This window comes from Lampris incognitus, chromosome 1 (genome assembly GCF_029633865.1).
Source record: "Lampris incognitus isolate fLamInc1 chromosome 1, fLamInc1.hap2, whole genome shotgun sequence".
NCBI lineage: Eukaryota > Metazoa > Chordata > Actinopteri > Lampriformes > Lampridae > Lampris > Lampris incognitus.
The window spans coordinates 146231043-146303131 of record NC_079211.1 but is presented as its reverse complement, the minus strand read 5'-3'; the positions used below and the strand labels follow the sequence as shown (position 1 = coordinate 146303131).

The window sequence follows — 72089 nt, the reverse complement described above, 5'->3', positions numbered from 1 at the left end:
CAAAATAGAAAAAGTGAAAATATTACCTGGAAAAACAAAAGGGAAAACACATGTTGCTAATCTAACAAACGTAACAAGGCTTATAAAACGTGACATGTAAAAAAAAAAGAAGAACTGAAAATAAATATTGAAACAGTCCCAAACAATGACCGGATCTTAAAAACTACTAGAACGACCAACGGTTTTTAAACTCTATTCTGTCAAGATAAATACCCAGCTGAGTTATTAATACACTGCATACGTTAGTAGGTCTGTTGGCCGAGCGGACTAAAGCGCCGTTCTTGCAACCCGCTCATCACGTGGCTGGGAGGTTCGTATGCCAGACTCGCCGTAACCGGTCACGGCCAGAGCGTCCACGGGGTGAGGCCTTCATTGGGCCATTGGTTCTCAACCTTGCTCATTTTAATGCGCAATTATAGGAGCAACCACTGGCAGGTCTATCATTTTTGTTTCACAAGGTTGCGCACGCACACACTTAGTTAGTTTAGAGACCTGCATTTATTCTGACAGACTGTTACGTCACGAAGACCACCGCACATTTATTTATTTATTTATTTCCAACATTAGATTTTTTTTATGTAGACTAAAAGAACAAATCAAAACAAGCGAGCAACGTCATCATCAAACACTTGTTTCAAATCTCGGCAGTTGGAAAAGGAGTGGGCAGAAGTTTAAAAAAAAACAACCTTTTCTAGTCCCGCCCCCTCTTTCTATGTCAGTATTTCAACAGTGACCCGCGTGTGGTTTAAATGAAAACTCAACCGTCTGCCACCAGCGAGCGACCATGACGTCCGTCTAGTAAACCAAACAAAGATCCTTCATCCAGCACAACAAGAACAAAGCAAGTGCAGGGCGACACCAGAACAGCTCCAGAGCCACTCACACAACACGTCCCAGCTCCACCCCACATCTGCTCTAGATCTTATTTGTAAAGAGTCTTGCAAATTTGATGATTGACTCACATGTTCTCACTTCATCACTGCAATTACTCCATATCTTGACACCTTTGGTTGTGACACAGTGATATTTTGCATATTTGGCCTGACAACGCCGATGGCGTCCTCCTGTCTCGTAACCCCCACCTTGCATCTTTTCTGAGGCCTTTGGATACCGGCTTTCAAAGCACAGGTATGATAGCAGACGCCGGTCCAGAATCCATAAGCTGGCACAGCAGAGCACTGAACCACCGAGGCTTTACTTTCTCCACCCCATGGAGCACATCACCGTTTCAAAAAGGTGCACCAACCACCGAGCCGCCACATCTCCCGTCATGCTCAACAGCCAGTGGGGTTTTCAGCGTTTCCCTCGGATGCGTTGCTTTCAAAAACTCAGACTAACAGATGCCAAAGTTTAACCCTACAGCCTCAAGCAACATCGCCGAGGAGCCCGGACCACTGAACTGGTCTCCTCATTCCCACCTCTGTCACTGCATCTTGCAGTATTTGCTTTGGATATTCGCTGTTAGCATCGTAAGGATCTGTATCTAAAACAACTGTACAGATTCATTATTGTGTTTTTACTGTTATTCTACATGCACTGTCTACACCTGTTGCTGCTCCACAGAACCGAATGAATAATGTTGATCTTACGTGAAATATGACTGACTTATTAGGAGCACTTTTCCCGCCACTAATTAGTTTTCTTGCCACTAACCACAGCAGATTATCGTTACTCTGAGTTACTTTCCAGTATTTTCTTCATTAGATGTAACCTTTTATAACTTCCATTATGAAAGTTAACAAATTTAGATCTATGTGGATTAATCTATGTGGATTATATATATATATATATATATGTGTGTGTGTGTGTGTGTACGGTAGCCTCCAAGGAATATCTCCACACTATATTGGGCAGCTACCAGAAATCATAGCATTTCCTCAAGATGTTACAGATGATCACCAAAAATCTCATTCAGCTGTCATTCACACACACACACGAGTGATGGAGAAAAACCACGTGAGCAGAATGATGAGCTACCTCCCTATGTCCTCCTCTGAGCTCTGGCAAACCTAAAAGTAGTCATGTCTCAGGTCGTTTTCTGACCAGTAACACCGAAACACTCCCGAGCACTGATCATCCCAGGAGTTTACAATAACACAAACTGGGTCAATTTTACAATAAAAATAGAAAATTTGCTGCTGCTGCTGCAAAAAAGAAGAAGATGTAAAAGATGTGCTCCTTTCACTTTTGAGGCAATGCATGGGGGAAGCTGCATTGCGGGTATAACAACCAGTCATTTTCCCCACGGGCGCCGAGTTCAGTTTGTCCAAAAGTGCAACCTATCGAAATAACGAACGCGTCTATTGAACTTGTAAAAGAGACCAAATACAGTAGGGGAAAGAGTCGTGTTGAATGTAAGATCTTTTCGTTTCATGGCTCCAGATGTCTTTGGGTGATGAGAGTTGGAGTGGATATTTAGCTGAACAGCCAATCATTATAGCATAGACTGTGCTATTCTTGGCCATGCACCTATAAGTGGAGCAAATGAAATGTGGCTAATACCCACACAGTACCTACTGTGGCCCTTGCAATATTAAAAGAGAAAAACAAATGTGTCTGACGACCCTGTATTATCACTGATACAATCAACACCGCATGTGATCCCAGACAGATTGTCCATAGTACTGTTGTAGATGGGGGCAATGGTCTTTCCGTGTGGACTTTCCCATTGCTGAAAACGCAGACGGATTCCATCACGCCTCTCCTCAAACTTAGGGACAACCATACCATCTGCTACTGACCCGGTGTTAAACGGACCACCACCCAGTACAACAGTGTACACGTCGTACTAAGGAAAGGCTGCAGAGAGACTCAGACAATAAGATCTTAAAGTATATGAAGAAAAAAAAAAACAATGACCTTTTCTGAAACCTCGAGATAACAAAGACATAGCTAGTCTACAGAGGAGTCAAGGCAGTGTTCATAGTCACCTCCAGGTCTCACCTTTATGGTGGCAGGCGGCTCAATTAGATCTGCAACCTTCACGTCTCTGTGAGGACCAATGCCTCGGCATTTCTCTTATTTGGGATCTGGTCTTGTGGTTGGGTTGAACTTGTCAGCACGGTTGTAAAAGCCTAAATTTCTAAAGTAGCAGCCCAGACCCCATCTGTCACCAGTTACCCACACAACTCCCCTTCTCGTGTCCCTACACTGGCTCCCAGTAGCTGCTCGCATCCGGTTTAAGACTCCGGTGCTAGCCTACAGGGCAGAGAAAGGAACAGCTCCTTCCTATCTCCAGGCCACGGTCAAGCCCTACACCCCCGCACGACCACCTCGCTATGCTGCCTCGGGACGCCTGGTCGCCCCGTCGCTCAGAGGCCCCTGCTGCCGATCGACCCGGTCACGGCTCGCTTCTGTCCCGGCCCCACAGTGGTGGAATGAACTCCCCACTGATGCCAGGACAGCCGAGTCGCTGCCCATCTTTCGACACAGGTTGAAAACTCCCCTTTTCAAGAACTACTACCCTGTTACTTGCTCTTAGCACTTGCTGTATTCACTCATTTAAAAAACAAAAATCTCGTTCTTGCGCTTTTAGCTACACGGGATGGAGCCGCCGGCCTGGTCGGCGCGGCATCTGGGGCTGCACCGGTGGAAGCCCCGGGCCTGGGAGCAAAGGAGGGAGCTTCAGCAGCCTTCTCCACTCTGGAAGTGGAGAAGGCTGAGGTAGCAGAGGGTCCTGGTGGAGTAACGTCTCTGCCAGGTGCCTCAATGTGGAGTCAAGTCGTGAAACGTCGCCCCGCGAAAGTTGCTATTCACTCAAGCTCACGTACTGTTCACCCCGGGCTTAAAAAGGAATCTGGCAACGTTACTGGTACCGGAGCTGGGAGTAATATCGAGGTTGTGAAGACGAAGCTGGTGAGTGCTTTTGCCACCAAGTTCACACCAGACCTAGACGCTGACACTCCATCTGGGAAACTTAAAGATAAACTTGGCCGTGATGTTATCTGTCATAAGATTGGCTCAGTACACAGTAGATTCGGCTCATTTAAAATACCTGCTTAATGCAACGAGGTTGGAGAAATGTGCAATCCGGAGCTCTGGCCTGAAGGGGCACTTGTCCGGCGCTATTATAAGCAGCGCAGGGGTGGAGTTATCGGGTCAAACACTGCTTTGGTTGCTAAATGAACATTGAGGTTTTGCCATACAACTCTCGTGGCCTGCGTCTGGGCCAGAGCGCAGGGGATAAAGCTCGCCGCATAGTTATTGACAACCTTTTGGAGAACTGTGACATACTATGTATGCAAGAGCTGGAAAAACTAAACTCCTTCAGTGAGAACTTTCACGGGGCTGGGGAGTCTACAGCTGACCTCGGCGTGGGACTAGTCAGAGGCAGGATACCAGGGGGGGTGGCTATTCTGTGGGATAAGAAGCTCGACTCATTGATAAATGTGGTTAGGCTTGGTGTTGACTGGTGCATGGCAATACAGTTTACTCACAATGACAGGGGATTCTTTATCCTAAATGTGTACACACCCTATGGATGCCAGCGGAGCAGAATGAGGATGAATATCTAAATAGGCTTGCATTCATCAATTCCTTTATTCGAGATAACACTTCTTCCAATGTGTATGTCTTTAGGGATTTGAATGCTGATATCTCAGACAGATATTCGTTGTTTGAGAATCACACGGTTCAGTTCTGCCAAGATAATAATCTTATATTGTCAAGCAAAGTCTTGTTGCCTACAAATACTTTTACGTACATAAGTGAGGCCTGGCACACTACGTCATGGCTGGACCACTGTATTTGCACTGCTGATGCACATGCCTCGTTGGGGAGTTATGGGTATTATGTATGGGGCAGCAACGACTGATCACATACCTCTTGCTATGGCTTTAAATGTTGAACATCCGCCTGTGCTGTGTAGTAATGGAGTTAGTGATAACGCAGAAAGGTTGGACTGGTCAGCTCTTATTAAGGAGTACATCTTAGCCTATCATGCCCATCCAGATGAAACCTTGGGTAATATACATCTGCTCAGAGATGCAGTTATGTGCAGAGACATTAATTGTAAGGATGCGAGGCATAGGAGAGAGATCCGCTGCATGTATGATGATATTGTTAGTGCTCTGTATGAAGGCAGTAAGCCCTACTATCAGTATAAAAATAAGACACATAACGTCAGGCCCGGTTGGAACAAGTACGTAGCTGGGTATCATGAAGAAGCCTGTGAAGCCTTTAAACAGGGCTGCCAAGTCTCACCCTTCGGGAGTGAGAGTCGCGCAATTATGCCTCTTCACACGCTCACACGCCACACTTGCTATGTCACACGCTCATAAACGTTTTCCCTTCACTTCTATATAATATTTCCACAACTTGCCATGCTGCTTGCGGCTTGCCGTAGTTCGGGTCCGTCGCTGGCTTTCCGGGGTGAGCCCGCCCTATTCTGCCTCTGATTGGCTGACCCAGATATTCTTACCCTAACCTTAACCAGTCATCAGTCCTCATGCCTAAATCTAACCAACCCAATCGATGAAAGGCAACCCACGAGTATCAACCAATCAGAGGCAGAGTAGGGCGGGTCACAGCGTCAACGCCACGAAATAAAATAACATAAAAGAGCTCCACAAGAAGAAGACCCCACTGAAGAAGAAGAAGAAGAAGAAGAAGAAGAAGAAGAACAGTCACTTGTCAGAAATCTGTAGAAGAAGAATAGCTTTCCTTTTTGGTGAATGTCCTGTTGTTGGTTTCTATTATATTTGGTTCACAGATAAATCTCTGAATGTGTTATTGAATAAAATTGCTCTAATAGTTCTTGACATGAGGTGATGATTTCTTTTATAAAAACCAGGATGTGATTTATTTTGCCACATAGTCTAAATCTAAAATTCTAAACTTTTAACTTTCCAGAGCAGAAGTTTAGCTCAGCGTCTGCGCCTGTTAGAACATTTGAGATCGGGTATGTCAATGTTGGTTGAAATGACTATTATGGCATTTGGTGGGTTTAACTAGGGTTGCCACCCTCCCCCCCAAAGAATTCCAGGTTGCAATTAGTATATGCAAAATATGTCATATTTCATGTTTTTCTCATTAAATAATTGTGGTTTTATGTTGCCAAAAAGGCATTAAAGGGTTAACATTACTTAAGAAATACATGTAAATTTAATAGTTATGATCAGTATTGAAGTTGGTCAAAAGATTTAATGCATTGAAAGTGAAAAAAATATTCATGTGTAATATTTTTATAGCACTTTTAAGGAACTGAACATGTTTTGCACCGAGGGTAAAACGTCATGATCTTCTGTAGGGGTGCCCAAGGGTTAAAGGAACTGCTTGAATTCCTAGTTTGAGCCTTGTGCTCTGAACAAACAAAGAAATGCACTTTATATTATTGTTCTGGTTCTGTATTCATTGACATTTTATAAATAAATTTATTTTATCTGTCTAAATTCTTCTTGTCACAATTGTTTTCATTTCTACTTGTGCTGGTCAATTATGAACACTATATAAAATAGCAGGAAACTGGTTTTTAAGTTGCACAAATAATTGGGTTGAGAGGAGCTCCCTGCATACAAATGACAGAATAAGACTGAATAATGACATCTGACAGTCTAATTCTAATGTAGGCTCGGACTCTGTGTATTCTGTTCTTTCTAGCAATTGACAATATTTCCTATGTGAACACTATTCCGAGTAAAGAGAGAGAGCATGAGGAGGAGGCCAACGTCACATTACAACATCACAACACCAGGCTAATCCTAATGTTCATTTAAATTAAGATATTCCTCTAAAGCAGTGGTTCTCAACCTTTTTGGGGTCCTGGACCCCCTGCGTATTTTTGATCTACCCTGAGGACCCCTCCACCTGATCTTGGGGGAGGGGGGTTGCAATTTGATGGAACCAGTAGAAACTGCATTTTAAATTGCATTATAGCATTTATTCACTCTTTGGGGCAAAAATAAGAGCTTTCAGTTGAAACTTAGATATAGTTAACAAAACAGAATTCTTATGCAGTAACTTTCAGATATATGTAACAAAACAGAATATGTATTCAGTAACTTTCAGATATATGTAACAAAAGAATTTTTATGCAGTAACTTTTAACAATGCAAACGGGAGCGAGATCTCTTATTAAAATACAATAAATTACACTTGTGAAACAGATGTAATTAGAGAAAAAAGTCCTGTTACCCTTTATAGTTTAGGTAGATAAAGGTCTCAGTCACATTTGAGTAAAATAATCCTGTTTCTATAAATGTCATAGGATCTTTTTTTCAAAGATATTTTATTTTCACGGACCCCTTGCAATTACACCACGGACCACTAGGGGTCCGCGGACCCCCGGTTGAGAAAAACTGCTCTAAATAACAGTTCGTTCGTCTCCTGTGATTTACTCACCAACACAAGTCTTGTTATTTCGATGGTTGGCAAAGGCATCGATGATTTCATCAGTGTCCAAATCGTTGGTCCTCCTGGCGTTTATGGCCAGCAGTGCCAGGTTACTCTTCCTGCTTCGTTTTGAATTCCGTCCACGCCTCCATTGAAAATGTGTGCCCCGCACGTTCGCTATGGGCCTTAAACTTGGCTGTAGCTTTTTGCCGGTTCTGGAAGCCGGTGGTGGTGAAAGATGACCAGGAATGAAATCTGTGCTGACCTGGTCGTCAAAAAGGCCTGCATGCAAATCAAAAAGCTGCATCTTTGGTGATGCTATGTTGCTTGGTCCAGGATAGAATGCTAGCATAGCATAGGATGCTAGCTTGGCCCAGCCAGACATATTGCTAAGCTAGCTTGGCCCGGCCAGACATATTGCTAAACTAGCTTGGCCCGGCCAGACATAGTGCTAAGCTAGCTTGGCCCGGCCAGACATATTGCTAAGCCAGCTTGGCCCAGCCAGACACATTGCTAAGCTAGCTTGGCCCAGCCACACATATTGCTAAGCTAGCTTGGTCCAGCCAGACATATTGCTAAGCTAGCTTGGCCCAGCCAGACATATAGCTAAGCTAGCTTGGTCCAGCCAGACACATTGCTAAGCTAGCTTGGCCCAGCCAGACACATCGCTAAGCCAGCTTGGCCCAGCCAGACACATCGCTAAACTAGCTGGGTCCAGCCAGACACATCGCTAAGCTCGCTTGGCCCAGCCACAGATATTGCTAAGCTAGCTTGGTCCAGCCAGACATATTGCTAAGCTAGCTTGGCCCAGCCAGACATATTGCTAAGCTAGCTTGGTCCAGCCAGACACATTGCTAAGCTAGCTTGGCCCAGCCAGACACATCGCTAAGCTAGCTGGGTCCAGCCAGACACATCGCTAAGCTCGCTTGGCCCAGCCAGACACATCGCTAAGCTAGCTGGGTCCAGCCAGACACATCGCTAAGCTAGCTTTGCCCAGCCAGACACATTGCTAAGCTAGCTTGGGCCAGCCAGACATATTGCTCGAACCAGCTTCTACTGAAACTCCTTTGCTGAGTCCCAAGCGTCTGTGATCGCTATGCTTTAAGAATTTGACGTCTTGGCCCTTCCTGTCCATGTTAGCATCCACGTCGGCCGAGGCATCGTCAAACTGCTTCGCCTGCTCTGGCTGATCTCCCGTCTCTAAACTTGTTTCAGGAGACTCGCCATCAGCTGTTGCAGGTTGATCATCCACAAAACGTGGCCGTTTGGAGACCAAGGAACGATCCGTTTCGGACGACACTGGTCACTGACGTCTGCGTTGAGAATGCACCTTCGATCATTAAACGCGCCCAACCAGCCGTTAGCCAACCACACCTGCTATTTTAAGCGCTATCATTAAACTGGGTGGGGTTGCTAGAGAACGTACTGTAAATAATGTATTGTAGCAAATTCGGGGGGCGGGGGGGAGCAGTCCGGGATCGCCACAGCCGGGACGCGAACCCGAATCTCCTGCACCGCAGACGACGACGTTAACCACCCGACTAAAGGGTCCGACCCGTTAAGTGCGGGCTACCGAGCCTATTCATCCGTGATCGTTACATTGTCGCTTTCCTTCGAGATTCGCCACAGCCAGGACGCGAACCTAGGGCTCCAGCACCACGGGCGACAACGTTAATCAGCCGACTAAAGGGTCCGAACCGTTAGCCAACGGCTAACGTGTCTACTTACACGTGTGGTTACACTACCCTCCTCCTTCGGGAAAGGGCGTCCCCAGCCGGACCGTCACAGCAAGGAATCCCACTTCTGACTCTAATGTAGCCAATTAGGGGGGCAGCCGGGGAAGTAGTGACAGAGGTAACTTTTCAGCCTCCTTTATTGAACTCACACAGAGACGGAAACTTTAAAAAAAAGAGACACAATACATGGGGGTCTTCTACCTTAACAACAATGTCGATCATGGTTTCAGTACCAAAGTTACACAACATAACAGAACGATAACTACAATTATACTACACTAAATAGTAATGCAACCACATAAAACACTTGCAAAACATTTAATAACATAACTAACAATCTGAACGCAGTGCCCGATGGGTAAAACAGGAGGGCACAATTCTAACGGGGTAGCCTCTTCGCTACACTACCCCCCTACAGCGTGTCGCCTGTCCTCAGCCGACAACAGAGTCCCTATAGCGAAGGGGAAGCCATCTCCGCCGCCACGGAGTCACGGGTCCCTGTTCCCCACTGTCCGTCTGGTTGGTAGGGCTTGTGGGTGTAGGAGGGACCGTCCCGGGTGGGCTAAACTGATCTGCAGGTTCTTCAGCCAAGGGGCGGTAAGGTGACAAACGGTCCCGGTGCAGAACTACCACCCGCCCCCGAACACACAGTTTCACCCGGTACACAACATCCGAAAGCTGCTCCAACACCTCACAGGGCCCCACCCATGTTGTGAAAAAGTTTGTGATGTAAAGTACGGCCTCTGACACGTCAAATTAGAGGAAGAGTCAAGCTACCTAACCACATTTTCCACCCCATTTGGCCGGTACCGTTGGCTGAGAATGCCGATGGGTATAAGTCCAGCACCAGAAGTCTTCCAAAGGAAGCTCATGCAGGCGCTTGAGGGCTTACCTGGAGTATACATCATAGTGGATAATGTGTTGATCACAGGTGAAGGGGCGACACAGGAGGAAGCAAACCAGGACCACAACGAGAAACTCAGATGCTTTCTGACCAGGTGCAGAGAGCGAAACCTCAAACTAAACATAGACAAATTCCAGCTACGACGACCGGAAGTACCCTACATTGGACACCTGCTGACGACTGAGGGACTGCGGATTGACCCAGGAAAAGTATGTGCAGTCAGGGAGATGTTGAGGCCGACAGATGTAAAGGAGGTACAGAGACTGGTGGGTATGGTAAACTACCTGTCAAAATTCTATGATCACCTGTCAGATGACTGTGAGATTTTGAGACAACTCACACACAAAGAGAACATGTGGGACTGGACAGATGTACAGGAAGAAGCATTTCAGAGGCTGAAAGACAAAATAGCCAATGCACCGGTTCTGAAATATTACAACCAGAACGACGAGTTGACGCTACAGTGTGATGCATCAGAAACAGGACTGGGAGCAGCCCTGACACAGAGAGGTAAACCAGTAGCATACGGTAGTAGGGCACTCACACCTACTGAGAGGGGATATGCCCAAATCGAGGAAGAATGCTTGGCAATAGTGTTTGGGATGGAAAGGTTTCACCAATATACCTATGGCAGACAGGTGACTGTACAGAGCGACCATAAGCCGCTGGAGAATATTCACAGTAAGCCACTTCTCAGTGCACCAAAGAGACTGCAGTGGATGCTACTGAGGCTGCAAAAGTATGACATCAGAGTGATCTACGTACCAGGCCGAGATATGTTGCTGGCAGATACGCTGAGTGGGGCATACTTACCAGAGAGCACTAAGGGAGAAATTGAGACAGAGTTAGAGACTGTGAACATGGTTAACTACCTTCTCATCTATCCAAAGGAGTTGAGTCAAGTGCAACTGGACTTGGTATATATCCGTGAAGACGTTTCGCCTCTCATCCAAGAGGCTTCCTCAGGAAGGAAGAGGAAGCCTCTTGGATGAGAGGCGAAACGTCTTCACGGATATATACCAAGTCCAGTTGCACTTGACTCAACTCCTTTGGATAACCATGACCTGGATGAATGAGAACATTCACAGATACCTTCTCATCTCTACAGAGAGACTGAGCTCAGTTAGATCTGCTACGGAAGAGGGCACAAAGTTACAGAGGGTAACAAACATGATTCTGACAGGGTGGCCACAGAACAAAAATGGCATCCCAGTAGACATCCAGCACTACCACTCATTCCAGGATGAACTGAGTTTTCAGGATGGCATAGTATTCAGGGGAGAGAGAGCAGTGATACCTGATGTACTCAGGGCTGATATCACTCATCGTGTCCACTCCTCCTATCTTGGAGTAGAAGGATGTCTCAGGAGAGCGAGGTAAAGTGTATACTGGCAAGGAATGAATGAGCACATAAAGATGTTCATCTCCAAATGTGACATATGCAGGTCAGTAGACCCTAAGCAACAAAGAGAGACACTACACCTTCATGATATGGCATACAGACCTTGGGCCAAGGTAGGGACAGACCTGTTTTCCTTTAGTAACAAAGACTACTTGATAACCGTAGACTACTACTCCAACTTTTGGGAGATAGATTATCTACAAACCCCAATTCCCCAATTTATTGTGGGCAAGCCCAACTGTGCTCTTGCCCACAGTAAGCCCACATGGGCCCTCTGTGGGTTAGCCCATGTGGGTCCCACTGCAGTTTTGCCCTTTGAGGCACCTATGTGGGCTTACTGTGGGCAAGACCACAGTTGGGCTTGCCCACAGTAAGCCCACATGGGCCCTCTGTGGGTTAGCCCATGCGGGGCCCACAGCAGTTTTGACCTTTGAGGTCAACCCCCTGTTGACAGTACAGTTAAAACGTTTTAAGATTACAACTGCTTTAGGGTAAGCGGTACTCGAACTTTTTATTTACCGCCCATGCCCAATGCTGTATATAGTCAGACCTCTGCAAAAATGACAGTAAAATGTAAACAAGTTGTCCAAGGTATAACCGGTCCATCCCATAATTAACTAAAACTGCCCATCCAACAAGACAAGTACCGTCTCAACTTTTCGGTTTGTTGCAGCTGTTTCATATTATAGTTAAGAGAAAGAACACTAGTTTTTTTGTAAATTTTTTGTCCCTTAAATGTTCCCATAGAGCAGCTCATGCTGTTTTTTTAACCAACTTAATTACAGATTAACTATTACTATCAGAAACCATCAGAAATTTAGCAAACATACACACACACCAGCTTATTGTAGTCTCATATAGTCTGCAATACATCTGACATGTTGTGCATGTGTGCAGTAATACACTTGACACACTCCATCACTCTAGCAGTACACAAGTAACTATAGCCTATAGCCTATAGCCCTGGTTCAGTTTGGGCTTGGTCACGAGGTGGTGCCAGTCCTCATTACTTTAAATACCCCAAGAAGTTGGATTGAATTTTGCCCCGCCCGAGTCCACGGGACAATCAAAGTGTCAGTTTGCCTAAATTAAAAAACACGGTCACATACAGATAATTTTGGCTTTACTTGCCCAGGTTTCAAGACATCTCTGTTGGAGATTTGCCTCCACCCCAACAGGTGAATGGAATCCCAGGCTAGATTAAATGCACCACCTGTGGCTAACTCATACTGTGCGCTTACATTTCAATTGTTGTTTTCTTCAGATGCTGTGACAAAAAGCAGCCGGGCCACAGTATCCGAGGTGGAAGCTGCCATCAAAATGTGGCTCAGAAATGCCAGGGATAGGGACGGAGTAAGGAGCAGAGGGAGCAAAAAACAAATAGATTTAATGTTTGGGTTTTTTTTAAATTCAATGTTCTTATTGTGTTCAAATGTGGTTCTATGTTTGTTGTTCTGTTTTATAAAAGCATTTAATGTGGTATATAGTTTTGTTTTTCAATTCCAATTGTTTCCAATTTTCAATAAATTCTTTCTTGGTATAATTTATATTTTCTTCATTTTTTTGCTTGAGCTGGCTGTCAATAAATGTCACTAGCATACCAGGTACACATGGGGCACTATGAGCCCGTGTGGGACCACTGCTCCCAGCCCAAAGTGTGGGCATACTATGGGCATGCTGAGGGCCCACAATGGGTCCCACTGAGGGCCCACTCTGCTGAATGTGGGCAGCCCACACTCTGGGCTGAGTGTGGGCTGCCCACTGGGGCCCCACCAGGGGCCTTTAGTGTGGGGCCCACATGTGCCCCACATTTCATGCCGGTAACGGGCACCAGCATGTTCCTGCCCGCAGTGGCCCCACATGGGCCCCAAAGAGGCATGTTTTCTGGGCAGTGATCAGAAAGCTACAGGCCCACCTGCACGACAGGGGATACCAGATGTTGTCATTTCGGACAACGGACCGCAATATGTGTCTCAAGAGTTTCAGCAATTCAGTCAAATGTGGGAGTTTGAACACAGGACATCCTCACCTGGATACGCCCAGAGCAATGGTAAAGCTGAGTCAGCTGTAAAAACAGCCAAGCGTCCCATGCTGAAAGCTATGGCTGCAAGACAGGATCTATACTTGGCTATATTGGACCATCGCAACACACCGAGCCAAGGTCTTGACACGAGCACAGCACAGAGACTACTGAATAGGAGGACAAGGACCCTTCTTCCTACCACAGACACTCTGCTGGAGCCGGTGATAATGGCCAACACACAAGGACTGATGCACAACAGACAGAGACAGCAGAAGTACTACAACCGCACAGCAAAGGACTTGGACCCTCTTAAAAAAGGTGACAGTGTGAGTGTTCAACCTTTTGAACCACATAAGGTCTGGAGAGTGGCAAAGGTGATGAAAGCAGTGGGCCACAGATGGTATGAGGTGGAGCTGGAGTCAGGAAGTGTTCTGAGAAGGAATCGTCGTCATCTCAGATAGGGACTGAGAGACACGCACCAAGACACGCACCAAGAGTGGAAGAGGTAGATCGGAGTCAAGCAGGGGACCAACACACTATCACTACAAGGTCGAGTCGTCAGATTATCAGACTTCGCTACCTAAGTGATAAGAATACGGGTTTGGGACTCTTGCAAAGACTGAGAATAGCGTAAGGTCTGGTTGAAAAAAGAAAAGGAAAAAGAAAAGAAGGTAAGAGATGTGGAAGTGGAACGTTTATACAGTTTCAAATGTTTGGTTATGGATATTTGAATAGCTACTGTTGCTAGTGATTATTATAAGAATACAGAGTATAATGTTAGAGTATAAATTTAGTTACTTACAAGTGATATGTTGATTGATTTATTCACGGATGTGTTGACAACATAATTCTTTTGTTTATTGACAATATGGACCACTTAAAGTAAATGATGCGTGGACTAAGGGACTTCACTTCAAAGAAAAAAAGAAACTATATAACAAATAGGATTGTTATTCCTAGTTCCTAGAGTGTGACTCTGTGTGGGCTTTGCATGTTCTCCCCGCGTCTGTGTGGGCTTAAGCCCCTACGAGCCCCCCCCCCAGGGCCGCCTCTGGAAGTACTGACGTCACTGTAACGTCAGCGCGGCGAACAGCGCCGTCTTCGAACCGTCAGTGAGGAACTTAATGATACGTAGTGGATTAATAGTCACAGTGATAATAGTATCCAATAGCAGTATAACCGGTTATTTTGTTGCCCGGCGCGGGATTCGATACAAGGTGTACTGCACTACAAGTCGGGATCACTAACCGCTCGGCTAAAGGGTCAGACACGTTAGCTATGGGCTAACGTGCTTTATTAGTAGTTTACAATAATAATAATCATAATAATTTATAGCGGAAAAATAAAGAAGCGACTTACACAGTTACAGTCGTTTTGGTTATGTAATTAAATTCGACCTTATTGACATTAAGCGGACGCATAGGTGTGACCATAACGAAGAGTTCGTAAGAGTTCAACAGTTCGGTCTAAAAGCGGGCTACATTTAGCCGGATTATTTTGTTTTAATTCAACATTGTGGCAGCATGAGGAAAAACACAGTGGAGACGAAGGCGAGTTTGAACCTCATCCCTCAGCTCCAAAACCCAACTGAAACAGGAACAACCCTGCAGCAGAGAGCCCGGGAACGTAAACCACGCCTCTGATGTAAACCACGCCCTCATCTCGCAGCCCTGCTGGGTGAGAGACACAGTCCCTAGTGTCCGCCACAATATCAGAAGTACAAAATGCATGTAACAGTAAAAGGGATATCAAAGAAACAATACAGCGTCAGGGGTTACAAAGTTTGACACAGTTATAAGAATGAAGGGGTGCATCAATATATATATATATATAGAGAGAGAGAGAGAGAGAGAGAGAGAGAGAGAGAGAGAGAGAGAGAGAGAGAGAGAGAGAGAGAGAGAGAGAGAGAGAGAGAGAGAGAGAGAGAGAGAGAGAGAGAGAGTGAGTGAGTAACGGACACAGATAAGTAGACACGTTAGCCCTCCACAAACGATTCGACCTCTTTAGTCGACTGGTTAACGTGGTCGCCTGCGGTGCTGGAGACGCGGGTTCGCGTCCCGGATGCGGCGGTACCCGGGAAAACCCTCGAGTTCGTTACAACGTACATACAGTAAAATTATGTCAAATTTGGAGCGCAAACTGAAGGGTTTCCCATCTTTTCTACTGCATGACGTAGATAACGTTCTAATGTAGGACCCTGCCTCCTTTTTAACGGTACAAAAAGAGGGTTTAATTTCTAACACCTTATGGATATAAAACTTGGGCAGCAGTATGACGCGGTTACACAGATTTAGCCAGCTATTTTTTTTTTCCTCTAAAGTATTGAATTTTAACACGATCGTCGGTGTTTCATATGTTCTAAGCCGGATAAGCGCTAATGCGCAGACGCCACGTAAGAGCAGGATGACGTTGACCGGTTCTCATTGGCTGAGGCAAAGTGCGCGTGTCCGACAGAGCGGATGGGGGGAGGAGAGGGGAGGGGGCGCGGAGAGACGCACGGCTATGTCCGTGCTCATCATCATCCTCATCCTCCTCATCCTCACCCAGAGCGGACGGTCATGGCCCTCAGCATCAGCCAGCAGTATTTCCAGATCCCAGTCGTGACCAGAGCTTACACCACAGCCTGCGTCCTGACCACCGCCGCTGTGGTGAGACACGCGTGAAGCTAGCTCACTAGCCGCAACATACTTTCCAGCTCTGCCAAAGGCTACTTTGTATCTAACGACGATTCCAAATATGAGCAACGTCAACCTGCTCTGACGTCCACCTGACGCGGCGGCGGCTGCGTCCAGCGAGCGGACGCGGCGTGTGTGTTGTCGCGGCCGCGGAACTTCGCACCGGGCGCCGTCGGTTCTGCGAGCGACCGTGTTTCTCACTCGGTACCCCCCCCCTCGCCCCCCCCCGCGCCGGAGGGCGAGCGGGCGCGTGCGTTCGGGCCGTGCTCGGCCGCAAAACTTCTTCGCAACAGTTTCAGAGACGCGTGCCGCTACCTCCGCAGTGCCGACACGCGCGCGTCACAACTCCTCCCGAGGTTCGTTCGGGCCGAACTGACGGCGGATGGATGACTCGTCCGTCGGAGTTGACTGACGGTCGGTACCGTTTCTGACAGCAGGCGCTCAGAGTAACCTTTTTTGGTTTACCCTTAACCGAACCCCCCCCCCCAAAAAAAACCCAAACACATCTTGGAAGTTTATTTTATTAAGTAAACTTCAAGTATATGTACTTCCGTGTAATTTTGTTTAGTATATCTCTGCCAAGTACTTAAAAAGTAAACTGGAAGTATACGCACAGATTTTATTTTTAGTTTAAAGTCAGTCTACTAATGGCACATTTGCATAAACTACTTTTTGGTGAGGGTTCTGCACGTCACCTCTAGTTCCGGGTGTTCTGTTGGCTGAGGAGGATGCTGCTCTCACCTCAGCTGACCCCTCACGCTGGCTTACTGACTGCTAATGTTGCTGCTGATCAAGTACAAGCGGTGTTCTTCACTCTATTTTATCAAGGCGGATCTATTTCAAACTTGTTCTCTTACGTCTTTGCACTTCATGCGAAGTGCATTGCACTTCAACGCACGAACTTTGCTTTTAGAGTTCAATGTCGACTGGTCTGACATGGAGAAGAAGCAAAGTGACCTGTATGAGTTACAGGTGTGTTGATGTGAATCTGTTAACGACATGTAAGTTGTTTGTTTGTTTGTTTGTTTTTTTCCAGCAACTAGAGGTCATCACCCCCTTCCAGCTTTACTTTAACCCAGACCTAATCATTAAAAGATACCAGGTAAGAGTCGACGTAAACTCAGATTATCGTCTCAAATTATGTGCCAAAGACATGTTGAAATGACCACAAGCACTTTCTCTCTCTTCGCCTCTTCTGCAGATATGGCGCCTGATAACCAACTTCCTATTTTTTGGCTCTCTTGGATTCAGTTTCCTATTCAACATAATTTTTCTGTATCTTTCGGTCACACTTTCATTTACCTTTTTATTCGTCAGAAACAAAATATCTGAGAATATCTCAGTTAATGTTTTCATCTCCAGTGAGTCACATGAATGAATGTAGTTTAACCTGTTAACCCTACAACATTATATTAGTACTGTGTGTCGTTTGTATACCTGTCCTTGACAAAACCAGATATCGATATTGTCGGATGCTTGAAGAAGGCTCTTTCCGTGGACGAACGGCAGACTTTGTCTTCATGTTCCTGTTTGGGGGCATCCTGATGAGTGTATCCTTCAAAAGAAAGGGTTAATCAATTGACCAGTACTGGTATCTATTGTAGATATCACTTTTATTGCATGCCCACTCCAGTCTTGCCATACTTTGGCTTCATTCACAATAGGGTTTGAGTTTAGAAAAGTGCTGTTATACTGTCCTTTCTGATGCTGGATGATACAAGGAGTAGTCCAGTATTTAGCTTATTATGTTATAACAAAACAGTGTCTCTACTGGCTTGGTGATGGACAGGTTGACGGGTGAGATCAGGCAGGATTCTCTGTGGACCATAAAATTCATCAATGACTTTGTGATCTGTAGGGATCTGCGAGAGTAGGGTGCAGATTGAGGAGAGCCTGAAGAGGTGGAGGTATGCACTGGAGAGAAGAAGAATGAAAGTCAGTAGGAGCAAGATGGAATACATATGCATGAATGAGAGGGGGAACAGCAGAATGGTGAGGATGCAAGGAGTAGAGGTGATGAAGGTGGATGAGTTTAAATACTTGGGGTCAACTGTTCAAAGTAACGAGGAGTGCAGAAGAGAGGTGAAGAAGAGAGTGCAGGCAGGGTGGAGTGGGTGGAGAAGAGTGTCAGGAGTGATTTGTGACAGAAGGGTATCAGCAAGAGTTAAAGGTTTACAAGATGGTAGTGAGACCAGCTATGTTGTATGGTTTGGAGACAGTGGCACTGACGAAAATACAGGAGGTGGAGCTGGAGGTGACAGTGTTGAAGATGCTAAGATTTTCGTTGGGAGTGACAAAGAAGGACAGGATTAGGAACGAGTATATAAGAGGGACAACTCAGTTTGAACAGTTTGAAGACAAAGCAAGAGAGAAAAGATTGAGATGGTTTGGACATGTGCAGAGGAGAGATACTGGGTATATTGGGAGAAGGATTTTAATATGGTGCTTCCAGGGAAGAGGGAAACGGGAAGGCCAAAGAGGAGGTTTATGGATGTGGTGAAGGGAGCACATACAGGTAGCTGGTGTGACAGGAAGATGCGGAGGACAGGAAGAGATGGAAACGGATGATCCACTGTGGCGACCCTTAACGGGAGCAGCACAAAGTAGTAGTAGTAGTAGTAGTAGTGTCTCTACTGACTAATTTGGTTCTACTGCTCTTCGGAAAGAAATTGTACAGTATTAATATAATATAGGATAGATGCACCATAAATGCACGGACTTCTACCATGACTACCACTGTATACAGTACTAATATAGGATAAATACATGAAGGACTTCTGACTACCACTGTATATAGTAATAATAAACTACTTACATAGCACTTTTCAAAACAAGGTTACAAAGTGCTTCACAGAACAGGATAAAATTGTTAATGACACACCAAAAATAAATAAATAAATAATTTAGAGTTAATTAAAAAGCACTAACAAATAAAGCCATACAATAAGAACAAAATGGAAGAAAGCAATTTGTTAATCAAAACAGTTACAAAAATTAGTAAAAGTAAAAATAAAAGCAGTATAAATAAAAACCTATCAAACATTTGTAAAAGCTTTCATAGAAAGAAAATTTTAAGATGAGATATACAGGAAGCTAGAGACTTGGTTTGTATTGGTTGGATAGGAAGAGTTCAAAAGTGTTGAGGCTTCTGCGTCACCCTTTGTGACAAACCGAGACCTGGGAATAACCAGCAGGGCTCCATCTGCGGATCGTAATGGTTGAGAGGGCATATACCAGGTCAATAAATTGGAAATGTATGTAGGAGCAAGACTGTTTAAGGCCTTAAAATGAGCAATACATTTTTAAAATCAATCCAAAATATAACGGAGCCAGTACAGGGAAGCAAGCACAGGAGTGATATGGTCATACCTTTTTGTCCCAGTAATGAGCCGAGCAGCAGCGTTTTGTACTAACTGCAGACGGTGGAGAGAACCCTTGCTGATACCCGAGTAAAGCGCGTTGCAATAGTCAAGTCGAGAATAGATAAAAGCATGTGCAGCTTTTTGTAGATCAGCAATTGATACAAATGACCTAATTTTAGAGATTACCTTGAGCTGGAGAAACCATGACTGAACATGTTTGATTTGATTGTATAAACCGAGGTTAGCATCGAATATTACCCCAAGCTTCCTAGCCACCTGGTTTAAGACAACCTGACACCCCCCCAAGATTAGTACCAAAATTTGGGGGACTGAATAGAATTACCTCAGACTTGTCCTTATTAAATTTAAGAAAAATTTCAGACATCCAGGATTTAATTCCAGAGAGGCAAGTGAAATTTGCTAGGATCTATGGGTTTTAATGGCATGTATAACTGGGTGTTGTCAACATAAAATGGCACAACACATTATGATTTTGAATGACCTGGCCAAGGGGCAGCCTGTATATAGAAAACAGAAGGGGGCCAAGAACTGAGCCTTGAGGGACACCACAACTCAACTGAGCCATCGAGGAAGTAGTTACTCAGAACAACAGAAAAAGTTCTGTTGGAGAGGTAAGAGTGTAATAAACTAAGAGCCGAGCCCTTGATACCAACCCAAATCTCTAAGCGATGTAATAGGATACTGTGATCGACCGTGTCAAAGGCAGCACTTAAGTCTAAAAGAACTAAAGTCGAGCAGTCACATCTGTCTGCAGTCAGCAATAGGTCATTAGTAATCTTAACTACAGCTGTCTTGGTATAGTGAAGTGCTCTAAAACCAGACTGGAAACTGTTAAAAACACTATTGGTATTCATAAAAGAAATCAAGTGAGATGAAATTACTCGCTCCAGAACCTTTGTTAAAAGACAATTTGGCGATTGGTCTGTAGTTACTTAAGGACAGGGGATCTAAATTAGGTTTCTTTAGCAATGAGTGAACAATGGCATAATTAAAACTGTCTAGAAAACAACCAGAGGCCAGAGAATTATTAAGAATTTGCAGAATAACAGGGCTAACAGTTGAAAATACCTCCTTGAGCAGCTTAGTGGGAATGATGTCTAAGATGCAAGGAGTTCATATTGGAGACTGTACTCTCTAACACTGAAATTGTAATTGGTTGAAACTGGGTGAAAGAGGCAGAATTAACATGGGGAATAGAATGAATGCAAGAGCCAGGCTGGATTTGGGACCTGATATTCTCCACCTTATTTACAAAATGAGTGAGAAATTTTTCAGACAGCTCAACATCAGGTTCAGACAAGAAGTGAAGGGACCATTAATAACAATCAATCACCCAAAAGAGAACTTTTGGATTATGGTTATTTCTAGATATCAGTTCAGAGAAGTGCACTGATCTCACATCCTTAACCGCCTTCTGGTAAATTAACATTTGGTTTTTAAGGGTGTTATTTGCTAATTTGGATTTTTTTACCTTCCATTGTCATTCTTATTTTCTACAGTCTAAGGGCACGAGTGTGATCGTTCAGCCAGGGGAGGTTATTTGATTTTTGTTTCCTAGTTTTAAATGGTGCAATTTGGTCAAGGATGGATAGGCACTGATCATTGAATGAATCTAATAATGCATCTGGATTGAGAGGGGATATAGAAGGATTAAAGGATGATGAATTAAAAGCATCACAGAACTGAACAGCAGAACCAGTTTTGAGATTACGAGAGCATGTTTTAGGATAGGGACTAGGAATAGAGAGCTGTAATGGAACTTTGAAAACAACAGCTTTATGGTCAATTACAAGCATATTCACCAGATTTAGACACTCAAGAGAGAAATCAGATGAGCACAAGGTCTAAAACGTGATCTTTGGAATGTGTGGCCCTTTTAACAGATTGAATGGGGTTAAAAGAGTCTATAAGATCCAAAAATTGTGAAGTCAGGGAATGGGAAGGACAACACACATGAATATTAAAATCACTAAGAATAAGCACCAAGAATATTTTGGCATGACAACAGATATCACACCCTGGTCACAACCTGTTCCAACTCCTCCCCTCTGGCAGGTGCTACAGAGCATATATCTGGTTGTTGGGGTACAGACCCCAAAACAACCAGATATAAAAAGTTGCTTTCCACAGGCTGTCATTCAAATAAACATTTAATACTGTCAATAAATCCAGCCATGTTGTATATACTGTACTGTACATTGTACATATACTGGTACGCTCTGTCATGTCCATCTATGTCAGGCATGGATATAAGTAACCTGCTAACATCCATTTCAGCATCTGATACATTCTCTGTATCATTGCACTTTAATCACCTCGTATTTCACCTGTATAAGTCAATCCTTGTATATATATCTGCAGATTGTAGTGATGTGGTTATTCTATGTCAAGTACACAGAGAGCCATGAAGCGTATGTTGGTAATCACTAGGCCATGCATCTTTGCAAATTACAGTAGTCCTCTTTGGTTAGTTTCAACATCAAATTTCCCTGTAGTTCCTGTCCAGTTTGTGTGTGCATCTGTACCAATCTTTGCATTCCAGTCGCCTTGGATGACAGTGATGGCTTTCTTCGGTATGTTAGCATACTTGTTTCTAGTTGGCTGTAGAATGGCTCCAATTCTTCGTCACTTTTGTCTGATGTAGAGGCATCCACCTAAATGACAGTCATATTTCTAGGCGATGCATTCGCTATGATTCGTATTATCCTGCTGCATATTGGTTTGCATTCTAACACTACCCTCGTGTAGTCCTTCTGTACAAGGAACCCAATACCTCCATGATGCGTCGTCTTCTCCCTACTCCACCATAATTTGTGTCCTTCATTCATCACTGCCTCCCCGGTGTTCAGCCATCTTATCTCTGCAATGCCAAGGATGTTCTGCCTGTATCTGTCCATATCATACTCCTGTTCGTTGAGCTTCCCATCGATGTGGAGTGTTCTCACATTCCATGTTTCAATGGTTACATCATCTTTTGCAAGTCTCATTAGTCTCTCTCCCCCAGTAGCATACTTTTCGATCCCACTCTGAGGAAGATCGATGGGAGATGCAGCCGTTGTTAGCCCGGGCCCAGACCGAGCCGGTATGGTTGTGGGTTGTGTCATTGTGTTTAAATCAGCTGTTTCCCTGGTGGTGCTGATCTCCTCTCTTGGTGAAGCCATTCCTTTGCTGATTTGGATGTATGCTTTAGGTCGTTGTTGTGCTGAAAGGCGAAATTCCTGTTCAGCTTTCTAGCAGTTGCCTGAAGGTTTTGCACCAAAATCTACTAGAATTTGGAGCTATTCATTATTCCCTCCACCTTGACAAAAGCCCCAGTTCCAGCTGAAGAAAAGCAGCCCCAAAGCATGATGCTGCCACCACTGTGCTTCACCATGGGTATGGTGAGTTTTTTTGTGATGTGCTGTGTTGTTTTTGCACCAAACCACACCTTTTGGAATTATGGCCAGAAAGTTGAACCTTGGTCTCATCAAACCATAACACATTTTCCACATGGTTTTAGGAGACTGGATGTATCTTTTTGCAAAATTTAGCCGGGCTTGGATGTTTTGGTTTTTTTTTCATGTGAAAATGCTTCCGTCTTGCCACCTTACCCTATAATAGCCCAGACATATGAAGAACACAGGAGATTGTTGTCACATGTAGGGAGCAACCAGTACTTGACAGAAATTCCTGCAGCTCTTTTAATGTTGCCATAGGCCTCTTGGCAGCTTCCCTGACCAGTCTTCTCCATGTCTTCATCAATTTTGGAGGGAAGTCCTGTTCTTGGTAATGTCACTGTTGTGCCATATTTTCTCCACTTGGTGATGATTGTCTTCACTGTGTTCCATGGTATATCTAATGCCTTGGAAATGATTTTGAACCTCTCTCCTGATCGATACCTTTCAATAATGAGATCCCATTCATGCTTTGTAAGTTCTTTGTGGACCAAGGCTTTTGCAGTTGTATGCAACCAAGAAGATGTTGGGAAAATCCTACAGGAACTGCTGAATTTTATTTGGGGTTAATCACAGTCACTTTAATTGATGGCAGGTGTATACCAACTACTATTTAACATGGGATTGGTTAATTCTGAACACAGCCACATCCCCAATTATAAAAGGGTGTGCATACTTGTGCAACCAGGTTATTGTAAGTTGTGTATTTTTTTCCCTAAAATGTTTCCGATTGTTTTTCACTTTATTTTTATAGGTTGCAATTTCCCATTAAGGGTGGACAAAGTTCTGACATGATATAGCTTGGTCTCGTTTATTTATATCACAAAAACCTGCCATTTTAGCAGGGGTGTGTACATGATTACCACTGTACATTACCACTATATGTTACGAATGCCCCTTTTCCACTGCATGGTACCGGCTCGACTCAACTCAACTCAATTTTTTTGGTTTTCCATTGGGCAAAAGTTAGGGATAGTACCTGGTACCAGGTACTTTTTTTGGTACCACCTCCATCAAGGTTCCAAGTGATCTGAGCCGATACTAAAAGATGACATGAAAATACCACTATAAATAAATAAATAAAATAAAACATAAATAAATATATTTCTACATATATATTTATTTAAATATAAATAAAATCTTCAAAAAAAAAACTCTAGTCAACACGCCCACAAGTGACCAGCCGGGGCTTGGCCGTGAGGGGATACTATCTGCAGTAGAAAACCAAATCCTAAAAAGTAAGGTGAGTAGAGTCAAATAGAGCAGAGTCAAGTTGAGCCAGTACCATGCAGGGGAAAAGGGGCATAATCCAGGATAAATACATGAAGGATGAATTACACCGACTACTGCCATATAAAATTCTAATACAGGATAGATCAAATGAAGGGAGACTTCAATGTTTACTACTATATACAGTATTCATGCAGAATAGAAACTCCATAAAGACATGAAAGACAACTACTACAATGACCAACGACTTACCACAGTACCAATATACAGAACTAATGCAGGATAAATACATGAGAATGAGACTCCTACACCGAATACTATTATATGCAATACAAGATAGATACAGGGTAAATACATGTAACAAGGCTTTTCCAATTGCAACTATTATATAAATTATTACAGGATGGATAAAGAATACATAAAGGGAGACTTTTACAATGACTCATACTGCATACAGATCCAGTACATAGAGGCAGGAGAAATACGCGGACTTTTCCTTTATTCAGCGTCTGGTTGACGATGTGAAGAGGTTCATCTCCCGCCTGAATACACATTCCATGTTAATGATACAGTCCGGGCCTCGTTTGCTTCATAACCGTCTTCAGTCTGCACTGAAGCGGTCACCGTTGACTTTTATGAGTGTTTTTGAAGCGGTGTAGCGTTTCACAGATAGCGTTTAAGTATAGGTATGTCGAGTCTGTTTCCACTCTAATATCAGACTGTAACGGGGTTGCATTTCAACACCACGCCGTTATGGGGACCCTGACTTGCAGTTAAGTTTCCAGATGAAATGAGTGGAATGTCCTTAGTAAGCTGTTATTCTGTGACAAGCTTGTTTTTGTGCGTGCTGCACATCTGAAGAGGTTTGGTTGTGAAATGAGAGCTCCGCCGTGACAAAAAGAAGACAAAGGGACATGTGCACTTTCTAAATGATGGCTGGGATTAATGTATATATATATATATATTTTTTATAATTGAAGTTACTGGATATTCGAGAGCCTTCGCCGGGCAGCTGCTAACATACCAGCCACCTAAGTATGAAGGGATGAACTTCTCAAATGAGCATTTGAAACACTCCAGTGAGAAAAAAGGGACTCGTACTCGGGAAAAGTGATTGACGTCGTTGAAATGTGATTTGCTTTACGCTTTTAGTCGCCTGAAAGCCTTTGCCAACCAGAAACCTTTTACTTAATGAATTTCATGAGAGTGATGAATTTAAAGAAATAAGCACTTCAAGGAACATGTACCCTACCTTAATTATTGCAGTCGTCGGGGTGCCCTGGTAGTTTGCCTGGTAGAGCGGGTACCGCGTGTCAAGGCAGAGTCCTTGCTGCAGCGGCCCGGGTTTGAATCCAGCCTGGGCCCTTTGCTGCATGTCATCCCCTCTCTCTCCCCCAACTTTCCTGCCTGTCTATCAAATAATAAAAAGTGGAAATGCCACAAAAAAACAAACTGATCTTTAAAAAAAATAGAAAATATTGCCGTCATTAAAGTAAGACTGGCTATTTGAAAGCCTTTGCCTCCCAAGCGCTAACATATTTTCGCTATTTGTGTTTGTTGAATTTGAAACCCTCCCTCATGAGTTTGTGGGTAGATAGTACATGTATGTCCCTTCTCCACTACATGGTACCGGCTCAACTCGACCCGACTTTTTGGTCTTCCATTACTGGAAAGTTCCGGCATTTTTGGTAACTGTTTCCACTTTTCTGGTACCACCTTTGTCAAGGTTAAAAAAAAAAAACCTGGAGCGGGTACCAAAATCAATGCAGGCCAGCTACACTGAGGGGGTACCGCCACGGTAAGGGAAAAACGGCACTCTGCGAGTCGAGTCGAGCCGGTACCATGTAGTGGAAAAGGGGCAATAGAAGAGAAACCAAAATCAGCTGAATTCTGTTCATTTGGTTTAACCTGACAGCCACAGTTGTTCGGTCTGCTGGCCAACCTGTTCTTCCTGGGCCAGGCCTTCACCATTATGCTGGTTTACGTGTGGAGCAGGAGACACCCAGCCATCCGAATGAACTTCTTCGGCCTCCTGAACTTCCAGGCGCCGTTCCTGCCCTGGGTGCTCATGGGATTTTCGCTGCTGCTTGGAAACTCCATCATGGTTGATCTTCTAGGTGGATATTTTAAGACATTCACAGGATTATGATTTGAAGCTACAGTCCTGAAAAGCCTCGTTTGTAATTGTAACAGTCTGTCTCCTATATAGGTGTTGGTAAGGTGAGTGTTGTTTGAGCTCCTTTCAACATTAATGAGAGTCGGGAGTGCTGCTGTCAGAAATGAACAAAAAAAACCTGGTGGAACTTGAGTTTTACTTGATGCAGTACTATGTGTTGGTAAAGGTCTTCTACCAGCTTGTTCTGTCATATCTGCTGGTTAGACACAACAATTCTTCAAACTCAACACTACCTGCCTTTGTCATCATTTGGCTGCTGTGCTTAAGATGGGAAACACTATGCACCCTGTCATTCTTCCTGGCCAAGTCCTACCAGACACCAGCCATCCAAACCAAATGCTAGTAAAGTCCACAGGGTTTAGATATCTAGTAGCTGCTGTGTTAAATACACCAGTGATGGTCTAAGAAACCTCATGCGACATCCTGACAAGTAACGGCAATGAATGAGGAAATGAAAAAGTTTCTACACTTGATCTCACCCCTCTGCCACGACAACAAAATGATGACAAAGTTTGCGAACGCTTTTGCCAGATAACGACCTAGAAGTCAGCGTCATTGGAAGTCACGGGACAGTACTGTGATGCGTGTATCTGAATACTCACCACAGAATCCAACTCCTGCTGCTGTCCTCAGGTATCGGAGTCGGTCACATGTATTACTACCTAGAGGACGTGTTTCCCAACCAGCCCGGAGGCAGGAAGCTTCTGTTTACACCTGAACTCCTGTAAGACATTTACACCACTCCTGACAGAATCACCCACATGTTTAGAACCAAATCTGATCCTGGAACGGTGAACTAGGCATGTGTGCCTTGTGTGAAGGTCCCATCTCATACAAATCCACACATACACAGCAGGGAGCTGCCCAGTGCAACCAGTCCACTACTGGTGAACACTGAGCAGCTACCCTGTAACAGCTGGTGGTTTAAGTGCCTTGCTCAGAGGTGGCCATGTCCTCCCAGTTTCCTTGAACTAGACAAAAGCCTTTTGTAGTCATGTTAAACATTGAAAGAGGAATGTGTTGCAAAGAGAAATCTGTGGATACGTATGTATGTATGTATGTATAGATGACTCTGTTGTCTCTCTGTCCAGGCGGGTGATGTTCGACCACCCAGAGGAGGACCTCGCCTACACTCCCCTCCCAGAGGACCTGGCTGAGGAGCCACAGGAGGATCAGGAGGCCCCTGACCAGTAACCCCCACCTCCCCGTTGCAACCCCGAATCCCCCACTGAGGGTCAAGGATCAGAACAGAAGGCATGGATTCGGGAATAATCTTACAGCACTTGAATTGAGGGTCATCAAATACGCATCTCACATTCTCAAATATAAGAAATACAATTAGTCGTCTGTTCTGCTGTAAACTGAAGTTGTCACTTTGTTTTGGGTTAAAAAATGAAAAGCTGACCAAACTGATACATGGTCAATAAAGACATACATAAATATTTATTGTACTTTCATCTCGAGGGGCAAAAGGACAAAGACAGAAAGAGGAGCTCTGTTCAGAGCTGTCATGTGTTGGGACTCATTCAAAGCCTACAGTCGCTCCGTATCCCAGCGGGGATGGAATCCATGCAGTGTCTGCACTTTCCCCTCACACGGCCTTTGTGAGGGCCTCAGAATAGAAACTGCTTAGCACAACACACGACTCGGTTGCCGTGGAAACTGAACAAAACCATTCGTTTCAACATCAGCCGCACCGTGGCTCAACCGCCAAGAAACAAAGGTCCCGCCCAGGATGTTTCAGAGCTTATTCCTTCTCACCCAGTGCACATTACAACAGAGTCACATCAAGATCATTGACTTTTATTTTGTAAGAATTATTAAAATGTACAAAAACAACAAATACAACATCATATATTATCTGAAATTGGCTGTGTGTCGTTTTCCCTTTGTGGCAAAGAGACCCAGTGGTCAAAGTCAGAACAGCTTCTCCACATCAGGGATTGGGAGGGAACACAATGGAGGGCAATTTTCTAACGGGACTTGGTCTAACAAAACAAATTCTCATTTTAAAAAAAACACGAACAGAACTTGTCGGGGTTTAAAAAGGGTCACGACTGAGTTGAGGACAGAGGCATTTGGTAAAGAGGAGCTGCTCGGGGGCAGCTGGTTGAGGGAATGTCTCTGCTGTTTGCTGCCATTAGCTTTGTGAATCACAGCAGCCTCGTACCTCGTCACACGGCCGCCGTTCCTCCAGGGGGCGATAACGCCTATGTTCTACCACGCGGGCGCCGTGTTCGCCAGTCGCCTCATTCGTCTGCAGAGTGAAACATACAGAATATCAGCAGGTTGTGAGGGTGACAATTACCCCCCCCCCCCCCCGAGTCATAACTCACTGTGGTTAAAAAAAACAAAACTGGCTTCTTCAGTTGCGGTGTCCTGCGCGTCGGAGAAGAATGAGCGCTAACCTCCACATTCCCCACATCATTAGATATTCTACTACATTTTACAGACCGCCGTTTCATCACTGTTGTCTAGGTCAGTATGAGGCCCACCTCCCCAGAGGGGCGCCAGACAGTTTCAGGAGGGGCACGGCAAAAAAAAGAGAGTAAATACAAGAAAATGTCTGAATCAACAGAAAGTATGATGACGCGTATTTAAAGCTGGAATTTCCTTGGATGCTGACTCGCTGCTCCCATTGAGGTGGAGAGGGCTACGTGGGCTATTCATGGTAGGGTTAAAAAGAGTGAACCATGTCAGTGGTGTAGGGCAGGGTATACGGCGTATACCCACCTCTTTTTCTATCAGTTTATAGTATTACAGCATCATCACCTGTCAGCCAAAAAAGCCATTGAAATATACATACAGGAGAGTACACCCACCTTCTCCTTACTGACCTACCCATGGAGGTCGCAGTGTGCCCACCTCCTCTACGAGCACTACACCACTGGAGAATGTGTATTTATTCTTTTTTGTTGTTGTTGGAATTTCCCCCCTATTTCTCCACAATTGTATCCGGCCCACTCTTCTGAGCCATCCCGGTCACTGCTGGGACCGGGATGGGAGGATCATGCGTGGGAAGATCATGCTATTCCCCTCCAGTTCCCCCTGCCCCCCGAACAGGCGCCCCCACCAACCAGAGGAAGCGCTAGTGCAGCGACCAGGACACACACACACCCACATCTGGCTTCCCACCCGCAGACACAGCTTACTTTGTATGTAGGGACGCCCGACCAAGAGGAAGGTAACATGGGGATTCGAACCGGCGATCCCCGTGTTGGTAGGCAACGGAATAGACCGCTATGCTACCCGGACGCCCCGAGAATGTGTATGTTTCCCAGAGCGTATTTTAAACTTTACTTAACAGGTCACCAATAGGTGACGGATGTGTTCAGTTTTCTTTTTTACTTCAGAAACATGCACCAACAGGCACTGACCTACATACTAATTCACTGATTTTTATGAAAATGTGGGAGACTGTATTAGGGCTGACTGTTCAAAATAAACATTTTCAAAACTTTTATGGTTGTAACCCCTTATTTTTAAACTGGATTATTGTTATTAGTCTTGTCATTATGATGCCTTTTATTACGACAGGGGAGGCCCCGGTGACTTGGTGTTCTCTGGAGGGAGGCTCCCGGGCTAAGCTATTATCACTTTGCAGCCCAGCTCTTTATAACCCCAAACTGACAGTACAGGTGAAATGACCACTGATCTACGGCTAAATGAGTTTACCCCAGGGGTGAATCATTTTATCTGTGCGTTCCAACAGTTTTATTCCAGTGATTTCGACATTTTCCAAAACCTGGAATTGATCCGATTTCATTTCCATTATTTTCCAGGTTCACATATACAGTCTGCGTTTCCTCTCACTGAGCAGGAACTACAACGACTATAAAGAAGAGATTTAAAACTGCAGAGGAGTTTGGGATTTTTGTTGACTTTATGCGCCCCCTGTGGAGAAAAGTAGTAGCGTCACAGAGGAACGACCTTCGCGAAGATCTCCATTCATCCTCTGGCAGACGGTGCATTTATAGAGCGAGATGTGGTTGAGTTTTGGGGTGGGGGGACCGCAGTTTTTCAGGTATACAGCCATGAGGTAATGCATCTCTGTGGCTACGCATCCCGGCCATGTGCTGTTAATTGTTCTGTTAGATTTCGTGGGGAATGTGACCAAGAATCATTACAAAGCAATATCTGATCTCTTCAAATCTTCTCATGGATGCTTTCGTTTGATTATGTCGCTCATACAGAGGCTTCAAATTTTTTATTGGATTTTTTCCCCCTCTTTTTCTCCCCAATTGTACTTGGCCATTACCCCACTCTTCTGAGCCATCCCAGTCGCTGCTCCACCCCCTCTGCCGATCCGGGGAGGGCTGCAGACTACCACATGCCTCCCCCAATACATGTGGAGTCGCCAGCCGCTTCTTTTCACCTGACAGTGGCTTCCTGTCTGTTTTAGGATCCAGTTTAAGATTTTAATACTTGTTTTCAAGTCGTTAAATGGGCTGGCACCATCTTATTTATCTGAGCTAATATATTATCATACACCAGCCAGAGCACTCAGGTCAGCAAACCAGATGCTCTTACATGTTCTGAGATCCAGGCTTAAGAATAGGAGTGACAGAGCCTCTGCAGTTGCTGCCCCTGATCTCTGGAACAAATTACCAATACACATAAGATCTGCTCAGACCCTAGAGACTTTTAAATCTTGGTTAAAGACCTACCTCTTCTCGCTGGCATTCAATTCAAGTTGAGCTAGACACCGTGATTTTATTGTGGAAATATACTTTTACTCTTGTGTTCTATTGTTTACATTTTAATTCCTTTATTATACTTTTACGTGTGTTTTTATATTCGTATGTGTTACTTATTTTATATCGCATTTTAAGCTTGTGCAGCACTTTGGTTCCACTGTGGTTGTTTTAAATGTGCTATATAAATAAACGTGACTTGACTTGACAGTGGGGAGTTTCACCAGGGGGACATAGCACGTGGGAGGATCAGGCTATTCCGCTCAGTTCCCCCTCCCCCCTGAACAGACGCCCCGACCGACCAGAGGAAGCGCTAGTGCAGCGACCAGGACGCATACCCACATCCGGCGTCCCACCTGCAGACACGGCCAATTGTGTCTGTAGAAACGCCCGACCAAGCCAGAGGTAACACGGGGATTCGAACCGGCGATCCCCGTGTTGGTAGGCAACGGAATAGACCGCTACGCTACCCGGACACCCAGAGGCTTCAAATTTAAACTGAGACTGATGAAGAGGCAGAGAAAAACTCCTAATAACAGCTTTCAAGTGTCGCTCACCTCGTGTTTCTGTCCTGGTCTCTGATCTTCTTCTCCATCTCTGCGTCTGTTAGTGTCTCCAGTAGGGGGCACCACTGATCAGCATCCCCTGTGTTTCTAATGGCTATCTCCACTGTGGGCAGGGGGTTCTCACTGCAAAACACACCACATGCAAAGAAGCGGTTCAGCACAGACTCGTTGCTCGCCAGGTGGGTCAGAAGTGGGTCAAGTGTCACCTGCAAAACAGCACCTTGCTCGTGGACACTTAACCGAGATGGATGCTTGTTGTCATGGTAACCTTTGTTAAGGGCTTAAAAATGTGATTTTTTTTCGAGCGGTATTGGGGATGAAATCGGACAAGAGAATATGTAAGAAACATCTGACCAGTCATAAACATCAGCAGACAAATGTATAAACCGAAAACTGTATTGCGCCACTTTCCATGCAAGCTTCCGAATGTATAAAAACCCACAGGCGGAGAGAATGTGCGTACTGGAACACATCTTTCACACCATGCATATCGTATACGCGGTCCTTTGAGTCCGATCAGTGTGATGCTGCAAGTCGACAAAAAAGGACAATGAAAGCGTGACTTTGGGTGACATTTTAGAGCTTTTCTTTCACTACTTTGTGTTATGATGTAATCTATTACGATTACATAGTAATACGTGACTAGTTACCAACCATTTTTTTGGGGGGGATTTTTTCTCCTTAATTGTATCCGGCCAATTACTCCACTCTTCTGAGCCGTCCCGGTCGCTGCTCTACCCCCTCTGCCGATCCAGGGAGGGCTGCAGACTACCACATGCCTCCTCCGGTACATGTGGAGTCGCCGGCCGCTTCTTTTCACCCGACAGTGAGGAGTTTCACCAGGGGCACGTAGCGTGTGGGAGGATCACGCTATTCCCCCCAGTCCCCCCCCCCCTAAACAGGCGCTCCGACCGACCAGAGGAGGCGCTAGTGCAGCGACCAGGACACATACCCACATCCGGCTTCCCACCCGCAGACACGGCCAATTGTGTCTGTAGGGACGCCCGACCAAGCCGGAGGTAACACGGGGATTTGATCCTGCGAGCCCCGTGTTGGTGGGCAGCAGAATAGCCCGCCACGCTACCCGGACGCCCCTTACCAACCTTTTTTTGACAAGTCTTAATTTCATTCTATCTTGAGTAAATATGTTTGTCCCTGAGCATTACAACAATTATAATAAAGATCTTTATATAAATAACGATTATTCTGTATTATTGGGGAGTAAGAATAACCTACACCTTCAGGTGTGACCTGTTTTTAATCTCCCCCAGGGTCCGAGACTCAGGACTAACGGCATTCACCGCTTTGGTTACTTCCCGCCACTCGACTTTTTTCCGTTTTGTTGGCAACGCCAAAGGTCAGACTCTTAAATGATGACATGCATCTTCTTCTGGCAGTTAGGTCACCCACTATTTCAAGCTCACAGTGGGTAAAACTGCACTTCTTTATATGCAAACCAGGCAGACGGGGGTGTGCTGGAAGCCGTTTATAGTGAACTGGAGGGACGGTCAGAAGGCTCATGCACAATTTCACGATTATTGTGAAATCATCATGAAATTGTGCACCTGCTCACCAAAAGCTCGAGGGCTTACATAAGGTATGGTTTGGCCGGCGCCCCTCATCCAGGAAGTATATGTTTTCAGACAGAAACCAACCAAATAGCATTTGAACCAATATTTAATGGCTGCTGACAGGCACTCACAGACTGAAAAACACTATAATTCAAAATTATTTGCATTATACAACAAAATTATATTTAACATGTTTAAGTAGATTTTCATCTACTTAAGCAGTGGCGGCTGGCCAGTACAGGGCACTGCCCCAGCACCCTGTACTGGCCAGCCGCCACTGCTGAATATACACAGAGTTTTACACATCTGGCCCCAGATGTTAAGTCTCTCTCCGGTGTCCAACCGGGCCAGAGATCACTGGTACTGTCTGGAGTTGGAAATTTCACATTACTTAAAAATCAAGTGAAAAGCCAGCTCACACTGTCTGCTGCCTTTCACCTAAAGAACAAAAAAACAAAAACAAAAAAAAAGCAGGATTAATTTACTTCCTGCTCAGACAGAGGACTCCAATCAGGAAGAGTTCTTTCTGAACAAGCTGTGGTTGGGGTAGGGATTGCAGTGGGTGGGGTTTGCAGACACCACAAGGCTCCCTGATGGAGCTTCGAGGGACGCATTCATTTATTTCGCTGTTTTCATTCACTGCAAATTCTCCCAATTAACGCACCAGTAACAGATTATTAAATCAACCACTGTGATCACTGTACGACTCTAAACCACTGTGAACTCCACCCTTTAGGCGTAGACAGTTATACAATTTAATACAAAAGACTACTGTTGGCGGGTGGCACGGTGGCGCAGCGGTTAGCATGGTCGCCGCACAGCAAGAAGGTCCTGGGTTTGAGCCCCGGGGTCGTCCAACCTTGGGGGTCATCCCAGGTCGTCCTCTGTGTGGAGTTTGCATGTTCTCCCCGTGTCTGCGTGGGTTTCCTCCCACAGTCCGAAGACATGTAGGTCAGGTGAATCGGCCATACTAAATTGTCCCTAGGTATGAATGTGTGTGTGTGTGTGTATATGTCAGCCCTGTGTGATGGACTGGCGGCCTGTCCAGGGTGTCTCCCCGCCTGCGGCCCAGTGACTGGTGGGATAGGCTCCAGCATCCCCGCAACCCTGAGAGCAGGATAAGCGGTTCGGATAATGGATCATCCATCCATCCAGATGGATGAATGGATGGATGGACTACTGTTGGTAGTGCTCTGGGCAAAATGTGGTCAAATCTGGGCTGTTGGCTCAACATGTCTGAGGCAGGGTGGGGTGTGGACCAGCTGTCCCGAGTTGATCTAACTGACTCAGGACAGATAAACTGGTTCCACACCCCTAACGAGGAGGGCAGAACAAGAGAAGGAGCTGGGCTCTCTCTCTACTTAGAGGACTTTTAATGAACGTTTGTGTTTAGTCTTGTTCCATATGGTTTTAACTCTGGTGTTTTTAAACGTTGTTGTAAGAAATTGGCTGTTGTGCCCTCATTTACAATCTGTGTCCATGTCTCTGTGCTGCGGAACCCAGGTAGTGACAGCCTATCGCCACTAGGGCTGTGCGATATGACAATATATAACGTCTATCGTTTCATAAGCTCATCGTTTATTTCGTTGTGGTGCAAATCACACACTTTACGGCCATATTTCTCCTCATTAGGACGACCCTTTCCGGTCTCTGCACAGCAGGGACGCAGGCAGAACACTTGCACGGAGCAAACAAACAAACATGGAGGACAGGGAACGTAATGCAGAACGGGGTAATTCTGAACAGGGGGATCCGATCAGAGGGGCTGCTCCTATCGTATGGACGTGGTTTGGGTGTGAAACTCGGACCAGAAAACTGTACTTTGCAAAATGTGCCGCACACCGGCCCTCATAACAGACTCAAACACCACGAGCCTCTTTCACCACCTACACAAGAATCACCTCAAACGGTACGGAGACAGTCTACAGACGAGAGCCTCAAAACAAACCCCAGACATCAATATTTTATATTTTGTTACATGCTTAATTGAAAATTTGCGCAAAGGGTGTAAATAAGAGGAGAAAAATAATCAAATATGAGTAAGTAACTTTTATTTGTGGAGTCTATAATTCAACATGTAATAAGAAATAGGCCTTTCCATGTGGTCATTTAATATAAACTATTTAGTCGTTGAATTTACAGAAAATGTTCTACATCGTGATATGTATTGTTATCATGATATGAATGACCTACATTGTGATATGTATTGTTATCGTGATATGAATGACCTACATTGTGATATGTATTGTTATCGTGATATGAATGACCTACATTGTGATATGTATTGTTATCGTGATATGAATGACCTACATCGTGATATGTATTGTTATCGTGATATGAATGACCTACATCGTGATATGTAATGTTAGCGTGACATGAGATTTTGGTCATATCACACAGCCCTAATTGCCATGGCGTCTTTTTTGGAGTGTGTGAAGTGATAGTACTCGACTACTCCGGGTTGGGTTACTTACAGGAGAGCAGGACCCTGGAGGCAATATCAGGTCTCTTTTACTGCAGAATGTACATTTCTGCTATTTAGTTGACATGCTTGCCAAAAGCCATTTGAGTACAACAGGAATTTAAAAAATTAATAATTCCTTGATCACTTGTAGCACATCGCAAGCAACAAACAGTATGAGGTCAAGGGTCAGAGCCACAGTAACTGAATCAAAGTTTTCATTTGACCCTAGATAACTGCACAACCCTAATAATAAGAGATGTTGCTGTGAGATGCAATTTTAACTAACACACACGTTCTGCTGTCATTTGTGCCATTTCTGGGTGAACTCCACATCTTGTCTCCGGTATTAAAGGGCAAGAGCCAGGAACAATAGCAAAGTGGGCACCTCGCAACCAAATTAATTAACCCTGATTCTGCCTTGGGTGGCGCAGTGGTTAGCACAGTCGCCTCACAGCAAGAAGGTTCTGGGTTCGAGCCCCGGAGTAGTCCAACCTGGGGGGGGGGGGTGTCCCCTGTGAGGAGTTGGCATGTTCTCCCCGTGTCTGCGTGGGTTTCCTTCGGGTGCTCCTCCAAGTCCAAAGACATGTAGGTCAGGTGAATCGGCTGTACTAAATTGCCCCTAGGTATGAATTTGAGTGTGTGTGTGTGTGTGTGTGGGGGCCCTGTGTGATGGCCTGATGGCCTGTCCAGGGTGTCTCCCCGCCTGCCGCCCAATGACTGCTGAGATAGGCTCCAGCATCCCCACGACCCTGTGAGCAGGATAAGCGGTTCAGATAATGGATGGATGCATGAATGGATGGATGGATGGATGGATTCTGCCTTTCAGAAGACTTGAGAGCCAGACACCGTCTCATTCTGATCACATAGATCTTTCATCCGACTGAGTCTGGCCTTGCATATATTGAGTGATTTGAAGCGAGAACTGTAAACAACAACGGCGTCAGAGACAGTCATAAATCTTACAAAGTGCAGCGATTTCGATGACATCAGCGAACTGTGCACAAAGCACACCATGCCGGTGACACCTCCCCAATACTCAACTCTAACCTTAAATCCACTGTTGTTTGCAACTCTGCTGTCTCTTGTTTCAGCTACATAAACCGACTGAACCAGTCTCAAAACCTGTGACTGAGCCAACGCGAGGGAGGCCATACACCACCTCACATACACATCAGTGTGACGCACAGCTCACAAAGCTATCACCAATAGTTTTAAAACAGGTGAGTTTTTTTTCTTCTTTGAGTGCGTGTCTGTGTGTCTCTCCTCTCTGACCACTGACGGTACCTGAAGGCGTATGTCCTCTGGTGCCAGCTCAGCTGTCCCCGGATACTGTAGGCAATGGTGGTGACGAACTCTCCGCCCAGGCCGAGCTCAGAGCAAAGCTTCAGGGCGAACTTCTCCGGCGAGTTCTCCCTCTCCGACATGTCCCACTCAAACTGGTCCACCAGGGAGATGTTTCCCACGTGGATGTTCAACTGGAAACAGAGAAAAAATAATCATGAATAACGATGAACTGATAGTTCAGTTAAGTGAGTTTTGGTTGGTTCTGAAAGGTTCTGGGAAGTTGGTCCATTCTATCAGCCACATTGGCAGATGACCATCCATGACACTCGGTGGCACCATCGCAGGACAACCAACAACCAGTCAATGAGTTTCACATCAACACATCTAGGTGAGGAAATTGGACCCTCACCTTGATGATGACCCTCTGGTCCGTCTGTTCCTCCAGGATGCTGTCCGTTGGGTAGGACTCAATCTGCTGCCGGATGGCAGAGGCGATGGCAGGGACGAAGGCAAGCGGGTTGAGGTCCAAGTCGTCACACAGAATCTCAGCAAACATCTCCGGGGTCATCAGCTTCTCTGAGGGGTCCGAGGAGGAAACATGAGACTCAACCTTGGGTCTGGGTACTGCATTTGTTCCTCATGATATAGCCGTTAACCCCTGATTCCTGACTTAGTTACTAATTTAGATATTCCCATAATCTTAAGTACATAGATATACATGTTTGGAAGATGTTAGGTGTTCTTTCTATTTTTGAACAAGTTCAGGCTCATATTGAGACCCCATTTCCCAAGACATTTCACTGGGTCTGTGAGAGTTCATTATTACATGCCAAACTGTGCAATGTGACGAGATCAAACCAGACATAAAAAGAGCATTACCCTTGGTCAGGGAACACTGTCTCTCCACAGACGGTCATTCCCCACGCTGCACGCAAGCATGACATCTTTTCCCACATTGTTCCAACTGGGATTGGCTTGTAAGCCGCCACACTACATGAATGAATCCAAATAAAAATCCTGACACTGCTAGAACTCTGAGTCTGCGTCCCATCAGGGGACAAAGACCCTGTCACAACGAATGAGCCAACATATAAGAAAATATGAGGGGGCTGGGATTTCACCTGTGACGGAAAACACTTCTCAGCGGTTCAAAAATGTGAAATACGACAGCCTGTACTGGCATTTACCAAGTGTACCAGACTTTACCATTCATATTCCAGGTAAAAGCATCTCGGAGCTTCTGTCCCTCTATCTCCATGTCCAGTCGGATGGGAACCAGAACCTCAAACTGGGTGGCGTTCTCGTGGATCACGGCTGGGTCGTGGTCGTCAAAGCTGGGTGAGACAAACATCCCACATCAGATATTTTACACCAGAAAAACTAGTTGTTCAACCCTAAGGGAGAAGTGTAACACAAATGGCATCAGGAAGCTAGTGGTTCCATTCAGACGGTGGCTATACTCCTGGTTCTGTACTGCACTTTGCTCTTCTATTATTTTAATAATTAATTTACATCATTGCAAGTCGCAGCCCTGAGGATTTACATACAAACAAATATTCTTTGTGACACTTTCTATAACTGGTATGTTTAAGACAATAGCTACTACACAAATATCCAAATCATTCAGAGTTTTACTTTTCCAGGAAAAAATGACAGGGTGCACAATGCTTCCCATCTTCATCGTAGCAGCAAAATGAGGAAGAAGGTGGCAGGTAGTGTTGAGTTTGGAGAAGTGAAGTTGTTGTGTCTAACAAGCAGATATGACAGAACAAGCTGGTAGTAGACCTTTACCAATAGTACTACATCAATAAGTAAAACTCATTTTCAACCAAGTTTTTTGTTTGTTTCTGACACAACAGCCCCGCTGACTGTCATTAACTTTGAATGGAGCTCAAACACTCACCTTCCCGACACATACACAGGAGACACACAATTCAAACTGAATCCGTGATGTTCAGGATTGTAACAGCTGCATTGAAAAGAGCTGGATTATACTAATTATGTAATTAATTATTATAACTAAATTAATGATATCAGTCATTTGTCTGTCTAACCACAGAGGGAAGGTTCTCTTCTTGTCACGGCCCAGGCGACTGCGGTTGATGGTGGTAGAACAGGGGACGGCATCCAGGTGGTGAGAGCTGTTGGGCAGAGTGGGAACCCACTGACTGTTCCTCTTGGCCTTCTGTTCCCTGTCGGTGAGCCAGAGACATGGAGAGGTTACACACTTTTAACATCTCTGTAAACAACTTCTGAAAGTCAAAGACTGTGAGTTAAAGGTCTAGGTGAAGCCCAAAACTCCCACTTGGCCGTGGCGCTGTGAAGCTCAATGTGAGGAGCACGGCAACAACACTGCGAGGATTAGAGGTTGCATTTTCACTGGGCCTAACTGTGTTAAGAATATACACAACTCATGTTAATGTGCGCTTCTTCGTTAGCTTAGTTACTCTTATTTTGTTTCTCACACAGTTTAAGTTTGTACTATTTGGTTTTTTTAGTCTGCGTACTGCAGCAAAATACAACTTCCCTACAAGAATAATTTTCATCCTTACTTTGCAACACTTTGTATAAATACAGATGAATGAATCTTGAGATGAACCACCGACTGCAGACACCTACACAAAAGAGGTAGTTTCCCGACCTTTTTTCCGACTAAAAATGGGTGGAATGTGCCTTTAGTCATACTACCATGGGTTGTTCGGGGCCGTGCCTATAGTCCCCGGGTCCTATATTCCCCGGGTCCTATGTTCCCCGATCGGGGAACATAGGACCCTTTCGAAAAAAAAGGGTCCCATATTCCCCGTTTTCCCCTAAAAAGGTCCTATAATCCCCGTTGCAATAGACACCGGGGAACATAGGACCCTCTTTTGGAAAAAGGGTCCTATATTCCCCGCTGTTTCCAGGGGAACATAGGACCTTTTTCCAAATAAAGGGTCCTATATTCCCCGCTATTGCCAATGGAGGAACAAACCGGGGAACTTAGAACCCTTTTTGCAAATTAATTTCCTTAACGGGTCCAAAATAATAAAAACTGGGGTCAAGGCTGAGATGTAGGCTACGATAATCTATTCCTCCGCTGATTAAATTAGGCCGTATTACCATTGTTGGCTGTTGTATATCGCAGGCCACCTTGAGTGTGTATCCAAATTCGGCCTATAGAGGAGGCTGTAATTTGCTTTATTGTTATTTCTTACCAATATTTACTGCAGTAGGCCTAGTTAGTTGGCTCTCCGGCTCAGCATGGACAGTCGGCAACCAACGCAAGTTTGTCTTGCAGTAGGCCCGCCTACCAGTATAACCTAGCCATTTCCACCTTCGCTCAAAGTTCAATTTGCACAGCACTGGACACTTCAGCCACTTTCTTGTTACTTTGCAGTTCGTTTTCCATATTAAATCACTTGGCAGACTTTCTTTCAAAAAGACTTTAATGATGAACTTTTTAGGCAGAGAACTTAGACCAGGACTTGAAATTTAGGACCAGCACAAAGTATCCATCAACGGGGGCCGCCTACCTTACACAATAGGCTAATTGCCCAATAATAATAATATGTGCTTCTCAAAAAACTAAAGGCTTGTGGAGGTGCTAAACCAAAAACATGAATCAAAGACGAACATCAAAGGATGTAAGGTAACACTCACCAAATGGTAAGAAAATAACAGAGGCAGTCCTCTATTTCACCATTTTATTGTCTGGCATCAGTCATTAAGGTTTCTGAAGAAGACCACCCGGCCAAGTTAATGACTGATGCCAAACAATGAAATGGTAAAATAGAGAATTGTGTCTTTTTTTTTCATTTGATGAGTGCTACCTTACATCCTTTGATGTTCTTCTTTAATAATAATAATAATAATAATAATAGTAATAATACCAATAATAATAATAAGAAATAATACATAATAATAATAATAACAGCCTAATAATGATAATAATAATAATAGCCTAATTATAAAAGAGGCCTAATAACAAATAACAATTACAGGCACAATACTATCAATAGTAATGCTGATAATAGGCTATTAATAACAAAATGCTTCTAGTAAAAGCTTGGCTGAAAAAGGGTTGGTCTATGGCAGAAGCCCCCCAGAAAAGGCATGGTCTAAAACAAAAATCTCCAAGGCCTAACTAGCCTAACGTTAAGGCTTTTTTCTTCTTCAAAAAATCAAAATGAGTAGTCCTAGTCCATTAGGCTACTCAACAAAGAGGGGCTAAAACCCTGGATTTGACATTGCCGACGCTGCAGGACCCTTTGCGCATTATAGATCCTTCTGATTGGGACTGTTGGCTCCCTCGCAACTTCTGCAATCACCCCCTGTCGGAATTCTGCACGGTGCACCATTTCTCCGTCAGGGGGATGCACGTGTTCCCCAACATCGTGCACAATAATGTTAGCATCCACGTCCTCCACTTCAAATCTATTTGTGATCAGTGGCACTCTACAGTTCCACCTCCAGCACCTCCATCTAATGGTGTCTTGATTGGTGCGGTGCTTCTGATATCTGAAGTTCTCATGTACCAACACTTTGCCCCCTCGATCACCATCCATAACTATCGCCATTGTTTGTCTTCTTGTAGGCTAGTAAGCACATGACAGTGAGTCCACGAGTTATCACCGATAACAACCGATTGTTGCAAATTGTTGCAAGTTGGCGGGCGGTTTAGACATTGGTGAATTTTGATCATGTGGTTTAGAACGCCAGGAAACTTGCGTGCAGATGACCACACATCCACGACAAGTCTTAAATATTTCCAAACTCGAAATCATGTGTGCATTTGGCTATTTATAAATTATTTTTCGAGCAATATGTGTTTTGTGATTCAGCTTTAGCGTTGTTGATTAGCCTTTCATTCATATTTTGTCAAAAAGGCGTATTCATTAGCCTAGGCCCATGTCCCGTTATTTCTGTAGCATACAGCATCTTAGAATCTTAAGAGACCAGGCAGATATTGTTATTATTTTATTGTTATTACCATGCCTTATTAGCCTACTTTATAATTATAAATATTTCAATTATCCGATTTTTAGCATTTCTAATATAAGGCTATATTGTTATTATTATCCTTATTATTATTATTATTATCATCATCATCATCATCATCATCATTATTATTACGCTATTATTATTATCATTATTATTGTTCTGATCCGTTATTCCCACCTATATGCTTATTTAGGTGTCATTGATTATAAATGATCAGGCACACCGTTATTACACAATGCCTAACGTGGCTTGCTTTATTCCACCGTATTGCAAGACTGCCCGAACAATATTCCTCGCGCTTCTCCCACGTCAACAGGTGACGTCACATACATACGGGTGCCCTTACATGCAGAACCGGTACATGGCAATTATTATTATTATGTTATTATTATTATCATTACAATTATGATGCTTAAAGGGCCTTACTGAGCAGATGGTTTCTATCTAATATCTGTCAGATGCTTTTCCCAATAAGCTGGTGTGGTTATAATGGGAACGACGGCTTTCTAGGGAACATAGAAGAAGTGGGTCGGAATTGGCCTCTTGTCGGTATCAGCCAGCTTTTGCAGGAGTCTATCCCTGGTACAATGCGCTAGACCTCTGGGAGATGGACTGCTGAGGACGGAACACAACACCTATCCTCAGCTCCCAGCACTTCTCGCACAATGTGCTACTCATACGCTGAGTTGGCGGCACCCGGGATCGAACTCACGACCTTGCGATCCATAGGCGAGAGCTCTACCGACTGAGCTATGCCCGGGTACAGTTGCTCAAGGAACATAGGCTTACTATATTACATTCAGACACAGACGAGCCAGCTCACCTACTCGGCGAGGCGCATTTTCCTCAGTAAGTGACACATTTCGCGCATAAATATCAGAGAACTACCGGGGTGGGTTATGCGCCCAAATGTAAGCTATAGCCTAATAAATTGAAATTGGTGTAGTGTCTAAAGTTTCCACATACTTTAGCCAACCTGGACTTTGTGAATTCGTTTTTGTGATATAAAAATAGAAATCGTATGATTCATTGTCTTCTTAATAATCTGCCCTAAATAATGCATTATTGAAAATGCACTTTTTGCGCCAAACAGCGTCAAACCTGCTGACCGGGGAACATAGGACCTTTCTTTATAAAAAGGGTCCTATGTTCCCCGGGTGCCCTAGGGGAACATAGGACCCTTTTTATAAAGAAAGGTCCTATGTTCCCCTGCACATACAAAACGGGGAACATAGGACCCTTTTGGGGAAAAGTGGGGAATATAGGGCCCTCTGTATACAAAAAGGTCCGATATTCCCCGGTCTCATACAAAGCGGGGAACATAGGACCCGGGGACTATAGGACCCGGGGAACATAGGGAGGACCCCGGTTGTTCAAGCCATCGAACACTCTGAGGTAAACTATATGGTTTTCTGTATGCTTTCTTGTTGTTATGTAGCAGGAGGTTAGAAGGTCAAAGGTTGTCCAACACTGCTCCAAGCACAGGAATCAAAAGGTCGTTCCTAAGCCCAAAGAGCTTTTAAAAAGCCTAGAGACCTGTAGCATTTCAGATCAGGAGAAACAGCTTAAACTGGACTTTCACTCTTTGGCAGACTGAGGTGTTCTGTGTTCAAAATGCACATCCTCTCATGTCTACTAGCCTGTTGTTGTGGTCTTCTAAGGTGTGTTCTGTTTGGTAATATATTTTTGGTGTAATTTTTCTGACTGTTATATTCCTCCATACAATGAGGGGAGAGATTTCCCGTACAACACAAAAATCAACAAAAAAGTCTCAATTTAACAAGACACAACAACTGAAATGAACTTTCAATCTATCCCTAGCACAAATTGTTACCGGGTTTGTGGCACAACGTGTGTCTGTTACGGCTCTGTGACATGAGAACACGAAAACCTGGGCTCAGGGATTGAAAAAGGAGAAGGGGGGGGTCACTCCAGGTTCTGTTTCTCTATAAAATCACATGTTAGGAATTTAGGGCCCATTGTCAGAGATGCTTCCTGTCAAAGTGCTCTTGAGCAATACACACAACCCCTTACTGCCTACTCACTCCATGTACATCGTTCTCAAAAATACCATCTAAACACCCAAAACGTAAACGAGTTTGCTTAAACACACCAGATGGGTGACATTTATCACATTTACTTAGTGTAAGGAGAGCTTTTTATCATATTCAAGCTGAATTTATGATTTTTGAACATTTTCCTGTCAAAGTTACTGTGAATAAAAATGTGAGTTTTAATGCAAACTGTAAATGAGATTATCACATGGCCTTGTAGATGATATCAAAAGTTTTTTTTTTCATCTAATTTGATGCACACAGAGGTCAAAATAAAGAACATGATTCCTCTGAATGTAAAAGGGATCGAAGGTGAGGTACCTGAGGTAGGCGGGGGGCTCGGTGCTGATGGAGACAGCTTTGTACTTCTCATCGTTCCCGTCAAATATCTCCTCCACCTCCGAGGCCTTCAGCAGGGTCACGCTAGTGGCTAAGGTGGTGTATCCATGATCTGCAGCAGATGGACCAGGGATTAAAAACTGAATAACAGAAACAACCGGGACGATCACCTGATGGATGAGTCGACTCCTGGTTGATTCAGAGATGCTTTGATTCTTCATTGTGTCCGCTGCTTACCATGTGACGATTCTACAATCTTCTTGCGCTCCTCCACCGATGCCAGTTTTCTCCACAACGATGGATATCTCTTATAGAGGGAACCTCGGAACATTCTAAGGTAATTGCCAACCTGTGAGTGCGTGCACACACACACACACACACACACACACACACACACAATGAAGGCATGATACATACATGAGTATACACACATTGAGAGGGAGAACACACACACAGTGATAGAGGGAGAATACATACATACACATGTACATTCATTCATGCATACAAACACACACACACACACACAATGAAGGGATAATACATACATTGAAAGGGAGAACACACACACAGTGATAGAGGGAGAATACATACATACACATGTACATTCATTCATGCATACACACACACACACACACACACACACACACACACACACACACACACTCACAATGAAGGGATGATACATACATGCGTATACACACATTGAGAGGGAGAACACACACAGTGATAGAGGGAGAATACATACATACACATGTACATTCATTCATGCATACACACACACACACACACACAATGAAGGGATGATACATACATGCGTATACACACATTGAGAGGGAGAACACACACACAGTGATAGAGGGAGAATACATACATACACATGTACATTCATTCATGCATACACACACACACACACACACACACACACACACACACACACACACACACACACACACACACACACAATGAAGGGATGATACATACATGCGTATACACACATTGAGAGGGAGAACACACACACAGTGATAGAGGGAGAATACATACATACACATGTACATTCATTCATGCATACACACACACACACACACACACACACACAATGAAGGGATAATACATACATGCGTATACACACATTGAGAGGGAGAACACACACACAGTGATAGAGGGAGAATACATACATACACATGTACATTCATTCATGCATACACACACATACATACATATACACACACACACACACCGTGAGAGAGTTAGAATACAAACACGCAGAGAAAGATGGAAAGGGGGGACGGAAGGGCAAACGTTGATTTTCAGACGAATGGTTCCCATCGTGATCTCTGAGGTCACAGCCTTCTTCAGCTCGTTTTCCACAAGGCCAGAGAACAACCCCATGTTAGTTAGGGACAGAGGACGAGGCTGGGGCGAACCGTTAGAACACACTCCAAGAGCAGCGTACTTTAATAAGAACCTTAGCCACATAACACTGGTACCGACTGCGTCGGGGATATGATCAGGGTGGAGTTTTAATTCATACCAAACCCACAAACAATGAATGGCTCCTGAACGGCGCCCAAGCTAGCCGGTTAGCCGCTCGACCGCTAACCGGCAATAAGACGACACATCAGCGCTACGTAAGTACAGAATGATGGTGTGGGGGTGTTATTTCGTTGGAGTACTCACCTCCGATCCGATCATATAAAAATCTCCATCCTCCTCCAGCTGAAATTTTACAGGTTTTTGCCCAAAAGTCTTGCTGAGCGCCATACTGGGATGTAATAACAAAGCTCCGTGCCAACGCGCATGCGCAAATTTGAGACTCTCCTGGCGCTGCAAGATGACGTCTGTCTATCGCGCTGTCTGTCTATCCGTCCGTCCGTCCATCTATCTATCTATCTATCTATCTATCTATCTATCTATCTATCTATCTATCTATCTATCTATCTATCTATCTATCTATCTATCTATCTAATAGATGTACTTTATTAACCCCGTGGGGAAGTTCACCCTCTGCGGTAAACGTATTCCAACACACACCGCTAGGAGCAGTGGGCGGCCCCTGTCAAGGTCCGGGGACCAACTCCAGTTCTTGCCATGGCTTTGGTCAGGGGCACAGGCAGGAGTATTAACCCTAACATGCATATCTTTGTGATGGCCCTGTGGTGGTCTGGGGCCCTGTGATGGTCTGGCGGCCTGTCCAGGGTGTCTCCCCCGCCTGCCACCCAATGACTGCTGGGATAGGCTCCACACAGCACCAAACACTGGACCTCCTGTCTCCACCACACAGAAGCAAGCACCGGACCTCTTTACCACACAGGACCAAGCACCAGACCTCCTGTCTCCACCACACAGGACCAAGCACCGGGCCTCCTGTCTCCACCACACAGGACCAAGCACCGGACCTCCTGTTTCCACCACACAGGACCAAGCACCGGGCCTCCTGTCTCCACCACACAGGACCAAGCACCGGGCCTCCTGTCTCCACCACACAGGACCAAGCACCGGACCTCTTCACCACACAGGACCAAGCACCAGACCTCCTGTCTCCACCACACAGGACCAAGCACCGGACCTCCTGTCTCCACCACACTGGACCAAGCACTGGACCTCCTGTCTCCACCATACAGGACCAAACACCGGACCTCTTGTCTCCACCACACAGGACCAAACACTGGACCTCCTGTCTCCACCACACAGGACCAAGCACGGGACCTCCTGTCTCCACCACACAGGACCAAGCACTGGACCTCCTGTCTCCACCACACAGGACCAAACACTGGACCTCTTGTCTCCACCACACAGGACCAAGCACCGGACTTCCTTTCTCCACCACGCAGCACCAGTGGATGGATGGATGGATGCATATCTTTTGATGGTGGGAGGAAACCCAACACAGACACGGGGGGAACACGCAAACTCCACACAGAAAGGACCTGGGACGGCCTGGGGTTCGAACTCATGACCTTCTTGCTGTGAGGCAACAGTGCTAACCACTGGGCCACGGTGCCGCCCAGTGGTAAATGGACTGCATTTATAAAGTGATTTTCTAGTTTATCGACCACTCAAAGCACTTTACAATGCCTCGTTCACTTTCACCCAATCACATAGCCATTCATACACTGATGCTGCCATGCAAGGCGCCAACCTGCTCACTAGGAGCGGTTAGGGGTTCAGTGTCTTGCTCAAGGACACTTCGACACATTTTCTAAGAGCCGAGGATCGAGCCTTCCAATTACTACTCCTGAGCCATGCCGCCCTCCCTCCCTCCCTCCCTCTGTCTGTCTGTCTTTCTATATACTAATCTTGTGTTTCACTGGTGTATATGTATGTCTGAATAGGGCTGCTGCGGCTTTAAATTCAATAATGTATGAGATCAACAGATTTTTAAGGCAATTCCGAAATGCAAAAACATAATTTGCATAATCTGTCCTTTTACTGCTGAGTATCTGGAGTGTTGTATATGATGTGACACCATTACAATTCTATCTGTTGCTCTTACAACAAAACCATGTAACGCACCACATTAATCACACATTAAAAGCAATTCTGAAGAGGTAAGCTGTGATTAATGAAGTGAACATGGACAGATCGGTGCAGCCTCTGATGTGTTTGGGGAGGAAGTTCCAGAGGGAGGGGACAGCTATGGAGAAGACTCTGTCACACCAGGTCCAGTGCTTGGCCCTGTGTGGTGGAGACAGGAGGTCCAGTGCTTGGTCCTGTGTGGTGGAGACAGGAGGCCCGGTGCTTGGTCCTATGTGGTGGAGACAGGAGGTCCAGTGCTTGGCCCTGTATGGTGGAGACAGGAGGTCCAGTGCTTGGCCCTGTGTGGTGGAGACAGGAGGTCCAGTGTTTGGTCCTGTGTGGTGGAGACAGGAGGTCCGGTGCCCTGGTCCTGTGTGGTGGAGACAGGAGGTCCAGTGTTTGGTCCTGTGTGGTGGAGAGAGAGGTCCGGTGCTTGGTCCTGTGTGGTGAAGACAGGAGGGCCGGTGGTTGGTCCTGTGTGGTGAAGACAGGAGGGCCGGTGCTTTGTACTGTGTGGTGAAGACAGGAGGTCCGGTGCCTGGTCCTGTGTGGTGAAGACAGGAGGGCCGGTGCTTTGTACTGTGTGGTGAAGACAGGAGGTCCGGTGCCTGGTCCTGTGTGGTGGAGACAGGAGGTTGGCATCAGAGGATCGAAGGCCGTGGGAAGGAGTACGGTAGTGGAGCAGGTCACCTGGTGAGGTCGGAGGCGGCTTGGTTACAGAGGGCTTTGCGAGTGAGGAGAAAGACTTTGACTCGGATCCGTTGTGGGACAGGGAGCCAGCGGAGGTGCCGGAGGACAGGGGCGATGTGGTCACGGGGGTGAGAGTGGGCGAGTGGGTGAGCAGCAGAGTTCTGGATGTACTGGAGTTTGTTTAGAGCTTTGGAAAATGAGCCGTAGCGAATACCCTGAAGAACGCCTGTTCCGTCCGTTGCGCCTGCTACAATGTAACAGACGCCCTATTATTTAAAGTGGCCCCTCCGCTCAAAAATGTGTGTTTCTTATCATTTGCGTCCCCTGAAATGTCTGCCTGGACTATGCTGACGTGTGTCTGTGCAAAGTTTGTCACTAGAGGGGTGTTTTCATATTCCACTGTGGCAAGTCGGTTGTCACGAGGGGGTTTGGCAGAGGGACGGAGGCAGACATCGTCCGTCACACATATGTTTATTAGGACACGTAAGGACAGACATGAAGAGCAGCCAGCCAGCCACAGACCCGGCCGCCGTGGGGCGCTGTCCCGCTCGTTTCCTGGCGCCCCTTCCTCGCGGTGACAGCGAACCGGCTGTGTAAAGGTCAGCGTTTAAAGGTCACCTAAAGGTCAGCGTTTAAAGGTCATCTAAAGGTTAGCCTTTAAAGGTCATTTAAAGGTCAGCAGTTAAATGGTAAATGCTGACCTTTACCGTCTCCTACTACCTGCACTCCACATGACATGACATGACATGACATGGCATGACATGCAATCTCTGCAATGAATACTACGTAGCAAATATACCACTACTACTACCACATCACACGACAACGATGTAGTAAAATGTACTACTACTAGTTCATATAGTACTCCTATGTTTACTATGTTGCAAATGCACTACTCCTGCATGCGGCGCTGCTACGATATGATTACTATGTAACGCTCCATGACACCTTGTCCTCACTGCTGACTCTGTTATAAGTGTTGCTGGATGGTTCAGGCTTCCACAGCAGGCAGGCCGGCGTCCATCCCGCTCCCCGAATCCTTAACCACCACATGACACTAAACTAACATCACGCAAGACCGTGGCAGGTGCCGACGTCACGGAACCGGAGAGAAAAAAACAAGAGACCATTTCATTTTACAAACTTAATGTTTATTTGTATATACATGAATATATTAATCTATAACCAAGGAAGAAGAGAATGTACAATGCAAAACAAAATCTCTATATACAAATCAATAAATAAACAAGGTCATAATCCAGGACAGTTCTCTTATACTACATAGTTTCGTGTTCTGATTTTTTTTTTTTCCGACACGAGTGGGAAAAGTAAAACGAAGAGACCGAAGTTAGAAAAGTGTTGGGATTCTTGTTACCATGGACACGGCACCGGAGCGGCGAGCGGGGCCGCGCTCCGCCTCGTTCTGTCGTAAACGCCGCGGCCCCCTCCTTCGCGCTCGCGCACAAAGGGGGTCCGGTCACCGGGGCGACGCACGGCGGCGAGGAGAGCAGCTGTGTGAGAGGAGGCCGCCCCGCCAGCCCCGCCAGCCCCGCCGCCTCGCCGCTGAGAAGGAAAAAGACGAGGGGACCAAATCCCCCGGGGGGTCAAGCAGAGGTGCAGATGTTCTCTCACACAGCTGAAAGGAGGACCAGGTGCGGGTGGGGGCCCCTGGGAAGTCCCACTGTACACCACGATGCTGCCAGACAAGCGCACCGTCAGGGGGACGGCCCACTGTCCCGAAACCCCAACGGCCCAAAAATGTCCTCGTGGACTGAAAGGACATTTGTCCGACTGCCCGTTAAAGCGAAAGCCCACTGCTCCGAAGACACCTCGTTGTCCCGGGAAGACGCCTCGTTGTCCCGGGAAGACGCCTCGTTGTCCCGGGAAGACGCCTCGTTGTCCCGCGAAGATGCCTCGTTGTCCCGGGAAGACACCTCATTGTCCCGGGAAGATGCCTCGTTGTCCCGGAAACACACCCTCCCTGCAGGGCTTCGCACTCAGTCGTATGTTGACATGCACCCCTACTGCAGGGGTGCCCAACTCCAGGCCTTGAGGGCCGCAGCGTCTGCGGCTATTTGTTGCAACCATGCACTACACCACCTGATTTCACTAATTAGCTCACCTCTTGGACCAGGGAGGGAAAGGAATTAGTTAAATCAGGTGGTGTAGTGCACAGTTGCAGCAAATACCTGCAGACGCTGCGGCCCTCGAGGCCCGGGGGTTGGGCACCCCTGGTCTAGTGCGACTGGCGTGAACAGGCGGCGTATGGTTAAAAGCGCTCGTGAGGAGGTCATCTCTCCACCAGAAACACCCGCTGTCTTGTATTCGTCTCTGGCCCGTTCGGATCAGTGATTCTGTACGACACCGGACAGGTGTTATACCAAAACCTGTGACCCGTCAGGTTCTGGGACCATGCTTTTAAAACACAACAGACTTTGGTGCAACACTGGCGGTCCCTGAACCAACAACCCCAGGGAGTGTGTATTTTAGGACCAACGGGCCTTTGGAGCAACGGGCTTTTGTTTTCGGGATAACGGGCTGTCGGACCAATGGCCTTCCGGTCCAGTGGAACATTTTTCGGACTACTGCGGTTTCAGGATAACGGGCCCTCAGAACAGCGGCGTGGCACCGGAATGGGACCGACCCGTACAGGATGTCGAGGCGTTCAGAGCCTCGGCGGGTACGCAGAAGCAGAAGAAGAAGAAAAAAGCGCGGCGGTGATAAGATGCTGTCGCCCCCTCCGGCCTCGTCGACTCTATAACACCGACCCACACCCATTTTGAACAAGTCCAGTAACAACCTGGAGTCTTCACGTCAGGTCTAAATCCATCCACCCATTATCCGGACCGCTTATCCTGCTCTCAGGGTCGCTGGAGCCCATCCCAGCAGCCACTGGGCGGCGGGCCGGGGGGACACCCTGGACAGGCCGCCAGGCCATCACACAGGCCCGGCCCACCCACCCACCCACCCACACACACCCACACACACACACACACACACACACCCACACACACACAGGGGCAATTTATAGTACGGCCAATTCACCTGACCTACACGCACCCGGAGGAAACCCACGCAGACAACATGCAAACTCCACACAGAGGATGACCCCCGACCCCGACCCCCAGGTTGGACCACCCCCGGGGCTCGAACCCAGGACCTCCTTGCCGTGAGGCGACTGCGCTAACCCCTGCGCCACCGTGCTGCCCCGTCACATCTAAATCCAAACCAGAACTGTCCAGTACGCAAAAAGAAAAGAAAAGCCTCCGCCGTTGACATGGCTACTTGGACAGTCTCGGAGAGATTTAGACCGTTGCCATGACAACGGACAACTTCCAAGGCGCGTTACCCGGTTCAGCCAACTCACGGCCCTCCGGTCAATCACCGGACGTTTCGAAACGACCGAGGTGGTCTCCCGAAACCCACGGCAGCGTGAAGGTGAGACCCCAGCCTGTTACCGAACCGGTTCAGCAGGGCCGCCGGTCCAGTCTGTGAAGCACTACAGGGGCCAGGAAATCCAAGAAGTTTCTCACGGCCGCTTTCTCCGCGTGCCGAACGCACGGAGACCCCGTGCCGGACCTCTTTTCTGCGTGTCGAGCAACCAGCTCCCTGAGAGACGCTGGATTTCTGCAGGAACCCCGCCCGGTTCTGTTCCCGCGAGTGTGAGACCGTTAGGAGCCGAGGCCGGATCCAGGCTAAACACACGAAGCAGGACTCCAACAAACAGCCACACCAGTATTTCTGGACCAAACTCTCTGCTCGGCCTTGCTCTGGAGGACACAATGATTCTCCACGGGGTAGTTTTACTCGCATCTGACCTCACATCAGGGGTCCAATACAGCCCCCCCCACCCCCCCCACACACACACACAGACAACCCGACAGAACAGTAAACACACAAATCGATTTGTTTTGTTTTTTTTTTTCCGTGTGAAAGGCGAAAGGACACGTCCAGCAGAATCAATCCCCTTTCTTTTTGGCACATGAAGGGTTGGTCCATCCACTTTCTATTCTCGGCTTCTTGTAAACACCAATTTCACAACAACTGACTCGACACGGGTGTGGTGGGGAAGGGGTCCACGTACTCACTATAAGGGAGAGGGGAGGGGGGGGGGCACAGTATTGATCACAGTGCTCAATGTTTTGTGCCGATCAAAACAAGGGGTTTCGTGTACGAATCGGATGTCACAGTGTTCGACAAAGGACTCAAAAAAAAAGAAAAGAAAAAGAAGTTCTGCAGCGGAGAACCCCTCCGAACCCCAGGCCCGACCCGGCACCGTGCCGCCACACCGCTACAGCAGAGGTTTCTGCTCCTACCGTGGCGCTTCGCTCAGCTGGACGCCGAGAGAGTCGCGAAACGAAGATTCATGCGGGTTAAAATTGGAGGAAAGGCAAATTCTGGTCGCCGCGCGGTCCGGGCGACCTCTCAAGTTCGGCTGCCGTGATATAAAAACTCCAACAGAAGGTGGGTGACCCGAGAACTGGAGACGCACCGATGTCTCGTTTCACCGCCGACACCCGTTCCCGAGTATGAACCCTTTTGGGTATCGGCCGGTACCGAGCACCGATCTGATCCAGGGCAGATATTTGGGGTTAGTGGGCAAAATAACTGAGACAGAGTTAGTTTTCCTTCAGCGCCACAGAAATACAGGCTTCCGTAATGCAGTACATCAAACCGTTTCGCTTCGATTTATGGCATGTTACTCATGGCTTTTGGTATCGGACTTTAGTCTCAAGTAAAATCTCATATACCAGTGCTCCATTTTAGCCTGGTATTGACCCGATATCCGATTCCAGTATCGGTACTGTTGCATGGGATGCGACAAAGCACAAGGTTGGAGCACAAAGTTGTTTTTTTTTGTTTTTGTTTTTTTGTAGATGAAGATTTCAGAGTTGGTTTCAGCCCTTCACTGGGCAGTTCAAAGGTCACAGGGTGCAGCACTCCATCCTATTTTCTTTTACACACTTCCACACTCTTTCCTCAGTAACTCAAGTCTTTTTTTTTTTTTCTATTGTGGTAAACACAAATGATGCTGTAAACCAGGCCACATCCCTCTACACGTGAGAACCCCTCCCTCTGCCCGACCAGACATGGCAGCCGGCGAAACAACGCCGGGTCTGGGCCGTCAAGTCGGCGTCGGGTCTGGGCGACGACGTGTTTCTCAAACGCTCCAGGTCCCTCGCTCTGTTTGGAGACCCGCGAAAAGGACCAAATTCATTTTTTTCCTGACTGACAAGACTTTTGTTGGAACCCTTTGAGTAAAAACCCCCTCACAGTCGTTGTAAACTACAGCTTTTTCCTCCCCGAAACACTGGAAAGCATCCGACAGGATGAAGATGCCACCGCGGAACCTCGGAAGATCGGTCACCTGTGGCTGCAAGGGACCGGCCAACACACTGCAGGGGGTCGAGTCACAAATGGCAATCGTTTCTCGGCGGAACAAAGTCCAATTTGTGCCGAGATTTCTCTACCGGGGAAAACTCAAGTTGTCGAATTTGTCGGGGAGGAAGCGCCGGCGACTTCCCAACCGTCACCGTCGTCGCCAGCCTTCCGACACGGCGGCGCGTCCCTAGCAGCCGTTGGCAAACCAATCTCGGGACGTGGGCGTGACCGGCACCTGTACACGGGGCCGTCGTGGGGGAGACCCACGCCGTCACGCCCGTCCGTCAGGGAAAGGGAGGATGGGGAAATAAGGAGGCGCGGTTCGAGCCACCTCTGTAGAAAAGTAATTAGCAGCACCATATCAGAGCAACAACGTAGCAAGAACAGACAAAACAGAAACAACGATGTAGAAAACAAAGAGTCTATACTGAATAATGGTCTTCTGGTAAAATCACGTGGTCCGTTGTAGAAGAATGCACTGTGAAATCGGTGTTAAGGGAGATGGTTATATATATACACGGCTTCCCGGTCTAGGTGTCCTCTGCTGAGGGACACGTCGGCTCCTTTCTGACCCCGGGTCGAGTCGACGTCCCGCGGCGTAGTGGTTATGATTCGATTAAAAAGGAAAAAAAAAACAAGAACGAAAGTATAGTGGTGTTGTGACTCCGCGGCTGCTCCGAACATCTTTTTTTTTTTTTTTAAACTCCCGTTTCACGTCCGGTTTTCCTCACACTTCAAATCAGCACCGAGCACTTTGACCCGGTTTGAACACGGCAGCTTTCTCAAAGTCAAAACTGTCTCTAGCTCGGGGCTGGGTTCTCTGGCCGCCGCCCGCCGTATCGCGGGGGCGCGAAGCTGCGTCGGCGCCGGTGCTCCGGTCCACCGCGCTTCCGTGTGGCCCCTTTACTCTGTCGTCAGAACGTCTACGGGGGAGCAAAGGAGCGACGACGTCCTGTGGCGGAGGTCCCTGTGGTCCCAGAAACACAGCTGACATCAGGAACTCTGGAGGAGGTCAGGAGGCGGGACTTTCCTCTGAGCTCTTCCTTTGAGGGGGAAGGTGCGGTTTTAAAGAGGCCCTGGGTCCCGTCGAGGCTTTGGAGGGTCCGGGTTACACGGCGGGTGTTAGTAAGTGCTCCTCTTAGTCGTATTTATCTCCTCAGCCTCTCTCCACCTCCCTCTCTCTCTCTCTTTCTCTGTCACACTTGTTTTCTTTCTTTTCAGTAGTTTCTTTCATCCACAACACCGATCCTTCGGCTTGGTCAGATACGGAGGGCCTACGATGAAGTCAACAGACCCCCCAAATGGAAAATTTCAGCGTGTAGTGGAAAAAGAAGAGGCGGCGAAGCGCCTCTCAGAAGATCCCTTTGGCGATTTTCAGCCCTTTCTGCTTCATGCGAGGCAGCGTGGAGCTCGCCACGTTCTTGGCCCGGACCGGCCGCCCACAGCCACGTTTCTTCAGCACGAAGTCGTAGTTGGCAGTGGAGTTCATGGCGTAGAAGACGTTGGCGTTGTCGGGGATCCGCAGCTCTGCGCGAGAGAAACGGTTACTGAAGGGTCATATGTACACTTTACATGCCTCAGGAATTGAACAGGGCATTCTTCAACTATGTAATGACAGAGCTATAGGATGCATTTCAGTTTTAGACGGTTATATGGGCGGTAAAAACGGAGCATTTTTATTTTTCTCCCCAACTGTACTTGGCCAATTACCCCACTCTTCCAAGCCGTCCCGGTCACTACTCCACCCTCGGCCGATCCGGGGAGGGCTGCAGACTACCACGTGCTTCCTCCCATACATGTGGAGGCGCCAGCCGCTTCTTTTCACCTGACGGTGAGGAGTTTCACCAGGGGGATGTAGCGCGTGGGAGGATCACGCTATTCCCCCCAGTCTCCCCCCCCCCGCCCCCCGAACAGGTGCTCCAACCGACCAGAGGTGCTAGTGCAGTGACCAGGACACATACCCACACCCGGTTTCCCACCCGCAGACACGGCCAATTGTGTCTGTAGGGACACCTGACCAAGCCGGGGGTAACACGGGGATTCGAACCGGCGAGCCCCGTACTGGCAGGCAACAAAACAGACAATTTTTTTAGAATGACAGACACGGCATTGCATGAAGCCCGGAATTTTCTTTGATTTATGGAGAAGTAAGAGTCAATGTTACGTGACAATTCAAAGGTCCATCATTTGTCTCTTTGTTCAAAATGGCTGTCTGCCCCCCATTAACTGCTGGTAACCAGTAAGAAAGCGTCCTGTGACGGGTCTGTGTTAGAGAGCTGCGACAAGATGGCGGTCTTTACCTTTATCCTCAGAGATCTTCTGCATCAGCTCGTAGTCCTCCGTTTTTTCCCGCTCCAGGTTGTGTTTGATCATGGCCTTCCTGATGACGGCCGGCGTCTTGTCCTGGCTGGTCACCTGAAACACGGGATCGAAGAAAAACATTTAAATTCAGACGGGACGGAGATGACGTCTCCCTACAGTCGCAGGTTAAACACCCTCCAAGTTCGATGAAATCGTCTTGAAACATTTCAGTATCAAAAGGGAGTTTTTTTGCAACTACTAAAAAGAAAGGCCTGTTGTAACTGAATGACTGACAGCACAACTTAAATCACTGGCTGACAAAAGAACGTTTTTTAAAAACCACTTCCTCTACATGAAAATGTTGAAAATGGTCAATGGTGAACTTCGGCTATTTTTTGTTTTCAAGATGCTTTGCTCTGGGGGCGTCTGGGTGGCGTGGCGGTCTATTCCGTTTTCTACCAACACGGAGATCGCTGGTTCGAATCCCCGTGTTACCTCCAGCTTGCTCGGGCGTCCCTACAGACACAATTGGCTTTGTCTGCAGGTGGGAAGCTGGATGTGGGTATGTGTCCTGGTCGCTGCACTAGCGCCTCCTCTGGTCAGTCGGGACGCCTGTTCAGGGGGGAGGGGGAACTGGGGGGAATAGCGTGATCCTCCCATGCGCTAAATCCCCCTGGCGAAACTCCTCACTGTCAGGTGAAAAGAAGCGGCTGGCGACTCCACATGTATGGGAGGAGGCATGTGGTAGTCTGCAGCCCTCCCCAGATCGGTACAGGCGGTGGAGCAGCGACTGGGACGGCTCGGAAGAGTGGGGTAATTGGTCGGATACAAAATCGGGGGGAATGCTTCGCTCTGGAATAGCACTGCCATCCAATAGTTTCTTTCCTTCCAGGATTTAATGACTTTTTAATTCCATGTCTTTCCATTTCTAACCAGCTTATCGGCTTATTGGTGTAACTTTTAACCTCTTTTTTTATTTCTTCTTCTAAAGCTGCTGGTAAACTCTTTTTTCCCGATCATTATTATCTTAAGTAAAACCCAGCGACTGAGGAGGCACAAGCCAGTGTATTCTTAGTGCCGGTCCAAAGCCCGGACAAATGGGGAGGGTTGCGTCAGGAAGGGAATCCGGCGTAAAATCTTTGCCAAATCAAATATGCGGATCATAAATAAGATTTCCATACCGGATCGGTCGAGGCCCGGGTTGTCAACGACCGCCACCGGTACTGTTAACCAGCAGGGTTCTGGTGGAAACTATGCTACTGTTGGGCGAAGGAGAAGGAGAGGGGGAAGGCATGTCCAGAGGCAGCTAGAGAGGAGGAAGGGTAGGCATGTGGAGGTGAGAGTCAGAACTTTGAATGTTGGCACTATGACTGGTAAAGGTAGAGAGATGGCGGACATGATGGAAAGAAGAAAGGTAGGCATACTGTGTATGCAAGAGATCAGGTGGAAGGGGAGTAAGGCCAGGAGCATCGGAGGTGCGTTCAAACTCTTCTACCATGGTGCGAATGGGAGGAGAAATGGGGTAGGGGTAATTCTGAAGGAAGAGTATGTCAAGAGCGTGCTGGAGGTGAAGAGAGTGTCAGACAGAGTGATGAGTATGAAGCAGGAAATCGAAGGTGTATTGCTGAATGGTATCAGCGCATATGCCCCGCAAGTTGGGTGTGAGACGGACGAGAAAGAAGAATTCTGGAATGAGTTGGACGACATGGTGGAGAGGGTACCCAAGGAGGAGAGAGTGGTGATTGGAGCGGACTTCAATGGACATGTTGGTGAAGGGAACAGAGGTGATGAGGAGGTGATGGGAAGGTATGGAGTCAAGAAGAGAAATGTGGAAGGACAGATGGTGGTGGATTTTGCGAAAAGGATGGAAATGGCTGTGGTGAATACATATTTCAAGAAGAGGGAGGAACACAGGGTGACGTACAAGAGTGGAGGAAAGTGCACACAGGTGGACTATAACTTATGTAGAAGGCGCGATCTAAAAGGGATTGGAGACTGCAAGGTGGTGACAGGGGAGAACGTAGCTAGGCAGCATCGGATGGTGGTCTGTAGGATGACTTTGGAGACCAAGAAGAGGAAGCGAGTGAAGACACAGCCGAAGATCAAATGGTGGAAGTTGAAGAAGGAAGACTGTTGTGTGGAGTTCAGGCAGGAGTTAAGACAGGCACTGGGTGGTAGTGAAGAGTTGCCAGATGGCTGGGCAACCACTGCAGAAATAGTGAGGGAGACAGCTAGGAAGGTACTTGGTGTGTTATCAGGACAGAGGAAGGAAGACAAGGAGACTTGGTGGTGGAATGAGGAAGTACAGCAAAGTATACAGAGGCAGAGGTTGGCGAAGAAGAAGTGGGATAGTCAGAGAGATGAAGAAAGTAGACAGGAGTACAAGGAGATGCAGCGTAAAGCAAAGAGAGAGGTGGAAAAGGCGTAGGGTGAGTTGTATGACAGATTAGACACTAAGGAAGGAGAAAAGGACTTGTACCGATTGGCTAGACAGAGGGACCAAGCTGCAAAGGATGTGCAGCAAGTTAGGGCGATCAAGGATAGAGATGGAAATGTGCTGACAAGCGAGGAGTGTGCTGAGAAGGTGGAAGGAGTACTTTAAGGGGCTGATGAATGAAGAAAATGAGAGAGAGAGAAGGTTGGATGATGTAGGGATAGTGAATCAGGAAGTTCAGTGGATTAGCAAGGAAGAAGTGAGGGCAGTTATGAAGAGGATGAAGAGTGGAAAGGCAGTTGGTCCTGATGACATACCTGTGGAGGCATGGAGATGTTTAGGAGAGATGGCAATGGGGTTTTTAACTAGATTGTTTAACACAATCTTGGAAAGTGAGAGGATGCCTGAGGAGTGGAGAAGAAGCATACTGGTACCGATTTTCAAGAACAAGGGCGATGTGCAGAACTGTATCAACTACAGAGGTATAAAGTTGATCAGCCACAGCATGAAGATTTGGGAAAGAGTAATAGAAGCTAGGTTAAGAGGAGAGGTGACGATTAGTGAGCAGCAGTATGGTTTCATGCCACGAAAGCACCGCAGATGCGATGTTTGCTTTGAGAATGTTGATGGAGAAGTATAGAGAAGGCCAGAAAGAGTTGCATTGTGTCTTTGTAGATTTAGAGAAAGCATACGACAGGGTGCCGAGAGAGGAGGTGTGGTATTGTATGAGGAAGTGGGGAGTTGCAGAGAAGTATGTAGGAGTGGTGCAGGATATGTATGAGGGAAGTGTGACAGTGGTGAGGAGTGCGGTTGGAATGACAGATGGGTTCAAGGTGGAGGTGGGATTACATCAAGGATCGGCTCTGAGCCCTTTCTTGTTTGCAATGGTGATGGACAGGTTGACAGATGAGATCAGGCAGGAGTCTCCATGGACGATGATGTTCGCGGATGACATTGTGATCTGTAGCGAGAGTAGGGTGCAGGTTGAGGAGAGCCTGGAGAGGTGGAGGTATGCACTGGAGAGAAGAGGAATGAAAGTCAGCAGGAGCAAGACGGAATACCTATGCGTGAATGAGAGGGAGGACAGTGGAATGGTGAGGATGCAAGGAGTGGAGGTGAAGAAGGTGAATGAGTTTAATTACTTGGGGTCAACTGTCCAAAGTAACGGGGAGTGCACTAGAGAGGTGAAGAAGAGAGTGCAGGCAGGGGGGAGTGGGTGGAGAAGAGTGTCAGGAGTGATTTGCGACAGAAGGGTACCAGCAAGAGTTAAAGGGAAGGTTTACAAGATGGTTGTGAGACCAGCTATGTTGTATGGTTTGGAGACAGTGGCACTGATGAAAAGACAGGAGGTGGAGCTGGAGGTGGCAGAGTTGAAAATGCTACGATTTTCACTGGGAGTAACGAAGAAAGACAGGATTAGGAATGATTATATTAGAGGGACAGCTCAGGTTGGACGGTTTGGAGACACAGCAAGAGAGGCTTGGACATGGAGAGATGCTGGGTATATTGGGAGAAGGATGCTGAATATGGAGCTGCCAGGACAGAGGAAAAGAGGAAGGCCAAAGAGGAGGTTTATGGATGTGGTGAGGGAAGACATGCAGGTGGCTGGTGTGACAGAGGAAGATGCAGAAGACAGGAAGAAATGGAAACGGATGATCCGCTGTGGCGCCCCCTAATGGGAGCAGCCGAAAGTAGTAGTAGCAGTAGATTATTATCTTAAGTAAGGGTTCCTCACATTAGTGTTGGTAACCCCCTGATTAATTTTCTTTTGATCAACTTATTGATTGGTCGTTTCAGCACTACTAGTTACTCCAACAGAGAGTAAGGTCTGCCCCCTCCGCTTGCTCACCAGGATGCTCTTGTACATGTTGCCGTTTTCCACGTCCAGGCTGACACGGATGATGCAGCAGTCATCCACCTGCTGGTTGTAGAGCGGCAGCGACAGCGTGGAGTAGTTGGACACGGCTGACACCGAGCGCTTGTGGGAGCGGGAGGCCGACAGCGGCGTGGAGGAGGACACGGAGGAGGAGGAGGCGCTGCTGGACCCTGAGCCGGAACCCGAGCCCATGCCGGAGGTGTCCAGGGAGGACAGCGACGTACACTCCCAGAACTGCGGAAGAAGAACCACATGAGGGAGGGGAACACGATGAGAATAACAGACATTTCAACTTTCCTTAAGCATAATATTAATGGTAAATACAACATGGCCAGGAAATACCATATATGATTAGTAAATATCATAATTAGCCAGTAAATATACATCCATTCATCCACTATCCAAACTGCTTATCCTGCTCTCAGGGCGGCGGGGATGCTGGAGCCTATCCCAGCAGTCATTAGGCAGCAGGCGGGGAGACACCCTGGACAGGCCACCAGGCCATCACAGGGCCGACACACACACACACACACCTAGGGACAATTTAGTAGGTCCGATTCACCTGACCTACATGTCTTTGGACTGTGGGAGGAAACTGGAGCCCCCGGAGGAAACCCATGCAGACACGGGGAGAACATGCAAACTCCACACAGAGGACGACCCGGGACGACCCCCAAGGTTGGACTACCCCAGGGCTCGAACCCAGAACCTTCTTGCTGTGAGGTGACCACACTGTAGACTAGTAAATATCATAGTATAGCTGTTAGGTGTTTGCTCAGCAGTTTGTATTCTCCATTCTCATGTTTATTTTTGCTCTGAAACATTTCACAAGTTCAAAAACATTTCAGTTCACACATATGCTACAACACCAGGATCAGTATAACACCTGGTCAGTTTCAGACTAATCTTTGAACACTGTGAGCGACGGAAACTTGGGTTTGCCCTGGAAAGCAACATATTTGATGGATAGAAAGTTAGTCATTCAAATAAGATCGTATGAAACCCGAGTGTTAGTAGAAGTGAACACAGCGAGCTACCGTAGATGTGGTGTCCGCTGCTGGGCCTTCTCTCCCCAAGACTGAGACTGAATGTTTAACTGAGGGCGTTGACGTCTAGAGAGAAGACAGACAGACAGCCAGACAGTCAACTAACAACAAGCAATACTCTTGTTAGCTTTATGTTGACACCACAAACCATCAAGTCATGCTGCTGCTGGTGGGTAGTGTGTTTGAGCTTGTTGTTAGCTGTGCCACCAGCGGTGGGGCAGTAATGGACGGGACATGAAGTGAAGTGAACGTTAGTGTGTTATTGGAAGGTTAATGGTCATGCAAAGTACAGCCAGCCCTCCTGGGCCGACTAACTAGCCAATGAGGTGCCTGAGGTAAAGTAGCTAGCATCAATGGCAACATACAATAAGAGGATGAACTCTGGTATTTGATCACGAGCTGACCCGGGCGAATCACCTTCACTTCCTGTTGTACAGGAAGAAGAGCACGCTCTAAAGGCAGACGAGCGGTGACCCCACTGTCCTCCTCTTTCCTCTTCCTCACCTTCCTCTCGTGTCCCTCCGGGGACTCGGGCAGGAAGCTGGCGTTGACATCCTCCAGGTCCGAGCCACTGGAGCTGACAGAGGTGACGCTGAGTGCGTCACCGCTGTCACCCCCTCCGCTGCCCCCCTGGTACGGCCTGTAGTGGGAGTGGTCGAAGGACTTGGAGTGGGAGCCTGCGCCGCCGCTGGAGCCCGCCTCCGTTAGTTGGCGGCTGGACAGACACACAGGAGATGTACAAAGATACGTTTAGTCCTGTAACACAACACTGACAGGAACAAATACTTTATTAAGAAAGTATCTTTAACACTGATGCCTTTAATAAGAAAGCATATTTGTTGCTAAAGAATATTAAAGCTTGTGAATAATTCAGGGAATAAAACAGGGGTTCTCAAACTTATTACTCAAAGGTCCGCATCAGCCAGAGGTCCGGAACGATTGGCAATAACAGAATAACATTCAATCAACTCACTTATAACTTTTGGTATAAGTTATTACTTTTATGATATTGTGCGAAGACCCGCCCTACTCTGCCTCTTATTGGCTCTAACCCTAATGAAAACTCGTGAAGCAGTAGGCTACTCGTTATTGTCATTTGTGGTCGCGCTAGTTTCTCTCCTCTCCTCTGCGTATTTCAATGAGGGTGGGGCTCAGCCCCTCCCCGCACATGCACACACACACACACACACACACACACACATGGCCAAACGCATAATCCTCTCCCAGGGAATAATTAAAGGCAACGTGTGCGAAAACAGAATGAGTGAAGTAGTCGCCACTGTGAAATTATGTGACTCTGTTGGTGTCACCTCCTGTGGTGTTAAATGAATCTGTGGTCTGGTGGGTTCGGGGTTACTCACTCGCTCCAGCGCTTCATGATGCCGCCGTTCTTCTTGGCTCTGAGAGTGTTGCTGGCTGACTCTGACAGCGGCTCAATCTCACAGGACAGATTGTAGCTGTGGGAGGAGAAACCACATCGAGCAGATCAGACCACATTTTTAAACACCTCTCACGAAGGCGACAAAGTCGTCCTGCAGTCTGAGAGACGTGTCCTGACACAAAAGGTCACTGCTCCAATCTCCACCACAGCCGGTCGCCACATTTCCATCATATCATTAATTATTTTTTCTTTTAATACATTTTGAATTTGAGAAATGAAAAACTGAAATGCTCCATTATGAAAAAATCCATAACATGGATAAAAAAGGATTTTACTTTTCCGTTTAGGTGAGAAGGTTACTTTCCTATGAATAGATTAAGCAAACAAAAGGCCATGGGAACGGAATTTTTGAATGTTTCCAGTGGAAACTAATTCTTGACATCCATTCTGTTTTTAGATGTTTTTGGTGATAGTCTCGAACACATACAGTCTTTTCAATCCAATTAAAACCTACAAAAGTAAATACACCACAGCACTGAGACTACTCTTGTTAAGGTCTTTAATGACATGCGCTTAAACACAGCCAGTGGCAGACCTGGTATTACTGGATCTAAATTCTGAATTTGACACAGTCGACCACAACACATTACTAGACTGATTGGAAAACTGGGTGGGACTTTCTGGCACAGCACTAAATAGAATAACATAGAATACACTTTATTTGTCATTTGTACATGCATACAATTAACTTTATTGTCTGCATTTAGCCCATCCTAGCTGTGTAGCTAGGAATAGTGGGCAGCCACTGTGCAGCACCCGGGGAAACTGGTTTGAATCCTGCTTAAAGGACAGGGACTACTTTGTGTCGAGAGGTAATTACAAATCTGAGTGGACAAAAATGACCAGTGGGTTCCCCAAGGCTCCATTCTAGGGCCGCTTCACTTATGAAATGAAATGAAATGATCATTTCCCCCAGTTCACAGCAGTGCAAGACTAACACAAAAACATATTCAAACTACAAGAACACATAGACCCAAACTAGAACACATATATCCAAATTAGATCACATATATCCAAACTAAGAACACATGTATCCAAACTAAGAGCACATGTATCCAAACTAAGAACACATATATCCAATCTAAGCAACAAAAACATAAATAAACAAACAAACAAACAAACAAATGAATAAATCACTGTCCAAGAAAGCAAATGCCAGCCAGGACGACTGTCGGAACTGCTGGTCTGCATGGGCTAGCACTTAGCTTAGCCTGCCCCACTTCCGTCTCAGCAGGATTTGAAAAAAACTTTTGCACGCATTTATCTTAAGACAACTCGACTACTGTAATGGCGTCTTTACGGGTCACTAAAAAATTGATCAAACAGCTGCAGCTGATTCAGAATGCTGCTGCTTAAGTCCTTACTAAGACAAGAAAAGTGGATCACATCACTTCAGTTCTGCGGTCTTTACACTGGCTTCCTGTCCATCAAAGGATTGATTTTAAAACTCTGCTCTTGTTTTATAAAGTACTGAATAGTTTGGGGCCAAAATGCACTTCTGATCTTCTGCTGCACTATGAACTATCCAGACCTCTCAGATCGTCTGGGGCAGGTCTGCTTCCTGTCCCCAAATTCAACACTAAACATGGAGAGGCAGCTTTCAGTTTTTATGCACCACATATCTGGAACCGATTCCCGGAAAACTGCAGCTCTACTGCAAATATCAGTTCTAGTAAATCAAGGCTGAAGACTTTCCTGTTTACCACTGCCTTTTATTAAATCAAATTTGAACCTTTTGATTATCATCTTACACTACACTGACACTTTTACTCTATCTTTTTATTTTTAAATGTCTTTTTATTGCCCCATGTTGCTTTTACATTTTTCCTCAATGCCTTCTCTGTTTTATGTAAAGCACTTTGAAATTAATGAAAGCCACTTTATTCGACACTGTCTTCTTACAATGAATTCTATTCTTACAGTGAAATGTGGCCTCTGCGTTTAACCATCCTATTGTATAGGAGCAGTGGGCAGCTGCAGCACCCAGGGACCAGCTCCAGTTCTTTTTCCTATTGCCTTTGTTGGGGGCACAGACAGGAGTATTAACCCTAACATGCATGTCTTTTAGATGGTGGGAGGAAACCAGAGCACCCGGAGGAAACCCACGCAGACACGGGGAGAACATGCAAACTCCACACAGAAAGGACCTGGGATGGCCCGGGGTTCGAACCCAGGAGCTTCTTGCTGTGGGGCAACAGTGCTAACCACTGGGCAAGAGTGCTAACCACTGGGCCACCATGCCACCTATGTATGTGCCATAAATGTGCTATACAGATCTGGAATCAGGAACATTTATTTGTCATTTCATTCCATGCACCTGCGCACATGAGATGAAATGAAATATCGTTTTCCCCAGCCCCAGATAATTTGCCTTGCCGACTTCCTTTTTCATTTTATTTTTTGACTGTTCCAAACTTCCCTTGAAATTTGATTGGAAACATGATTAATGAGTCCATCATTAACAGACCCGAGTAACGTCTCAGTGATCTTAGTATGTCTTTTTTTTTCTTTTGGATTTCCCCCCCTTTTTCTCACCAATTGTACCCAGCCAATTACCCCACTCTTCTGAGCCGTCCCGGTCGCTGCTCCACCCAGTCTGCTGATCCGGGGAGGGCTGCAGACTACCACATGCCTCCTCCGATACATGTGGAGTCACCAGCCGCTTCTTTTCACCTGACAGTGAGACATTTCACCAGGGGGACGTAGCGCACAAGAGCATCACGCTATTCCCCCCAGTCCCCCCCCCCCCGAACAGGTGCCCCAATCAACCAGAGGAGGCGCTAGTGCAGCGACCAAGACACATACCCACATCTGGCTTCCCACCACAGACACAGCCAACTGTGTCTGTAGAGACACCCGACCAAGCCGGAGGTAACACAGGGATTTGAACCGCTGATCCCCGTGTTGGTAGGCAACAGAATAGACCGCTACGCTACCTGGATGCCCAGTACATATCTTTTTTAAATGTAAAAATCAAAACTCTGTCTGCCTGGATGTGGTTCCGGTTAAAGGCCAGCCTAGGTGATGAAATACTTCATGTCACACAAAAATGGTTTCAATAAACCACCTGCACAGAATAAACCTATTTTCAATCCTTCAAAAAATGACAAAGGACATAATAACGATGGTATTAATGCAAAGTCAAAAAAGAAAAACCACAAGACGAGGTCACACTTGTGTCTGATGACATAAAATAAAACTGGAGATGTGGTTGTGCGACGTCTCAGCATGGTGACTGACCTCTCAGCTTCGCTCAGACGCTCCACTCCTGCAAACCACTCTCTGAAATGGCCGTCCTGAGTGAAACTGTAGTTATTGGAGGCCAGCTGGAGCAGTTTGATCTGAGCGATCACCTCAAACTCCTGCAGAGAGAAAGAGACAGACAGAGTTTGTTGTCTTTTGACACGAAACGCTCTTTCTTATAATTTGATTTAGCTCCCCTTCCTCTGGGTTTTATCTTTCTGCCTTGTCACTTCTACTAAACTCTGCACTGAAGCCAGCCCTCAGATAACGCCTGCCCTGTTGTCCTCTAGCTAAAGTCCATTAGATCAAGTTCACTTACCTTTCTCCTCTTCTCAAAGTTTATCAGGCCACTCTGAAGACAGAAAACAAGCAGTGTGTTACATTAGAAACCCTTCTGCGCTGATGAGCTAACAAGCAAGTCCATTTTCTGGAGGACGTGTGGGCTAGAAAGCTGTCAATCATAAGCCGTCTGATAATCCCTTACAAGGCTCGGTGTTCAGACAACTATTTTCATGGCAAAATGAACAAAAGTTACAAATACGTTAAACAGTAATCAAAGCGCTTCAGTCTTTTAAAGTCACCTGAATATTTAAAAGTTTGAAGAGAGTTGCCAAGTTAAACTTAAACGTAGGTTTAAACACTGTAGGTTAAACATGGCAGGTTAAACATGGCATTGGTCAGTGTCTGAAGCGTCGGAGGGAATTATCGTTAGCTTTCAGCCGCTAATCAATTTCAGCTCTATTTCATCGAGTCTTTAACTGAAGGTCTGACCTCGGTGTAATCTTTCATGGCAGTGTCCATCATGACCAGGTCCGTCAGGAAGGTCCCCAGGTAAGGAATGGTTCCCTGCATTACACCCTGTACACAGTGAATGGAGGTGGGCATGAAGGACAACAAGGTGGTCACATACTCTTCTTTTTTTGTTGTTGTTGCATTTCCCCCCCCTTTTCTCACCAATTGTATCCGGCCAATTACCCCACTCTTCCGAGCCGTCCTGGGGTCGCTGCTCCACCCCCTCTGCCGATCCGGGGAGGGCTGCAGACTACCACATGCCTCCTCCCATACATGTGGAGTCGCCAGCCGCTTCATTTCACCTGACCGCGAGGAGTTTCGCCAGGGGGGACGTAGCGCTTGGGAGGATCACGCTATTCCCCCCAGTTCCCCCTCCCCCCTGAATAGGCACCCCAACCGACCAGAGGAGGCGCTAGTGCAGCGACCAGGACACATACCCACATCCGGCTTCCCACCCACAAACACGGCCAGCTGTGTCTGTAGGACGGTGTTCACGTCATTCTAACTGTAAATAATTACCCCGGTGAAAATAAAACACGTCTGAGTAAAACCATGACGTGGTATTTTGGGGGAAGCTGTGGTGAGAAGGGAAAACCCAAGTTTGAGCGACAGCCCAGGAAATGACAGCGTTACTTCTGGAAATGCCAGTTCTGGCTGCAGCGGTTTGACCCACCACTAGATGGCGCTATTGATAAACAGACTACATGCGACGAACATGGAAGGGAGTGTGGTAATAACACAACCATGTTTAGGGGGTTTATTGCTATTGGGGGGGGGTCACCCATCAAAATGTTGATCCGCTGGCTGCAATGGTGGCGGTGTGTGAATGCACTGGAGTGTACTGTAACTGTGTCGTGTCTAAGTGTGTGGGGCAGCTCTGCGTGGTGAACTCACCAGGTCTCTCTGCTGCTGGTGTCTCCTCTGGGCCCGTTTGGGGTTGATCTCCAGGGTGGCGAATTTAGACGTGCCCTCCTGCAGATCAAGAAACCCATTAGACAGTCTGTTATTTACACACAGGAAACAGTTTATGTAAACAGGAAATGGTTCTTCTGTCGATTTTCTTCCCACACTGGTTCACCTAATAGGGGAAGTGTCATGACTAAAGAATGTGAAAACTGAAGCAATTCACCTAAATTGTGTGCTCTGTTGTTGGTATGTGTGTGTGTGTGTTCTCCTGGATCGCCACCTTTCCGTGGTGGAGAAGCTTGCATGTACTAATGATCCCAAGAGCTGTGCTGTCCGGAGCTTGGCTCCTGGTAGGGTCACCCAAGGCGGATATGTCAAGGGGGAGGTTCCAGACGAAGCGCGATCCAACAAAGACCTCAACGGTGGAACTGGCGGAAGATGTCTCCGGGTCACAATGACAGTGAAGGCGGAGAGGGTGGTCTCCAATCGTCTTGGTTCTCCACGCCATTGGACTCTAGCCACCCCCGGCCGTGTTCCACCACAGGGAAAGCTCTGGCTACGGTCTTGGCCAACAGACTCCTCTCAATATCAGAGGAAAATCTGCCAGAATCCCAGAGTAGTTTTCATCCTATCAGAGGCACCATGGATATGATTTTTACCGCTCGCCAACTCCAAGAAAAAGCCCAGGCACAGTATCAACCACTGTACATGGCCTTTATAGAATTAACCAAAGCTTTTAATTCCATAAACCGCCAGGCCCTCTGGCTAGTTCTGTCAAAAATAGGCTGCCCTGACAAATATATCAGAGTACTACGACTAATACATGACAATATGCCAGCTAGAGTACTCAGCAGTTATGGGGACGAGACAGAGTCCTTCAAGGTCCACACAGGAGTTAAACAAGGCAGTCATTGCCCCAACCCTGTTCTGCCACCATCCTCCTCCTCATTGGTCCCAATCTGCCTCAGGGAGTTGAAATCATGTACAGAACTGATGGGAATCTTCTGAACATTAAAAAGTAAAACTACTACCACATTCATCATTGAGCTGCAGTACACTGATGACAACACCTTAGTGTCCCTCGTAGAAGAGGAGTTACAGAGCATACTGGACGCCTTTGCAAAGGCGTAAAAGCAGCTTGGCCTGGACATTAACATAAAAAAGACCCATATCCTCTACCAACCCCCACCCAACAGAAATATGCCTGCTCTGCCCCCATCCATCTCTGTAGACAACACCAGACTCGAAAACATGAAACAGTTCCCACATCTTGGCAGCCTTCTCTTCTCCAAAGCCAACACTGACAATGAAATACACCACCATCATCTCAGTTGTGCCGGCTGGGCCTTCTCAAAAATGGGTTTTTGAAAACCACGACCTTCAGGCCAGAACAAAAACTCTGGTGTACAAAGTGGTAGCACTGCCCACCCTACTGTATGGGTCACAAACCTGGACCACATGTAGCAGGCACCTGAAGGCACTCCAGGCATACCAACAGTGATGCCTCAGGAAGATCCTTAAGATCAGCTGGGAGGATAAGCGCACCAGCTTCAGCGTCCTCAAGGAGGCCAACATGCATACAACATCTGGCCATGTCCTCCGCATGTCTGACTCTCGCCCCCGAAACAAGTCCTTTACTCTCAGCTCGTGACAGGACGCCGTGCCCCAGGAGGACAAAAGAAGCGATATAAAGACAACACCAAGGCCCACATAGAAAGGTTTGGCATCGACCTCAACACCTGGGAGCAAGCAGCAGAAAACAGGGGGGCCTGGAGACTGGCTGTCCATGAAGGGGCTGGGCGCTACACCCACCGACCTCCACCGTGCTGCTGAAAACAAGCGCAGACTCAGAAAGCAGCGAGTTACTAGAAAGGCCCAAACCACATCCTCAACCACTTCTTCACACCCTTGCCCACATTGCCTCAAAATATGCGGCTCCAGGATCGACCTCTACGCCCACCTGAAGACCCACAAGAACCTAGGAGGACAGTCATACTCAACCCCGAGTGACCGCCGATGATGATAGTGGTGTGTGTATGTGTTGTGTTTCCCAACATAGATTAAAGTGACTGAAGGCTCCAGAGGCCCAACACACGCCACACATTATAAAGAGTATAACATATCATTTTTGAATCCCAGAATTGTGGTCTAATTAAACCTTAACAGTGTTTCAAAACCTTTGGCATGATTCAAACCAGCTAAACTGATCATTAGACAGAGGTGGCGATGATGAGGTGGCGTTCCTTCATTTTTCTAACAGGTTCCTGGCGGAGTTTTGATTTCATGCGCTTTAAATGGGAATGTTCCCCGCGTTTCACGGAAAAGGACCTGTACGTTTGGTCCAGGAGTTTCTCGAAACACGTTGAGACACCAAAAAAAAAAAATCCCAATAAGAACTGAACCTGCTCAGCTAACAAAGCTCCACCAACAGAGGTTTCAGCTGAATTCCTCAGGATGATGCAACTCTGCGGGGGTTTCGTCAGGCCGGGGTTTCGTCAGCCCCGTGTGAAACCTGACACGTGGGTCAGACGCCTAGCTCTAGGCGCTTCTTATCTCCGCCTGACAGACGCCTCCAACTCTTGACGTCAGGAGGGATTCCCTGATGGTGTTCCTCTACGTCATCTTATCACCATTCTGAGTTCCTACGCCTCGTCTGCTTCTCTTACAGACACTTAACTCGAACTGCTCGCATGCAGGGAGAACAGACAGTCCTGTTGCTGCTGTGCTTGCCGGACTCTTTGCGTTGCAGGGATGCATGGCGTATGAATATATTTTCATTTTTGATCTCTTTACGTAGACATACATGTCACTTCCCAAATTCCGTATTTTTACCGGCCTTAGTTCTCCTGGAATTTAACACTTTTTGTAGGTCTGGTATTCAATATGGCGTCTGCTGATCATGACCGACAATATCCATCAACAAGAACACAACACATAAAATGAGAGTGGCTCCAAAAACTGCACAAAGCCGCTTTATAGTTCGATACTCATACGTTTTTCCACACAAGAAAAGACAAAATTTACCCTAATTCAAAAACCTTTCAAGAACTTAAATCCATCTTTTTCTCTTTTTTTTGTACTTCTCCAGACTATCCAGACCTGAACAGAAACCCCGATAATGAGAAGATCCACAGTACGCCCTTTAAAAACACCGCCCGAGGTTAAAGAGTAATCCGGTGGTTGATCAGTAACTTCACAGTAATGAGAAAAAAGGGTTTGTGAACTGAAGGAGCCATTCCCTCGTAGACAAACATCGGAGGATTTCATCTGGTTTTACATTTAAGGGAAGAGCGAGGTCAGGGCTCTCATCCAGGACAAACTTCACATTTCTTGCGGTCTGAACAAAGACACTACAACGTTCCTTGTTAGGATGACTTCTGAGTCAGGAATCGACCAACTGTAATAAACATCACACACTTATTTTCTCCCCCCCCCCCTTTCCTCCCCAATTGTACTTGGCCCATGACTCTTCCGAGCCATCCCGGTCGCTGCTCCACCTCCTCTGCCAATCCGGGGAGGGCTGTAGACTACCACATGCCTCCTTCGATACATGTAGAGTCACCAGCCGCTTCTTTTCACCTGACAGTGAGGAGTTTCACCAGGGGCATGTAGCGCATGGGAGGATCACGCTATCCCCCTCCGCCTCCCCAAACAGGTGCCCTGAACAACCAGAGGAGGCGCTAGTGCAGCGACCAGGAATTTTACCCACATCCAGCTTCCCACCCGCAGACACGGCCAATTGTGTCTGTAGAGATGCCCGACCAAGCTGGTTGTAACACGGGGATTTGAACCGCCGATCCCTGTGTTGGTAGGCAATGGAGTAGACCGCCACGTTACCCTGAGGCCCCTTATTGTCGTTATGAACGCAGGCTTTTTAGATGTGAAGCTCCTCTTGGACCTGACTTCTAACTCCCCCGCTCACAAACTGACAGTTAGCCTCATGTTTAGCTGCACCATCTGTGTAGATGGGGGGGGGGGTGTCGGTCAACCCCTACAGAAGTTTTAGTGAGTGACCACAGAAAGTTGAATCAGTTCACCCGGACACGTTTATTGACAGACATGTCTCATCGCTCATCTAAGTGACCTCTTCAGTCTCAACCGACCGCAGGTATCCCACCCTTATAATCAACACAGCAGTGTAACGACTGAAACCAACGATCGGTTTCATATGCAGACTGCTGTGACCATTAACTAGAGTTATAATGACCCTGTCATGAG

The 72089-nt window shown here is 46.5% G+C and overlaps 3 protein-coding genes across 8 annotated transcripts in view; 1 reads left to right on the top strand and 2 right to left on the bottom strand.

The window, feature by feature from the left end:
* The first annotated feature begins 15860 nt into the window (after nt 1-15860).
* Nucleotides 15861-27734, top strand: derl3 (derlin 3). Its single transcript, XM_056293527.1, has 7 exons — nt 15861-16042; nt 17106-17171; nt 17271-17344; nt 17526-17619; nt 26038-26233; nt 26926-27016; nt 27384-27734. The coding sequence occupies exons 1-7, from the start codon at nt 15953-15955 to the stop codon at nt 27484-27486; spliced, it is 714 nt and encodes a 237-aa protein (XP_056149502.1). The 5' UTR covers nt 15861-15952; the 3' UTR covers nt 27487-27734.
* A 151-nt stretch (nt 27735-27885) lies between these two features.
* Nucleotides 27886-46031, bottom strand: smarcb1a (SWI/SNF related, matrix associated, actin dependent regulator of chromatin, subfamily b, member 1a). The gene is made up of 9 exons (XM_056293401.1): nt 45922-46031; nt 44482-44593; nt 44227-44356; nt 38926-39063; nt 38078-38205; nt 37281-37447; nt 36872-37062; nt 31544-31675; nt 27886-28549 (listed from the first exon to the last, which is right to left on the bottom strand). The coding sequence occupies exons 1-9, from the start codon at nt 46003-46005 to the stop codon at nt 28510-28512; spliced, it is 1122 nt and encodes a 373-aa protein (XP_056149376.1). The 5' UTR covers nt 46006-46031; the 3' UTR covers nt 27886-28509.
* Nucleotides 46032-55015: 8984 nt separating this feature from the next.
* Nucleotides 55016-72089, bottom strand: part of LOC130125100 (ral guanine nucleotide dissociation stimulator-like) — an 87100-nt gene continuing 70026 nt past the window's right edge. For 2 of the 6 annotated variants that reach the window (XM_056294995.1, XM_056294591.1), the window contains exons 9-18: nt 67860-67937; nt 66945-67031; nt 66493-66525; nt 66171-66292; nt 62851-62946; nt 61907-62204; nt 61481-61555; nt 60417-60677; nt 56133-56247; nt 55016-55359 (exon numbers count right to left, since the gene is read on the bottom strand). In XM_056294995.1, the coding sequence (XP_056150970.1) occupies nt 55184-55359; nt 56133-56247; nt 60417-60677; nt 61481-61555; nt 61907-62204; nt 62851-62946; nt 66171-66292; nt 66493-66525; nt 66945-67031; nt 67860-67937 (1341 nt within the window). In that variant the 3' untranslated portion in view covers nt 55016-55183. The remainder of the gene's footprint in view (nt 55360-56132; nt 56248-60416; nt 60678-61480; nt 61556-61906; nt 62205-62850; nt 62947-66170; nt 66293-66492; nt 66526-66944; nt 67032-67859; nt 67938-72089) is intronic. The other 4 variants (XM_056294755.1, XM_056294673.1, XM_056294916.1 and 1 more) reach the window with 4 other exon arrangements.

Excerpts from the sequence above, each read along its gene's own strand:
- derl3 (XM_056293527.1), top strand. The coding sequence starts at position 15,953 with ATGGCCCTCAGCATCAGCCAGCAGTATTTCCAGATCCCAGTCGTGACC. Across the intron at positions 16,043-17,105 it reads TCCTGACCACCGCCGCTGTG|CAACTAGAGGTCATCACCCC; the intron begins GTGAGACACGCG and ends GTTTTTTTCCAG. Across the intron at positions 27,017-27,383 it reads CTGTTTACACCTGAACTCCT|GCGGGTGATGTTCGACCACC; the intron begins GTAAGACATTTA and ends CTCTCTGTCCAG.
- smarcb1a (XM_056293401.1), bottom strand. The coding sequence starts at position 46,005 with ATGGCGCTCAGCAAGACTTTTGGGCAAAAACCTGTAAAATTTCAGCTG. Across the intron at positions 44,594-45,921 it reads TTTATATGATCGGATCGGAG|GTTGGCAATTACCTTAGAAT; the intron begins GTGAGTACTCCA and ends ACGCACTCACAG. Across the intron at positions 38,206-38,925 it reads AAGAGAACCTTCCCTCTGTG|CTTTGACGACCACGACCCAG; the intron begins GTTAGACAGACA and ends TGTCTCACCCAG.